General features: G+C 38.0%; 2 protein-coding genes and 1 non-coding gene across 5 annotated transcripts in view; all 3 read left to right on the top strand.

The window, feature by feature from the left end:
* Positions 1 to 10,962: 10,962 nt before the first annotated feature.
* On the top strand, positions 10,963 to 49,395 carry LOC130843325 (extracellular matrix protein 2). 3 transcript variants are annotated; one of them, XM_057719752.1, is made up of 10 exons: positions 10,963 to 11,146; positions 25,198 to 25,511; positions 29,170 to 29,358; positions 31,530 to 32,123; positions 34,392 to 34,507; positions 36,162 to 36,297; positions 41,720 to 41,877; positions 44,046 to 44,185; positions 45,526 to 45,852; positions 49,208 to 49,395. In XM_057719752.1, exons 2-10 carry the CDS (start codon positions 25,223 to 25,225, stop codon positions 49,374 to 49,376), a joined length of 2,118 nt encoding a protein of 705 aa, XP_057575735.1. In that variant the 5' UTR covers positions 10,963 to 11,146; positions 25,198 to 25,222; the 3' UTR covers positions 49,377 to 49,395. The 3 variants fall into 3 exon arrangements, with proteins under 3 accessions (XP_057575735.1, XP_057575736.1, XP_057575737.1); XM_057719753.1 differs by having other exon boundaries at positions 31,599 to 32,123; XM_057719754.1 differs by having other exon boundaries at positions 25,264 to 25,511.
* On the top strand, positions 17,495 to 17,600 carry LOC130843327 (U6 spliceosomal RNA). Its single transcript, XR_009050924.1, has one exon. It is a non-coding gene; the product is annotated as a U6 spliceosomal RNA (small nuclear RNA).
* Positions 49,396 to 63,393: 13,998 nt separating the features above from the next.
* Positions 63,394 to 72,089, top strand: part of LOC130843324 (asporin) — a 24,218-nt gene continuing 15,522 nt past the window's right edge. The window contains exons 1-2 of the mRNA XM_057719751.1: positions 63,394 to 63,571; positions 70,937 to 71,209. Of these exons, the coding sequence (XP_057575734.1) occupies positions 70,966 to 71,209 (244 nt within the window). The 5' untranslated portion in view covers positions 63,394 to 63,571; positions 70,937 to 70,965. The remainder of the gene's footprint in view (positions 63,572 to 70,936; positions 71,210 to 72,089) is intronic.

Consider the following 72,089-nt stretch of genomic DNA (forward strand, 5'->3'; position numbering starts at 1 on the left):
TGTAACAGTCTCTAGGTCCATTCATGCCTCTACAAATGTCCAATTTCATTCCTTTTTATGGCTAAGTAATATTACACTGTATATATATGCCACATCTTAATCCATTCATCTGTTGATGGACGTTTAGGTTGGTTCCATGACCTGGCTATTGTAAACAGTGCTGCAATGAACAATGAGGTGCATGTGTCTTTTTGAGTTATGGTTTTCTCTGGGTATATGCCCAGTAGTGGGATTTCTGGGTCATATAGTAATTCCACTTTTAGTTTTTTAAGAAACCTCGATACTGTTCTCCATAGTGGCTGTATCAATTTACATTTCTACCAACAATGCAAGAGGGTTCCCTTTTCTCCATACCCACTCCAGTATTTGTTGTTCGTAGATTTTCTGATGATGCCCATTCTAACTGGTGTGAGGTGATACCTCATTGTAGTTTTGATTTGCATTTCCCTAATAATTAGTGATGTTGAGCATCTTTTCATGTGCCTCTTGGCCATATCTGTATGTCTTCTTTGGGGAGATGCCTATTTAGGTCTTCTGGCCATTTTCTGATTAGGTTGTTTGTTTTTTTGATATTGAGTTGCATGAACTGTTTATATATTTTGGAGATTAATCCTTTGTTTGTTGATTCATTTGCAATTATTTTCTCCCATTCTGAGAGTTGTCTTTTCGTCTTGTTTATAGTTTGCTATGCAAAAGTTTTTGTTTCATTAGGTCCCACTTGTTTATTTTTGTTTTTATTTCCATTACTCCAGGAGGTGGGTCAGAAAAGATCTTGCTGTGATTTATGTCAAAGAGTGTTTTTCCTATGTTTTCCTCTAAGCGTTTTATAGTATCTGGCCTTACATTTAGGTCTTTAGTTCATTTTCAGTTTATTTTTGTATATGGTGTTAGAGAGTGTTCTAATTTCATTCTTTTACATGTAACTCTCCAGTTTTCCCAGCACCACTTATTGAAAAGGCTGTCTCTTCTCCATTGTATATCCTTGCCTCCTTTGTCATAGCTTAGTTGACCATAGTTTATCTCTCGGCTTTCTATCCTGTTCCATTGATCTATATTTCTGTTTTTGTGCCAGTACCATATTGTCCTGATTACTGTAGCTTTGTAGTATAGTCTGAAGTCAGGGAACCTGATTCCTCCAGCTCTGTTTTTTTTTTTTTTTTTCTTCTCAAGATTGCTTTGGCTATCTGGGGTCTTTTGTGTCTCCATACAAATTTTAGGATTTTTTGTTCTAGTTCTGTAAAAAATGCCATTGGTAATTTGATAGGGATTGCACTGAATCTATAGATTGCTTTGGGTAGTATAGACATTTTCACAATATTGATTCTTCTAATCCAAGAACATGGTATATCTCTCCATCTGTTCTTGTCATCTCTGATTTCTTTCTTCAGTGTCTTGTAGTTTTCTGAGTGCAGGTCTTTTACCTCCCTAGGTAGGTCTGCAGATGACATGACACTATACACAGAAAATCCTAAAGATGCCACCAGAAAACTACTAGAGCTCATCAATGAATTTGGTAAAGTTGAAGGATACAAAATTAATACACAGAACTCTACTGAATTTCTATACACTAACAACAAAAGATCAGAAAGAGAAATTAAAGAAACAATCCTATTTACCATCACATCAAAAAGAATAAAATACCTAGGAATAAACATACCTAAGGAGACAAAAGACCAGTACTCTAAAAACTATGAGACACTGATGAAAGAAATTGAAGATGACACAAACAGTGGAAAAGATATACCATGTTCTTAGATTGGAAGAATCAATATTGTCAAAATAACTATATTAACCAAGGCAATCTACAGATTCAATGCAACCCCTTTCAAATTACCAATAGCAGTGTTCACAGACCTAGAAGAAATAATTTGTATGGAGACACCAAAATCCCCAAATAGCCAAATCAATCTTGAGAAAGAAAACTGGAGCTGGAGGAATCAGGCTCCCTGGCTTCAGATTATACTACAAAGCTACAGTCATCAAACAGTATGTTATGAGCACAAAAACAGAAATATAAATCAATGGAACAGGATAGAAAGCCCAGAAATAAACCCAGACAGCTGTGGTCAACTAATCTGACAAAGAAGGCAAGATTATACAATGGAGAAAAGACATTGTTTTTAATAAATGGTGCTGGGAATACTCAACAGCTACTTGTAAAAAAAAATGAAATTAGAACATTCTTTAATGCCATACACAAAAGTAAACTCAAAATGGATTAAAGACCTAAATGTAAGACTGGATGCTGTAAAACTCTTAGAGGAAAACATAGGCAGAACAGTCTTTGACATAAATTGCAGCAATATATTTTCTGAGCCATCTCCTAGAGTAATGGAAATAAAAGCAAAAATAAATAAACGGGGCCTAATTAAACTCAAAAGCTTTTGCACCACAAAGGAAACCACTGACAAAATGAAAAGACAACCCACAGAATGGGAGAAAATATTTGCAAGGAATGTGACTGATAAGGGATTAGTCTCCAAAATTTACAAATAGCTCATGCAGTTGAATATACAAAAAACAAATAATGCAATCAAAAAATGGGCCTAAATAGATATTTCTCCAAAGACATACAGATGGCCAAGAAGCACAAGAAGCCACTATGGAGAACAGTATGGAGATTCCTTAAGAAACTAAAAATTACCATATGATCCAGCAATCCCAGTCCTGGGCATATATCTGGAGAAATGCATGGATTGAAAGGATGTGGGCACCCCAGTATTCACTGAGTGTTATATACAATCACCAAGACATGGAAGCAACCTAAATGTCCATCAACAGATGAGCAGATAAAGAAGATGTGGCAGGGACTTCCCTGGTGGTGCAGTGGTCAAGAATCTGTCTGCCAATGCAGGGAACATGGGTTCGATCCCTGGTCCAGGAAGATCCCACATGCTGTGGAGCAACCAAGCCCGTGTGCCACAACTACTGAGCCCATGTGCTGCAACTACTGAAGCCCATGTGCCTAGAGCCCATGCTCCCCAACAAGAGAAGCCACAGCAATGAGAAGTCCGTGCACTGCAACGAAGACCCAATGTAGACAAAAATAATAAAATTAAAAAACAAAAAAAGAAAAAAGAGAAAAAAAAAGATGTGGTACATATATACAATGGAGTATTACCCAGCCATTAAAAAGGAATGAAATATTGCCATTTGCAGCAACATGGATGGACCTGGAGATTATCATACTAAGTGAAGTAAGTCAGACAGAGAAAGACAAATATCATATGATATCACTTATATGTGGAATCTAAAAAAAAAGATACAAATGAACTGATTTACAAAACAGAAGCAGACTCTCAGACTTCAAGAACCAATTTATCGTTACCAGGGAGGAAGAGTAGGCGGGGAGGGATAGATTGGCAGTTTGGGATTGACATGTACACACTGCTATATTTAAAACAGATAACAAGGGCCTACTGTATAGCACAGGGAATGCTGCTCAATATTCTGGTGGTCCAGTGGTTAAGATTCCGCATTCCCAATGCAGGAGGCCCAGTTTCAATCCCTGCTCAGGGAACTAGATCCTGTATGCCACACTAAAGATCCCACACGCCCCAACTAAAGATGATGCATGCTGCAACAAAGATCCCATGTGCTGCAACCTGGCGCAGGCCAAAAAAAAAAAGAATTCTGTAATAACCTAAATGGGAAAAGAATTTGAAAACAAATAGATACATGTGCATTTATAACTAAATCACTTTGCTGTACACCTGAAACTAACACATTTGTTAATAAAGTATGTGCCAACATAACATAAAAATTTTAAACATAAAAAATAAAATAAAATCCCCAAGCCCAGAAAAAAAAAAAATGATATCATCAAATCCAGTGTCTGAGAAGTCCCTTCTGCAGCATTTCCAATGGAATGTCGTCTGGTTTCTACTAGAATCCTTTCAGTCTAGTGGACTCAGCATCTCAGTAGGTAACTCAGTTGGATACTTCTAGTTATGAGAAAGGGCTTTTGTTTGTTTTTTAAACTCAGCCCAAACCAGTCTGTCTGTATCCTCTGTACATTGATTCTGGTTCTGGTCTCTGCAGCATAATGGTAAGTTCATGGCCTGTTTTAATATCTGCAGTCTCTTCTGTCTTTGCTCCTCAGTCCCTCTATATTCACCCGGCAAGGCCCCTTCTGTCATAAATCAAGTAGCCAAATGTGAATGACTCCTTGTGCTGCTTTCTATTCCACTGGTCTATTGTTTTTCTTGTGTTATTACCAAACTGTCTTAATTACTGTAGCTTCTTGTAATAAGACTTGATATTTAGGACAGAGAGTCCTTTAGCCTTGTTCTTCTTCAAGAATGGTTTGGCTATTCTTTGGCCTTTGAATTTCCATATACATTTTAGAATTTGTCAAGTTTAATTACAAAAAAAAAGGAAATATGTCTTTTCCTTGATTTAATTCTCTAACTGTAGATAGAGCCAATTGCCTTTTATTTATTAACTGTGTATCTGGAAGACATGTTAGATGATTTAATAATTTTTCTGAAAGTTATTTCAGAATTTTTTTCTTTTTTTTATTGCGATAACACTGATTTGTCACATTATATAAGTCTCATGTGTACAACATTATATTTCTACTTCTGTATACCCTGCAATGTGCTCACCACTGAAAATTTATTTTCCATCTGTCACCGTACAGCTGAGCCCCTTTTCTCATTTCACCCTCCCCACCCCCACCCCCCATTTTAGATTTTCTACATATACAACTATTTCACCTGAGCTAATAAAAATTTTTTCCTTCCTGTACTTAATTTTCTTATACCTTTTTTTTTGGCTGGGTCATGTGACTTGCTGGATCTCAGTTCCCCAACCAGGGATCAAACCCAAACCTCTGGTAGTAAAAATGCCAAGTTCCAACCACTGGACCACCAGGGAATTCCCAGTTTTCAACTTACACCTTTAAATTTTCTTTTTCCTTTTCCTTGCTTTACTGCACTGGCAAGGACCTTCAGTGGGCCTGCTTGTCTTGTTCCCAGAACAGGAAGCATTTCAACAGTTAGCATTTTTTAATAATAGCTTTTCTGAGATATAACGTATATATCATTAAATCCACCCTTTAAAAATATACAATTTAGTGTTTTTAGTATTTTCATAGTTAGCAGCCATCTGCCTGTTTTGGACATTTCATATAAAAGAGTCATACACTATGTGGCCTCTTGTGACTGGCTTCTTGCACTGAACATAATGAGTTTGAGGTTTATCCATGTTGTAGCGTGTATCAGTGCTTCATTCCTTTTTATTGCTGAGTAATATTCCATTGCAGAAATAGACCACACTTTATTCATTCATCAGCTGATGGATATTTGAGTTGTTTCCACATTTTGGCTGTTATGAATAGTGTAGCTACACAATTCAAAGTTCATGTACAATTTCCACGTGGATTTATGTTTCTACTTCTCCTGGGTGTACAGCTAGGAGTGGAAGTATGTTGCGTTTTATAGATACTCTGACAGACTAAGGAGTTCCCTTCTATTTCTAGTATGGTAAAAGCTTTTTCTCACTTCCTTTTTTAAACATGAAGGTCATCATACAATGTTTGGATTTTATCCTTAAATCAACCAGGTATTTATTTTTTCTTTTTCTTTTTTTTTTAAACCAGGTATTTCTTATTTATTTATTTATTTATTTATTTATTTATTTATGGCTGTGTCAGGTCTTAGTTGTGGCAAACGCTATCTTCATTGAGGCAGGCAGGATCTTTTGTTGCGGCGCACAGGTTTCTCTTTAGTTATGCATGCGAGTTTTCGCTTCTCTAGTTGTGGCGCGCAGGCTCCTGGGTGTGTGGGCTCTGTAGTTGTGGTGTGCAGGTACCAGGGCACATGGGCTCTGTAGTTTGCAGCACACAGATTCTCTAGTTAAGGTGCATGAGCTCAGTAGTTGTGGCACACAGGCTTAGTTGTCCCACGGCATGTGGGATCTTAGTTCTCTGACCAGGGATCGAACCCACATTCCCTGCATTGGAAGGCAGATTCTTTACCACTGGACCACCAGGGAAGTCCCTCGACTAAGTATTTCTTGACTAAACCTAGTGTAGTCATGATTTATTATCCTATTTATATACTGCTAGATTTGGTTTGCTGATATTTTAGGTTTTTTTAATCTATGTTCATTGGTAAGACTGATCTATAATTTTCCTTTTTTGTAATGTCCTTGTCAGGTTGTAGTATGGTTATGTTGACCTTAAAGAATTGTTTGGTAGAATTTGTTGATTAATATAGGCCTGTAGTATTGTTTGTGGGAAGGCTTGAAATTATGGATTCAATAGTTATAGACAACTCAGATGTTCTATTTCTTCTTCTGACAGTTTTATTAAATTGTCTTTTTCTAGGAATTATCCACATTGTCTAAATTTGCTGGCAAGAATTGTTCATAATATCCTCTTTCATTGACATTTTTGCTCTTTAATATTTTTGACAAACACTGCCAGGGCAAAAAGGTGCTCATGGACCCTCTCAGATCTAAGCCCAGTGGCTCCTTATGGTCTTTTTTTAACCTCATTGATGATTTTAAGATGTTTTTTAATAGTGATCAAGTTTTTTTAGTTGTCTTTGATGGGAAGGTTGGTAGAATCATCCAATCCTCCAGTATTAGATATAGAAAACTGAAAATTTTAACTGTGTATTTAAAAAATTTATGCCACTTATATATATTACCTATTCAAAAATGTGAAAATCATTTAAAAATAGTGGCAGGTAAATGGACATTTTACATATTTCTGGTGGGAGTGGACATTACTAGAATCTTTATGGGGAGCAATCTGGAAAAATGCACCAAAACTCAAAGAAGGGAAAAATTCAAATGTCTACTGATAGGGGAATGTATCATGGCATATTTAAACATCAGTACTTCACTTAAATGTAAATATTCCTTTGAGAGGGTAAATTCAATGAAAGCAAATGAAGCAACTGTCACACTTCAGTGTAAGTTAGCTGAAAAGGCATTTAACTATGACACTAGGAAGGGATACAGCATAGGCCTGAAGCAAGATAAGACTCCCATTTCCAAGAGAGGCCCTACTTAAAATTTTCAAAATTTAGCTTTATCTGTGTGTTATCTACAAAATTGGCATAAGCAACTACATCCTTAAAAGAAAAACTAACTCATTGGTACTTTATACCACTTTCAGTAAAAATACTGAAAAGATGACTTTACTCAAACACATGTTTTGGTATTGGAACCTGCACTGGCCGTGCTTGTAGCCTGGGCACTGAGGGACCTGTTGACATCCTGTCTGGTGACCAACACCAAACTTTTCAGAGTGGCTGTCAGAGCCAGCTTTAGAACATAGTTATGGCTTCAATAATAAACAGGAAGGGAACACTAATACCAGCATTTTCCATGTATCACTGTGGTTAACATAATTTCAGCAGAAGGACTCATGTAACAGTCCATTTACCCACAAGATTTCAGAGCAGGGACCTCAGAGACTGTATAATCTGGTTCTCTGCAACTTTGCCAATCTTGGTATGATAATCTTGGCTCTATGCTGCTATTTAAGTTTCTTGTTTCTCTGACTGTTTAAAGTTTTTTAAAAAAAAGTTATTCTTTTTTTTTTTCTGATCTGGTTATGAAAAGCTCAAAACATTAAAAAATAGAGAATTACCTACTAAAATCCTCCCGTAATTCCATCACTCAAAGATAACCACTAACAGTTTGTTGTTTATTTCTTCCAATTTGTTCTCTAAAGAAGATGCTGAATTGTATACATTAAAAGAAGGTAACATAACAGCACAAGTACTGTTTTAAAATTTCTTTCTTCCTCTTAGTATATTGTGGAAAACTTTGCATGTCTGTGTAACAGTTACTCTCTACATAGCTTTATGGCATCCCACTGTTCCCTATCAGTATTTAACTGTTAAATCCCCTCCCCTCTTGAGTACAATGCTTCAAAGTACTTTCCTAGAGGCACACTTGTGCAGAGAAAGATGCATTTCTATAATGGATTCCTAGAAGTGAAATGCTGGGACAGAGTATAGCTACTGTTAAGTTGTCCTGTTTCTTACTTATTTATTTATTTGGCTGCTCCAGGTCTCAGTTGTGGCACAAAGATATTTGTTGAGGCATGTGGGATCTAGTTCCCTGACCAGGGATTGAACCCGGGCCCCCTGCATTGGGAGCGCAGAGTCTTACCCATTGGACCACCAGGGGAGTCTCTGTCCTGTTTCTTTTGAGGACAATTAAACAATAGCTTTCTCTGTCCCAGCATTTCACTTCTAGGAATCCATTACAGAAGAGTTTCTCAGACTCACAGACTTAAGAGAACAAACTTATGGTTACCATGGGGGAAGGCTGAGGGGAAGGGATAGTTAGGGAGTTTGGGATTGACATGTACATACTGCTATATTTAAAATGGATAACCAACAAGGACCTACTGTAGAGCACAGGGAACTCTGCTCAATGTTAGGTGATGGCTTGGATGGGAGGGGAGTCTGGGGGAGAATGGTTACATGTATATGTATGGCTGAGTCGCTCTGCTGTGCACCTGAAACTATCACAACACTGTTAATAGCTATACTCCAATATAAAATAAAAATTAAAAAAAAAAAAAAAAAAGAATATGAGTTTCTGTTTGCCCTAAGCAATGTGTCCAACACTGCATGTCATCCACATTTTTTTCCTCCTAAAACAATGTATACATTTCAAATCAGGCCACATTTTGTTTTTAAAGACTATTATTTTTAGAGCAGTTTCAGACGCACAGAAAAATTGAGAGGAAGGCACAGAGGTTTCCCATACATCCCTAGTTCCCTCATCACACAGCCTCCCTGATTATCAACATCTCCCACCTGAGTGGTGCATTTGTTACAACTGATGAACCTATACTGAGGCATCATAACCACCCAAGTCTTTGGTTACATTAGGGTTCACTCTTGGTGTGCACATTCTATGAGCTTAGAAAACTGTATAAAGACATTGCAACCATCATTATGATATTATACAGAATATTTCCACTTGCCCTAAAAACCCTCTATGTCCCACCTATTCATTCTTCCCCACCACCAACCCTGGCAACCACTGAACTTTTTTTGTCTTCATAGATTTGCCTTTTCCAGAATGTTACATAGCTGGAATCACATAGTACATAGCCATTCAGAATGGTTTTTTCACTTAGTAATATGCATTTAAGGTTCCTCCATGTCCTTTCATGGCTTAATAGCCCATTTCTTTTTAGCACTGAATAATATTCCACTGCAGGATGAGCCACAGTTTATCCATTCACCTACTGAAGGACATCTTGGTTGCTTCCAAGTTTTGGCAGTGATGAATAAAGCTGCTGTCAACATGTCTGCACAGTTTTGTTTGGACATAAGTTTTCAACTTATTTGGATAAATACCAAGGAGTGTGACTGCTGAACTATTCTAGGAAACCACCAAACTACCTTCCAAAGTGGCTGTACCATTTTGTATTCCCACCAGCAATGAATGAGAATTCCTGTTGCTGCACATCCTCACCCACATTTGGTATTATCAGTGTTTTGATTTTTGCAATTCTAATAGGTGTGTAGTGGCTTCTCATTCTTGACTTAATTTCCAAAGCTCTTTTCTGATTGTGGGTAGGTATTCTGGGAGGGAGATGAGGGGAACTCCCATCTCTAATGTTAGAATACTTGCAAATGTTTGGTAATTCTGGGCTATCTGCTTATGTTAAAAATACTGAACAAAAGCTCTGAATGTGTGGGTGGAGATTGTCAACTTTGTGCTTGTACTGGGTTGAACTAGTCTGGATTCTGAAAATGGGGGTTCCCTTTTCTACCAGACACCCAAGGCCAAGTGGATGAAAACATGGGTTCAATTTGGGGGCAAATGCCTAAAACTTGGAACAAATGATGGAGACATCAGGAGGGCTGGGGTCATAAGTCCTGCTTCTGAGTGCAGTTTCCCAACAAATCTCATTCCCAGCATCCATAATTTCTAACCCTGGAACACCCACACAGTTCTTGTCTCACACATGTTTTGGATTGTGGTGTCGTCTGTCAGACAAAGCCTGTGTGCCTTCAGTCTTTAAGGAATTTCTCAAAATTTCTTGTCTTCTAATAGTACTAATTACTTGGTAGTGCACCGTTAAATTTTTAAAAGCAAACACAGTTTCTGTTATTTTTAGAAATTTGGGTTGGCCCATTTGCTCAGTCCATCATGTTGATTTGATCTCTCCAGGTCATGTTAAGAGCTTGGAAAAACAAAAATGTAGCTCTTCTAGGTCTAATATTTTAGACCCTTGAGGTAAGTAAGAATTAAAAAAATAGATATTATAATTACCTAGTCTATGACAGGCATTTTGTATATGCCATTCATTCTATTTGCGCAAAAATTTGAAAGATATGTATAGCATCCCAGATGTACAAAGAATAAACTTTGGTCACAAACAGCAGTAACTCACCCAGGGTCTCCATAAGGAGCACTGTTGGCCAGGAAACTTGATCTGTCTCTGACCTGCTGATTTACAGATGAAGAACCTGAGGTAGAGGTAGATAACTAATTTGCCAGTTACCTTAATCAGAAGACCCATAGCTCCCTTGCATATTTTCTTGTTATTTTTTAAAGTTGGAAGTTACATAATTTCAATGACATTAATATGTAACAGCTTTCTGTTTTGTTAACAATATTGCAGTGTGAGATTGTTGTGGCCAGCAGAGAGCCAATGGGAGAGCTAAATAACATTAACCTAATTAAAGGCATCCCAGGAACGCAGAGTCCTCCAACTTGGCAACAATGGCATCTCTGCAGTCTGATAAAGCTCAAGTGATATGCAGGCTAGTATGAATGTTAAGATTTTTAATGCAGTTAGTCTATGAAAATCACACATTTCTTAATCCAGCCCTACTTTTGTACTTCAAACTCCGCCTTCTCAGCCTACAGACTAATGCTTTCCTCCCCCGCTGCTGCTTTCCACTTTTCCTGTAATTTAGAACAAATATTTGCCTTGGTAACCATTTTCCCTGGTTACTCGCTTGGCTGATTTTCTGCACAAAGAACCGAAAGGCATGTATCCCCAAGGGAAGCAGTTATTTTAGATTTTGCAAAGAAGTCAGTTAACATTTTTCAACATTCCCTTCTTTGTTTTAAAGAAAGCTCTGGTTTTGTTTCATTTTCATCTGGAGACTTAAATGACACCAAGCAAAGCCTACTTAGTTTAGATTTCCAGGTAAAATGTTTTAAATTTTAAGTTTCTACTAAAGCATGTGAAATGGTTTTAATATTTGGGTGTTTTATGTTGCAAATATGTTTAACACTTGAGGAAATTAGCTCTTATTAATAGACTTTAAAAGTTTAAAGTGTACATTATTTTGTTTACTTATTTTTTTCAGGATGACTACTTCCGACGTATTTAAAACTTTATGAAATTAGGATTAAATATATTTTTGTGTTTAAATAGAATTACATACTCAATAGAAGTATAAGTTGGTTTGAAAATGTCATTCTTTTCTCTTTTTAAGTCCTAAAAGAGCATAAAGGATTAATTTAAAATGTTTTTCAGTTTTAAGCCTATTGAGTGAAGTTAAAAGGGATAATAGCCTTCTCATGGCTTTGTGCAGAAGTTTAAAATTTAATTTAAACCCGTTTAAAGCTTACTTAAGACAGCAGATGAACAACTTTAATAGAAAAAAACAATAAGTTAATCAAGATTTACAGATGATATTTAATGTTGGGATAAACACAATAAATTCTAAAAAGAAAGAAAATTTTACTTGATCAAAATAATACCTACAGTGATTTAGACCTACTGTGTCATAAAAGTTTACCGCTAGAAACATATTCATTCAATTATAAAGTTGTTTTTAGAGTAAATATTAAATGCAATGTGAAATTCTATAAATCACTGAAAACAACAAAGGTCTAGGCATCAATGATAAAATTAGTATCAAGAGGCCACTTCATAAAAATTATTTAAACATTTCAATGAGACTATTTAGATTCTGATTTTGTTAAAATTAAGACAGCTCTGTAAATTTATTTGTGTACTTATCTATTTAGATTTCTGGATAAGTAAAAGAGAGCCAATTTGGGAAGGGGGGGAGAAAGACAAAGAGGGATGGGGATAATGGGAGATACGGCAATGCCCTGCTAAGTAAGAGGCTCAGGGACAAAACAATGCCTGAGACCCTCATGGAAGTTTATCTCCAGAACCCTTAGATCCAGGGCCTGACTCTTCATAACTCTCACCCACCACAGGATGGAGAGTCACATATATGTCTGTCAAAGCAAGAAAATCTCCATGTACAGGTTTTATGTAAAGCACAGAACTTATGCTCTCTGTAAGAGCTCACTTTCCCTGACACTCAGCAAATTCTACTTCTACCCTGTCTCACAGTCCAACTTTTTATATTGCTTTCCCCCTGCTGCTCTTGCTATTTCTTTCCAACATATTAGCTTGCTCTCTGAATTGACTTTGACAACTTCAGCCACCAATCAGCTAGGCGATTTGCTCCTCCCTTACATTTTGCATGTTAGTTTTTCTAAAACTAATGTAGATTATGAAAAGTTGTTCTAATATAGTTTCATTTCAATGACCTACAGTAAAGGATCTGAAACGGCTGTAGTAATTAATGTACATATATACTGAAAAAAAAGATTGCATGCTGAGGTTAGTCAGCATGAAAATAACTTAGAGGCTGCTATTTGTTGAGCTAAGGTAAACTTGTGACAAGTCAGCATAGGATCCAAGTACAACCTGACTAGAGGAGGATAATTCTGGTGGATGAAGTTGTAAAAAAAACCCTGAGATTCAAGAGGGCAAACTCAGCAGATACCACTCTTTTCCTATTACCAACTACCTAGAAATAAGAGAAGATATATTACAAACAAATACACACATGGACATACAGCTGCAGTAGTGAAATAAGAAAGGAAGCTTCTGGTGAGACAGAAACTGTGAGGAATCCTTCAAATACAGAGAGAAGATGGGAACAAATTTAAAGAGGAAAAACATAGCCTTGAATAGGTATAGGAGAGAACTGTGTAAAAAGAACTTGTGTGGAAAAGAAAGAAGTCATTAGAGTAAAAGATCCCAGGGAGGATACATTAAGAAAAAAAAATAATAACCTGTACATTATAGTAAAACTTCTGAATATTAAAAATGAGTTCAAAATCTGAAAGAAAAAAAAATTCTACAGAGAGAGGAAAAAAGAGATGAGAATCAGATTCAAGTTAAACTTTTCATCAGCAACAGATATAAGAAACAAATGGAACAATACCTATAAAGGATTAAAGGAAAATTATTTTAAAATCATAATTCTATTTCCAACTAAGCAAAATGATATTTTCTGACATATAAGAATTCAAAATTTTTTACAACCCAAAACACTGTCTTAAGAGAAAGGATATATTTCAGGGAAATAAAACTAATCTGAGGGAACTCATGCTTCTCATAATGGCAAACTAGGCAACTCAGATCATTCAGCATGCTGAGAGTAATTAGAAAAAAAATAGGAAAAATAACATGGCCAATATCTGGGATAGGACTGGAATCTGAAGAGGACTGGAACAGCTTTTCTTCTGGAGGCATCTGTGGAACCAAAAGGGTTGACTGAGAAGCTTAGAATAGCTTTAAAACAGCCTCTCAAGTCAAGACAGAAACAAAACTCAAGGAATGGGGCCAACCAAGCAGCAGGGGTGGCAGGGAAAAGTGATGTTGATGAAATCACCAATCTTTGGTTTGGGACCTAAAGTACAATTATTAATTAGACATAGTGAAGCTCAGCTTCAAATCATTCAATTTATGATAGATAGTGCCCTTAGCCTCATGTCTGAATGTAAATCCTTTTAGGATAAATAATAAATACATCTTTCTAGGCTTCAAAGTATTTTCATAGTTTTTCATATACAATGGCTGGCAATAGGCATAGGCATAGCCATCAGGCATAGGAAGAAACAGAAGAAAACGGCTAAAATCCTAAAAAGAAAGAACAGACAATAGAAATAGACATACAGAGGATCCCAAAATGGAGGTTTCAGACTCAGACTTAAATGAATGTGTTTAGTATGTTCAAAACGTAAAATACAAGATTGAAAATTTCAGTAGAGACTCAGAAACAATATGAACCCACTGAAAATCCAAAAAACTAAAAAACCACAATAACAGAAACAAGGTAGTCAATGGATGGATTTAATAGCACATAAACCACAGCTGAACAGATAATTAGTGAATGGACAGGAGGTTAGTGGTATAATCAGGATCAATCAGAGGATGAGAGAAGGATGAAAAATAAGAAAGAGGGAAAGTGACATTAAAGACACAATGAGAAGGCTATCATACATGTCAGTGTAGTTCTAAAAAGAAAGAGGAGAGAGAAGTAGGAAAGCATTATTTGAAGAGGTAAGGGCTAAGAAGTTTCCAAATTTGATGAATATCAGGCCACAGATTTAAGAAGTACTCTGAATCTCAAATAGGATAAAAACAAGAAAATCATATATATGTACAATAGAGTAAAACAGCTGGAAACCAAAGCCAAAGAGAATTTCTTAAAAGTAGCCCCAAAAGTTACTTTTAAAGCAGAAATACTTAGATTGACAGATGACTACTCACTACAAAATATGGAAACAATAAGACATTGGAATAAAATCTTCCAAATACTGAATGAAAACAATCTAGAATTCCATATCTAGCAAATACTAGGTGGGCCAAAACATTCACTTGTTTTTTTCTGTAAGATGGCTCTAGTAGCACTTAGTTGTCTTTAACTTCATTTGAAACAATTTTGTTAGATTGTATGTGACAGCTGTCATATCAGCATGCATTTAAAAAAAGACATCAAAATTGGTGATTTTTTGTGTAGCCATTTTAATATTGAAGATGGAAAAAAAAGCAACATTTTTGGCATGTTATGCTTTATTGTTTCAAAAAAGGTAAAAACGCAACTGAAATGCACAAAAAGATTTGTGCAGTATATAGAGAAGACGCTATGACTGATCGAATGTGTCAAAAGTGGTTTGCGGGACTTCCTAGGTGGCGCAGTGGTAAAGAATCTGCCTGCCAGCGCAGGGGACACAGGTTCGAGCCCTGCCCTGGGAAGATTCCACATGCCATGGAGCAACTAAGCCTGTGCGCCACAACTATTGAGCCTGTGCTCTAGAGCCCATGAGTCACAACTACTGAGCCCATGTGCCACAACTAGTGAAGCTCACACGCCTAGGGCCCATGCTGCACAACAAGAGAAGCCACTACAGTGAGGAGCCTGCGCACCACAATGAAGAGTAGCCCCCACTCGCAACAACTAGAGAAAGCCCGTGTGTAGCAATGAAGACCCAACACAGCCAATAAATAAATTAAATAAGTAAATAAAAATAAATTTATAAAAAAAAAAGTGGTTTGCGAAGTTTCCTGCTGGAGATTTCTTGCTGGACAATGCTCCACGGTCAGGGAGACCAGCTGAAGTTGACAGTGATCCAATCGAGACATTAATTGAGAACAATCAATGTTATACCACGTGGGAGACAGCTGACATACTCAAAATATCCACATCAAGTGTTGAAAATTATTTGCACCAGTTTGGTTGTGTGAATCACTCTGATGTTTGGGTTCCACATAAGTGAAAAAAATCTTCTTGACCACATTTTCGGGTGCAATTCTGTACTGAAATGTAATGAAAATGTTACGTAACATAAATTGTGATGGGCGATGAAAAGTGGATACTGTACAACAATGTGGAATGGAAGAGATGGTGGGGCAAGAGAAATGAACCATCACCAACCATACCAAAGGCCAGTCTCCATCCAAAGAAGGTGTGTATATAGTGGGATTGGAAGGGAGTCCCCTATTATGAGCTACTTCTAGAAAACCAAACAATTAATTCCAACAAGTACTGCTCCCAATTAGACCAACTGAAAGTGGCACTCGACAAAAAGCGTCTGGAGTTAGTCAACAGAAAACGTATAATCTTCCATCAGGATAACGCAAGACTGCATGTTTCTTTGATGACCAGGCAAAAACTGTTACAGCTTGGCTGGGAAGTTCTGATTCGTCTGCCATATTTACCAGATATTGCACCTTCAGATTTCCATTTATTTCAGTCTTTACAAAATTCTCTTAATGGAAAAAACTTCAATTCCCTGGAAGACTACAAAAGGTACCCAGAAAAGTTCTTTGCTCAAAAAGATAAAAAGTTTTGGGAAAATGGAGTTATGAAGTTGCCTGAAAAATGGCAGAAGGTAGTGGAAACAAAAGGGTGAATACGTTTTCCAATAAAGTTCTTGGTGAAAATGAAAAATATCTTTTATTTTTACTTAAAAAACCAAAGGCACTTTTTGGCCCACCTAATAAATCCTTTCAGAATGAACACAGCTATAAACATTTTCATATGACAAACAAACAAAAGAACTGGTCATCAGCAATCCTGCACTAAAGAAATTACTAAAAGGTATTCTTTTAGGAAGGAAATAATCTTTAGAGAAGACTGGAGATGCAGGAAGAAAGAAAGAGTAGAAAGAGAAAGGACAAATGTTCAGGCTGTTGTAAATTGGTGGTTCTTAACTGGAGGCAGGCTGATTCCTTCCATCTCCCAAGACACATCTGGTAATATCTGAAGACATTTTTGGTTGTTATAACTGAGAGGAAGGTGCTAGTGGTATCTATTGGGTGTAAGCCAGCCCCTCCACAAAAAAGAATTATCTGACCCAAATGTTAACAGTGCTGAGGTTGAGAGAGCCCGATCTAAATGAACTTTTAGCATAAAATAAATATAACAACAATAATAATCTTTTGAGGGTTTAAGAATTAAAATATAGACAAAATATAGACAAAATTAAAATATAGTATATGTGCCAGGATGAGGTGAGTAAAGTTAAAGTTGTCCAGGTACTAATTTGTCCAGGTACTAATTTATATTAGACTTGATAAGTAAGTTGTCCAGCTACTAATTTATATTAGACTTGATAAGTAAATGATGTTATGTGGTAATCTCTATAAAGAACATAATAGCAAAAAATATATAATTACTAATGGAATAATAAAAATGAAGCAATGAATTAAAAATCAAGCAAGAATGGAAAACACACATACACACACACAGAACAGGAAGAACAAATAGAAAGCAAACAGATTTAAATCCAAACACATCAAGTGTTACATTAAATACAAATAGACTCTTTCAATTGAAAGATAAAAATTGAAAGACTATTTCAATTGAAAGATGCACTAAAAATGACATGCTGATAGAAAGCATATTGAAAATATAAAAGGCTGAAAGTAAAATGATGCAAAAAATATATTAAGCAGGCACTAACAAAAAGAAAGCAGCTACGTTAGACAAAGTAGGTCTTACGACAAAACACACTACCAGAGATACAGCAAGTACCTAATGATAAAAGCACCAGAAATACATAACAATTCTAAATGTGTATATAGGTATACCATGGCCTTAAAATATATTAATAAATATGATCAGATGACTTATAAATATTAAATTACATCCACCCAAGACAATAAAGTTAAAAACAATAGAAAATCTATTATTACATTATTTGTAAATTAAAAATTATAATTAAGAACATAAAAGTGCTCATTTTGGCAGCACGTATACTAAAATTGGAAGGATAGAGGAAGACTGGCATGGCCCCCGCACAAGGATGACCTGCAAATTTGTGACGCATTCCATATTTTTACATAGAGAACAGATTTGTTGTTGCCAAGGGGGAGGAGGGGAGGGAAAGGGATGGAGTGGGAGTTTGGGGTTGGTAGATGCAAACTATTATATTTAGAATGGATAAACAACAAGGTCCTAATGTGTAGCACAGGGAACTATACTCAATATTTTATGATAAACCATAATGGAAAAGAATATGAAAAAAGAATGTAGATATATGTATACTTGAGTCACTTTGCTGTACAGCAGAGATTGGCACATCGTAAATCAACTATAGTTCAATCAAAAAAAAAGAAAAGAACATAAAAAATATTTCCAGAAGATATATGCACAAGAGTGTTTTGTTTTGTTTTGTTTTGTTGGCTGCACTGTGCGGCTTGTGGGATCCTAGTTGCCCGATCAGGGATTGAACTCGGGCCCTTGGCAGTGAAAGCACAGAATCCCAACAACTGGACCACCAGGGAATTCCCACAAGAGTGTTTACAACAGAGGAAAAATTAAATATCCATCACCAAATTGTTTGTTACAGAACTTATGGTATGAAAATAGACTGCGTAGACCAGATGGAGTTACATACATTGACATATATGTCTATATGGCCACAGTTCATTACTGAATGGAAAGAAAACAGGTTGCAGTATATTGCACAATTCCATTTCTGCTTAAATATATATGTTCATATATGTTTAGAAGGCATCATGAAAGATACACTTAAACTAGGGGTTGGGCAACTATGGCCCACAGGCACAATCCTGTTTTCAAAGTGCCATCAGAACACCGCTGTGGCCACCCGCTGACTTCTTGTCTATGGCTACTTTTGCCCATGATAACAAAGTTTCAACAGAGATTGTTGTCCTGCAAAGCTAAAAATATTTACTCTCTGGACACTGAAGAAAAAGTATGCCTACCCTTGAACTAAACTATGATTTATGGTTAAGGTAACTTGTCTTTTATGCCTATGTATCATTTTGAGTTTTTAAAAATTATGTACTATTTTTAGAAACTTAAACACATCTTAAAGAGCACTGATAAAAAAAGATTAAGAACTTAGGAGAAAGAAAACTGTGTGAATATGGCTTTTATCTTTAAATCTCTTATGGGCCATGATGTGAACAACAAATTGTATCTCCATCTAAGAAAGAGTTTTCTGACAGGTCTGTCTGAACATGGAAGATAAAGAATTTTCCATTACTGGAAAAGCAGATGACTTCAAAGATTCATTCAAAATTTGATTTCTACGCAATGAAGCACCGTTATAAATGACATAGACTGCCAGGAAACAAAAGCAACACCTGGCTCCAACGAAAACACACACTGAAAGTAGGATCATAAATCAAGGAACATGCAATTCTGACTAAACGCACATACAGGCATGCCACAGAGATGTGTATTTGGTTACAGACCACCACAATAAAGCTAATACCGTAATACAGGGAATCACACAATTTTTCTTGGTTTCCCAGTGCATATAAAAGCTATGTTTACAGTATAGTGTAGTCTATAAAGTGTTCGATAGCATTATGTCTAAAAAAATAAACCATGTACCTTAATTTAAAAAATACTTTATTGCTAAAAAAAAAATGCTAACCATCATCTGAGCCTTCAGAGGGTAGTAATCTTTTTGCAACAGTAACATCAAAGCTCCCTGATGACAGATCACCATAACAAAGATAGTAATACGGTAATAATGGAAAAGTATGTAATAATGAAAAATAATACAGTAATAATGAAGTATGTCTGTACTGTCTCCACAGTTTTGTCTTCTCCAGAATAACATATAGTTGCAGTCACACAGTACTAGCCTTTTCAGATTGGCCTCTTCCACTTAGTAATAAGCATTTAAGATTCTTCCATGTCTTTTCATGGTTTGAAGGCGTATTTCTTTTTAGCACTGAATGATATTCCAGTTTGTCTGCAACACAGCTCATTTTTCCATTCACCTACTTAAGGATGTCTTGGTTGTTCCCAAGCCTTGACAATTATGAAGACAGCTGCTGTAAACATCCACGTGCAGGTTTTTGTGTGGATATAAGTTTTCAGCTCATGGGGAAACATGATTGCTGAATGGCAGGGTAAGAGTATGTTTAGTTTTTTAGAAACTGCCAAACGGTCTTACAAATTGGCTGTATGGTTCTGTATTCCCACTGGCAACAAATCAAAGAGTTCCCGTTGCTACACACTCTCAACTCACAATTTGTCAGTGTTTGTGATTTTGGCCATTCTAACAGGTGTACAGTGCTATCTTGCTGTTTAAGCTTGTGATCTGTCTGCTATTTTAGAAATCCATATTTGGGAGAAGTAAGTAGAAATTCTGGATGATAACTATGGATTTGCCTCTTTCTTCTTGTAGCTATATCAGTTTTTTTCTTCATGTAATTTGAACCTGTATTGTTCGGTACGTAAAGGCTTAGAATTATTATAGCCTCCTGAAGAATAGATCCTTTTGTCATTACCTAATTACTCTTGCTCCTCTTCATCTTACATTAATATAGCCATTTAGTTTTCTTTTGATTAGTGTTACCAAGGTATATATTTTCCCATCCTTTTTAGTTTTAACCCATTTGTAACTTTGTTTAGCATGGGTTTCTTACAGTCAGCATAAGAGCTGGGTTTTAATTTTTAAAAATTCTCTCTGGACAGTCTCTGCCTTTTAATTGTGACAGTTAATGAATTCACATTTAATATGATTTACAGGTACTATGTTTTGGATATTTTTATTATTCCACTTTATCACCTTTATTGGCTTGATAACTATAACTTTTTTTTTGTGTGTACTGGGTTAGGGCATATAGTATGCATCTTTAACTTACTACAATTTACCTACAACTGATATTCCACCTTGCTTATAGTATCTGAATATTACAACAGTGTATCTACACTTCCTCCTTTCTGCTTCTGTTGTCATACATTCTACTTTCGCTTAAGGTAGAAACCCCAAGATACAGTACTATTGTATTAACACAACTGTTAAACAGATGACTGTATTAATCATCTTTTAAAGAGATTTAAAAATAAAAGAGTATTTATCTACATATATGCTATTTCCTGTGGTCTCCATTCCTTTGGTATATCCATAATTCTATCTGATATAATTTTCCTTCCACTTTAGCATTTCTTATAGTGCAATTTTGCTAGTGATTAATTCCTTCAGCTTTTCTATATCTGAAAAAGTCTTTATTTTGCCTGTTTCTGAAAGACATTTTCACTGAGTATAGAATTCTAAGTTGATTTTTTTTTTCAGTACCTTAAAGTTGTTGCTCCATTGTCTTCTGGCTTGTATTGTTTCTTTTTTACTGGAGGATGGTTGCTTTACAATGTTGCGTTAGCCTCCACTGCACAACAAAATGAATCAGCCATACACATATAGATATCCCCTCCCTTTTGGTCTTCCCTCCATTTAGGTCACCACAGTGCATTGGGTAGAGTTCCCTGTGCTAAACACTATCTTCCCATCAGCTGTCTATTTTATACATAGTATAAAAAATGTATATATGTCAATCCCAGTCTCCCAATTCCTCTCTCCCCACCCCTTTCCCCCTTGGTATCCATACATTTGTTCTCTACGTCTATGTCTCTATCTCTGCTTTGCAAATTGGATCATCTATACCATTCTTCTAGATTCCAAAAATATGTGTTACTATACAATATTTGCTTTTCCCTCCCTTACTTTACTCTGTATGTATGACACTCTCTAGGTCCATCCATGTCTCTACAAATGACCTAATTTTGTTCCTTTTTATGGCTGAATAATATTCCGTTGTATATATGTACCACATCTTCTTTATCCATTCCTCTGCTGATGGACATTTAGGTTGCTTCCATGTTCTGGCTATTGTAAACAGTGCTGCAATGAATATGGGGTGCCTATATCTTTTCAAATTATGGTTTTCTCCAGGTATATAACCGGGAGTGGGACTGCTGGATGATAGGGTAGCTCTATTTTTAGGTTTTTAAGGAAACTCCATACTGTTCTCCATAATGGTTGTACCAATTTACATTCCCAGCAACAGTATAGAAGGGTTCCCTTTTCTCCACACTCTCTCCAGCATTTATTATTTGTAGGTTTTCTGATAATGGCCATTGTGGCTGGTGTGAGGTGATATCTCATTGTAGTTTTGATTTGCATTTCTCTAATAATTAGTGATGCTGAGCATCTTCTCATGTGTTTGTTGGCCATCTGTATGTCTTTCAGGAGAAATGTCTATTTAGGTCTTCTGCCCATTTTTGGATGGGATTGTTTGTTTTTTGGATATTGAGCCACATGAGCTATTTGTAGATTTTGGAGACCAAGCCCTTGTTGGTCACAGCATTTGCAAATATTTTCTCCCATTCTGAGGGCTGTCTTTTCATCTTGTTTATAGTTTTCTTTGCTGTGCAAAAGCCTTGAAGTTTCATTGGGTCCCATTTGTTTATTTTTGTTTTTATTTCCATTATTCTAGGAGGTGGGTCAAAAAAGATCTTGCTGTGATTTATGTCAAAGAGTGTTCTTCCTATGTTTTCCTCTAAGAGTTTTATAGTGTCCAGTCTTACATTTAGGTCTTTAATCCATTTTGAGTTTATTTTTGTGTATGGTGTTCAGGAGTGTTCTAATTTCATTCTTTTACATGTAGCTGTCCAATTTTCCCAGCACCATTTATTGAAGAGGCTGTCTTTTCTCCATTGTATATTCTTGCCTCCTTTGTCAAAGTTAAGGGGACCATAGGTGTGTGGGTTTATCTCTGGGCTTTCTGTCCCGTTCTATTGATCTATAATTCTGTTTTTGTGCCAGCACCATATTGTCTTGATTACTATAGCTTTGTAGTATAGTTTGAAGTCAGGGAGTCTGATTCCTCCAGCTTCGTTTTTGTTTCTCAAGACTGCTTTGGCTATTTGGGGTCTTTTATGTTTCCATACAAATTGTTAGATTTTTATTCTAGTTCTGTGAAAAATGCCATTGGTAATTTGATGAGGATTGCATTGAATCTGTAGATTGCTTTGGGTAGTATAGTCATTTTCACAGTATTGATTCTTCCAATCCAAGAACATGGTATATCTCTCTATCTGTTTATGTCATCTTAGATTTTTTTCATCAGTTCTTACAGTTTTCTGAGTACAGGTCTTTTGCCTCCTTAGGTAGGTTTATTTCTAGATATTTTATTCTTTTTGTTGCAATGGTAAATGAGACTTTTCTTAACTTCTCTTTCCGCCCTTTCATTGTTAGTGTATAGCAATGCAAGAAATTTTTGTGTATTAATTTTCTATTGTGCAACTTTACCAAATTCATTGATTAACTCTAGTAGTTTTCTGGTGGCATCTTTAGGGTTTCCTATGTATAGTACCATGTAATCTGCAAACAGTGACAGTTTTACTTCTTTTCCAATTTGGATTCCTTTTATTTTTTCTTCACTGATTGCCGTGGCTAGGACTTCCAAAACTATGTTGAATAACAGTGGTGAGAGTGGACACTCTTGTCTTGCTCCTGTTCTTAGAGGAAATGCTTTCAATTTTTCACTATCGAGAATAATGTTTGCTGTGGGTTTGTCATATATGGCCTTTATTATGTTGAGGCCTCTGTGTCCACTTTCTGGAGAGTTTTCATCATAAATGGGTGTTGAATTGGCTTGTACTGTTTTGAATGAGAAATCTTATATTCTATTGTTAACTTTGTGCCTTTTTCTCTGCTCACTTTTAAGATGGTCTCCTTATTACTGGTTTTAAAGCAATTTGATTATGATGAATATTTGACATAATTTTGTTCATATTTCTTTTTTTGCGGGTTTATTGATTTTGTATATGTGGATTTACAGTTTTCATCAAATTTGGAAAATGACCAGTCTTTATTTCTTCAAATATTTTTGTGCCTCCCTAGTCCTTCAGGGACTGGAACTGGATATAAATTGATCACTTGAAGTTGTCCCACAGTTTGATGATGCTCTGCTCATGTTTTTCACTGGTCTTGTGTGTGTGTGTGTGTGTGTGTGTGTGTGTGAGTGTGTGTGTGTGTGTGTTGCATTTTGGATCATTTCTATGACTGTGTTTTCAAGTTTACTAATTTTTTCCTGTACTCTCCAATGTGCTATTTATGCCTTGCAGTATAGTTTTTCTCTCTCATCTTGTAGTTTACATCTTTAAGAGTTCAATTTGGATTTCTTTAAATATCTTTCCTCTATCTTCTTGAACACAGATTATAGTTTTAATAACTTCTAATGACCTACTTAATAATTATGTCAGCTGTGCTATGGATGGGTTTCAGTAGATTGATTTTTCTCATCATTATGGGTCAACAATTCCTGTTTCTTTGTGTGCCTGGTAAATTTTTGCTGGATTTCCCAGCACTTGTTGGGTGCTCTGGGACATCGTTAAATTGTTGCACACAGTTTGGTCCTTTCCGGGAGGCTTGCCGTTCAGTTCTGTTGAATGGGATCAGACCAGCCATTAGTCTAGGGTAAATTGTTTTCTCTGATGTGCCAGTGCACTTCTGAGCACTATGCCTGATGCCCTCTGCAGTAAAGGTTCTCTACTACGACTGGTGGACACACACAGTCTGCTGAGCCTTTTCTTGTCCAAAGGATTTTTTCTTTTTGTCCTTCATGGTAGTTCTTTCTACAGTGTTGAGTAGTTTATTCATACAAATGTGCTAATCAGTACTCAGCTGAAGACTTGATATCTTTGGAGGTTTTTCTCAGGGTAGCTCCCACCTCCCTGTGCTCTGCTCTGCAAACTCTTTCCTCTCTGGCATCCCCAGGACCCCAGGTTTTGTTTTTCAATTCAGGGAGATTGTTGGGCTCTGCCTGGGTCCTTGCCCTGGGTTTCAGCCTGGGAAGGAACTCCCTCCAGGCAGTGAGCAGGAGCTCAACTTGGAATTTCCCCCTCTTAGGGACTTCTGTTCTGTGCTACTTCATGTTTAAGGTTTGAAAAGATATTCACTTCTCAAATATGTTTTTCAGCTTCACCATGTGCAGGGCCCTGCGCTGCTCTTGAGACCAGCTGAGACCATGTGCTCTTACCTCTTTACAAATGATACTAGTTTTCTGTTATTTTTATTTGGTGCAATTATGCTCCTTACCCCTAACAAAGAAAATTATAACACTAGAGAATGAAAGAATAAAATAGAAGAGCTGGGAATATGAGTTGTGGATGATATTAGTCACAGAATGACGTGGCAGACAGGTGGAGAGAAACCTCCTAAGTAACCTCTGAAAACCTACACCCCAGTGGTCCAGAGAGGGGTCGGCAAACTATGGCCTGGGGCTAAGTCTGACCCACTGCCTGTTTTGGAACACAGCCACACCCATTTGTGTACATACTGTCTACCTTCATGTTACAAGGGTTGAGTGGAGTAGTTACAACAAAAAATGTGTGGCCTGTAAAACCTAAAATATTTACTACCTGGTTCTTTACAGAAAAAGTTTGCTCACACCTGGTCTAGCAATAAAGATAAAATACTAAAAATTCTTTGATTTGGGCAGAAAAATTCTAAATTCTGACTGGCAGTAATGCTATAGCAAAGAGCCCATATATCATATGTGTTATTTCTCAAAGACTTGCTGCTGAGGGATATAGGCAATTATAAGCCAATTTTCAGAGGTAAATATTTAATCATTAACTCTGAAATTCTGTTTCATTCTCATCCTAGGAATCAAATAGTGAAAAAAGCAAGCATGAAGTTTTCAAGCTTGTATTGTTTTCTTCTGCTTCTCAGTTTTCAAACTGACTTTGGACAAAATGAAGAAACTTCTAGGAAGCAAAGAAGGAAGATGTATTACAGAAGACTAAGAAAAAGTTCCTTGCCCGCCCGCAGGTCCAGCAGACAGCTTGGAATTCAGCAAATGAGGACAGGTACACCAGCAGCAACAATTCCCGTGGTGAACTTGGATTACAGTGCGGAGGAAAAGTTTGAATCCTTTTTAAATGTTCCTGGGGTAGAATCAAGCTATGATGTGTTACCAGGTAAGAAAATAGTAGTTGAGAGGAACAGAGAGAAACTCCATAAAGAAAATTTTCAAAGAATTCAAGTTATTATATTATCTTTTGGTTTAATCTAAGAAGATAAATTTTGAAATAATTGAAAAAATCATTTATAGAATATACTTACAATACAAAATTATTGGCAAACAGAAAAAATATTACCCTATAACTATATTTATAAAATCATAGTTACAATTTTGGTTTATTATTTCTGGTCTGTTTACTATACCATGTACTTAGAACAGTTGTAATCATAATATAGTAATATACATGTCATTTATCATGATGGATCATCTAGGATATAGAAATAAATGATCCAGATGAGTCTATGAACTCATGGCTATTAAATATTTTCAACCAAACATGTAGTTAAACCATGGAATTTATTTTATATAGACCAAACTACTGAATTTTTAAAGTTTGAAAAGATCTTTGAAATTCTTCCAAAGATTTTAACTAGGCATTTTTAAACACTAATATTTAATGGTCCACATTTTTCCAGCTTTGGAAGGAAAAAGTAATTATATTCTACATACGTTACCATTACATAAAACTTTTAAAAGACGAAACTATCACCACATAATGTTCTGTGACCAATACTTCATATATTGTCTCAAGAAAACCAAATGCTTCTAAATGATGTTATTTCCACGAAGTTAACAGAAATAACATACAATTACCGTGAAAATAAACAATTTAGGTCACATTTACAACATGACTGAGAGAAAAAAGAGACTGGAGGCAGGCAATTTAAAATGATAATTACAGGGTACCCATAACTCTTAAAGAACAATGAAGTCAATTTCCTTAATTAACTGGAAAGATATCCAATTTATAATAACAGAAAATAAAAAGGTTGAAAAGTAGTATGCATAATGTGATCTCAAATCTGTTTTTAAAAATATGCAATATAGGGTGATGTACATTAAAAGGTATAGAAGATGTATACTAAAGATTTCTAAATTGTCCTAAAATGTTTTCCAGTGGTCTTACAGTACTTTTTTTTTTAACTGTGGGTAAAATACACATAAAACTTACCATTTGACCATTTTAAAGTGTACAATTCAGTGGCATTTAGCATATTCACAATATTGTGCAACTATTACCACTATCTAGTTCCTGAACACTTTCTTCACCCTAAAAAGGGAACTACATACATATTAAGCACTTACTCCCCACTTTCTCCTACCCCCCCAGTTCTTGGCAACCACTAATCTTTCTGTCCCCATGAATTTGCCTATTCTATTTAACATAAAAGAAGTCCTATAAGATGTGGCCTTTTGGGTCTGATTTCTTTCATCTGGCATTGTATTTTCAAGGTTCACTCACATTGTAGTGTGTACCAGTACCTTATTATTTTTTATGGCTAAATAATATCTCATTGCAGAGAGATACCATGTTTTGTTTATCCTTTCATCCATTGATGGATAATTGCATTGCTTCCACCTTTTGGCTATTGTGAATAGCACAGCTACGAACGTTTGTGTACAAGTTGCTATCTATCTGAATTTCTGTTTTCAGTTCCACTGGGTATACACTTAGAAGTGGAATATCAGGTACCTAGGAGCTGAGCCATGTGGTAATTATACGTTTAATTTATTGAGAAATTGCCAAATGTTCCCAACAGAAGCTACATCATTTTATATATCCACCAGCAAGGTACAAGGATTCCAATTTCTCCACATCCTTGCCATTATTTTCCATTTTAAAAATATAGCCATTTTTGTGGATGTGAAGTGGTATCACACTGTGGTTTAATTTGTATTTCCCTAATGACTAATGACGTTGAGAATCTTTTTATGTGCTTATTGTTCACTGTATATCTTCTTTGAAGAAATGTTAATTCAAGTCCTTTGCCCATTTATGAATTGGGTTGGCTTTCTATTGTTGAGTTATAAGAGATTTTTATGTATATTCCAAATATCAGATATTTATAATATCAGTTATTTTTGCAAATATTTTCAGATATGATTTGCAAATATTTTCTCCCATTGTGTAAACGCTATCCTTTCACTTTCTTGACAATGTCCTATGATGGACCAAATTTTTAATTTTGATACAGTCCAATTCATCTATTTTTTCTTTTATTGCTTGTGCTTTTGGAATCATATCTAAAAATACATTGCCAAATCCAAGGTCATGCTTTATTTTATGAATATTACAGTTTTAGATCTTATATTTAGGTTTTTGATCCATTTTCAGTTAATTTTTAACTTCATTCTTTTGCATATGGATATACAGTTATCCCAGCACCATCTGTTGAAGAGACAATTTTTTTCACCATTGAATGGGCTTGGCACCTTTGTCAAAAATCAATTGGCCATAGATGTATGGATTTATTTCTGGACTCTCAATATTCCACTGGTCTATATGTTTATCCTTATGCCATTAGCTTTGTAGTAAGTTTTGAAATCTGGAAGTGTGAGTCCTCAAACTTTGTTCTTTTTTTTTTTTCTTTCAATATTTTTTTTTGGGCTATTTGGGGCCCCTTGTAATTCCTTATGAATTTGAGGATTAACTTTTCCATTTCTGCAAAAAAGGCTGTTAGAATTTTGATACAGTATAGTACTATTATAATCAGGAGAAAACTCCTGATTATATCTTTTGTTTTCCCAGGGGAGAAATTGGATGGGTGGGATTAGTTTACTGCAAGTATCCAAATGAGAGATGGGTAGGGCCTGAATAGGGCTGATACAGTGGTGAGGGAAAGAAGGGGACAAATGTGAGAGCTCATTTGTGGGCACAGTAGCTCATCAGATGGAGAAGAGTCATCAGGAATAACACTAGGATTGGAAGGAACACATCCCCTCTAACATTCAGATTGATTGCCTAATGGCCTGTTTAGTCGACACACTTATCCATGTATCTATAACCTTGCATGCAGAGAAAACAATATACTAAAACTCACTGTACTGTGTACTTTAAAAGGGTATTTGAATTGTATTTCAATAACACAACAATTCTAAAAAAAGAGATCGCTGCAATGTCTCCTTGAGAATTCAGTGTCAGAAGCACCACAAGCATAGTCTGATTTCACCTCTCTATCCACACATCAGGAAGGGTACAATGTGGGCTTGTTCATCGTTAGTGCTGTTCCAGCTCTCTGCTTTCTGGCATGGGATGGAATGACACAGCTTTTTCTCTTCTGAAGTGAGACACTGCCATATCATTTGCCTTGGTCAATGTAATTAGACAAGTTTAGAGCTTGTCTTATTTGCAACCTCACATTCCCACTGCTGTGGCCATCAGGGCAGCCGGCTCGGAGATGAAGCCAATTTTTTGTCCTGACAAACAATATCTACATTGGACACACAGCACGAACAAGAAATAACTGAGATTTGGGGGTTGTTTGTTGTTGTATACCTCAGCCATCCTGACAGATACAGGATGTAAACATGATTCAGAGTCACGGTACCATGAGGAGGGCATTCTCAGAGCCTAAGTAAGAGGGGTTGAAAATAGAGCACATGGAAAGCATTTCAGAGGGTTACATCTGTAACATACTTTTACCCTATGCATGCATAAACACAGAATGTTATTCTTGTGTGGCCCTAGCACATTGGGCTTCACACTGGGCTCACTTCCATTCATAGGTGCTAGTAATCACACAAGGAATTTAAATGTTACTGTTCTCTTCTAGGAAAGAAAGGACACTGTTTGGCAAATGGGATGACCATGTATAACAAAGCTGTATGGTCCCCCGAGCCCTGCACCACCTGCCTCTGCTCGAATGGAAGAGTCCTTTGTGATGAGACCAAGTGCCACCCTCAGATGTGCCCCCAAACAGTTACACCTGAAGGAGAATGCTGCCCCGTCTGCTCTGATACTGGTACAAATATTTAGCCCAAAGTATCACACGTAATTTAGTCTTTAACTTCCATTTGTTTTTATTTTGTCACTACCTTAAATTTTAAATTATGATAAACTCAACATTAGGATACTTAAATACTGGCACAATGATGATAAACATGGAAGTTATTTGGGACACTGTATGACGGGGAGAGAAATAAAAGATCTTGGCTTTAGAGTTGTAGCTGTGTTAGAACGAGTAAACTCGGACCAGATCACATTCCACATTTCACTCTCAGCATTACAGATGTAGTGACAGAGCTTACACAGCAAACATCTCCCACGTTCTTCGTGTGTGTGAAGAGCTCTGCTTAGTTCCTTACATGCATTATCCTACTTAATTCAACTCAACGTGTTTAGTTATCCACCCAAATGAAGATGAAGAACTCATGGTGAACAAAGGGAGGAGGGGTTTGCATCTAGAGAGAATAAAACCCAGTTCTCCCAGTCGATGTGCAGTCATTACTGCTCCAGTAATCCTAGGGAAATACGGCCACGGCCCTGGAGTAACGGCTTTCTTTTGTGGCCCTGCTGTGCACAGAAAGATCACACTGTGAGGATTTGTTGGCTGCTCACTGCTCCTTATCCTATGAGGCTGATGGAGTAGAGGACTCTTGGGAAGGAGGCTCAGGGCTCCTCCAAGAAAAGCCTGGCAAATAGCTTATGAAATAAATGTGTGTTAAATAATTTGATGGGAAGGGATAAAGATGTTTTCTGTTGCCTATGATCAAGGTAGGTTGTTTGGTTGTTTCCACACACACAGGATGATTACAGGGTGGTTACCTACAAAAGTCTCCTCCCAGGAAGAACTCCAGAACATTTAGGAAATGTATTTTGGTGTATACTACCAATTATTTTCCTAAGATATTATGACTAAAAAATGTTAGAAAATAAAAGTGTTTAATGAAACTGACTCCTGAGGAGATGAAACACAAGATTTAAGAAGGCAAGATCCAGAAATTCTCAGACATTTTTCAAAGGACTTTATTATTCTTGAAATGCTGTGGTTATTTTGGAAAAATAAACTTGGATATACAGGAAAGAATTTAAATGTTTAAATATGATATGTTTAAATATGATAGCTTTAGTTTCCTTTTGCTAATTTTTTCCTGTTCTCCTTCTGCATGTTCTGTCAGATGTGTGAAGAAAATAACTCACAGACTTTATAATATATACTGAATTGAAATCTCAAGTAATTCCTTCAAATAATTATATTTTGAGTCCTTTTTTGAGATGATTTATGTATGACATTAAATAAAGTCATGGAAATGATTAAGTAAATTTTTATATTTTGATTAAAGAAAATCTATGTACTGAGTTCACTTTTCCCTAAAACTGTTCATTCAGAGGGTGAGCCTGAAGTCTGGTCTTCGTCAAGTCTTCCTCACTTTCTGCCAAAGATATTAACAGCTAAATAAATGTAGATAAACTTACTACTATTGTATATTATGCTCTCATCATCATGGAATAATGAAAAATACTCTTGTGCATATGTCTAGGTTAAGAAAACATCATTTAAGTCCAGGATAACTTCCATAGGTCTCAAGCAGTAAAAATGATTTAAATACAGAATCTGGGAGGAAAATAGAAGAGAATTTTCTATAACTCTAAATTTCAGAGGATGCTTTTAGGCCCATGGAGCTGAAAGAAAATTGGACAAATATAATAAATCTATAAATAAAAGCCAATTTCACCACCATAAGCAAGTAAAATGTATATCTGTTTCATTTTTTTATGTCTGATAGTGTATCGAGTCTTACCTTATCAATAACCCCAATTAACTGAACAGTATCTATTATAAAGGTATCACATCTGATTATATTACAATCTCACAATAGGACTGCTTACCATTTTGCAACATATGCTAATATTATTCCCTCTTTACGCATCAGATAGCATGATACTTTAGTAAAAACAAGTATTAAGGCTCACAAGCAAAACAAGAATTACCTATAACTTCTTCCAAAACAGAAATAAAGTTTATTTATTTCTATTAAAACTATTCAAGCAAAAATTTCAAGATGCATTTCATGTTTAAACTGCACTCATATACCTGGAGGGAATAATATTTACTAACCTAATTGTCACTATGATTTTTTCCTTTTATTAATACCACAACTTGCCTCTGCTGTCTTCTCCTCACATGGTCAGTTGCCTCCTATTTGCTACTCAATGGTATAGCATTCAATGACAGAACTGAATTTTCTGGTGATTCTTCAGAACAAAGAGAACCTACCAGTTTACCTCATAAGCAAGAGCCACCTCCTTGGGTGGAAATGGATCAAGCACTGAAAAAAGAGGAACTTCAATTTGAGGAGGATGGAGAAGAAGTGAAACAATATGAAGATAGTGAGCAAAAGAAAAAGACCCCTAGACCTGGAGACTGGGGGAGACTTCCCAATGAGGGACAGAGCAAAGAAGGGGGAGAGCAGACACCTGGAGAAGCGGGGAGGCAGGCCCATCAGCACAGAAACCCAGCAAGGGAGGATGAGGGCGAGGACGAGGACGAGGATGAGGGCGAGGGCGAGGACGAGGGCGAGGATGAGGACGAGGACGACTACGACGCCGTCAGAGGAGATATGTTCAGGACGCCCTCTCGACTCCCAGTCCCAGCTACCCGCAGAGGCATACCACCTCTGCCCAGCAGGTGCTCTCTGTCCTACAAAACCATCTCCTGTATCAGCGCCGATCTCACACAAATTCCACCGCTAACAGCACCAGAGATAACAAGTCTGGAGCTCATAGGTAAGAGATATTGACGTCTGCTTGATTTTGTGGTTAACTCCCATTGCCCTATGAAAGTTATATTTTAATTTCATAATATAAGTTGACCCCAAAACAGATTAATTTCACAATCTTCAAACATAAAAACTTTGCAAAAGAGATAGGTGTTTACTGGCAGAATAGCACTGTCAGGTATAGAGCAAATTCCTCCAAATCAAATCCCAACTTCCCACTGACTTTCTTCTAAAGTCAGCTTTATAAGGTATAATTTATATATAGTCAAACTTGTTATTAGTATATTATTCTTTGAGTTTTTTAAGATTTTTTTTATGTGGACTGTTTTTAAAGTCTTTATTGAGTTTGTTACAGTATTTCTTCTGTTTTATGTTGTGGTTTTTTTGGTTGCGAGGCATGTGGGATCCCAACTCCCCAACCAGGGATCGAACTTGCACCCCGTGTATTGGAAGGCGAAGTCTTAACCACTGGACCGCCAGGGAAGTCCCTGTTATTCTTCGAGTTTTGACAAATGCATACAGTCACTACCACATCAAGATATACCACTACCACAATATAATCACTACCACAATTAAGATAAAACACTTCCATCACCTCACCAAATTCTGTCACGTCCCTCCTTTCACCAGCCCTGATGTTTTCTGTCCCTAGAGTACCTTTTTTAGGATATCATAGAAATGGAATCATACAGTGTGCAGCCTTTTCAGCTGGACTTCTTTCTCTTATCGTAATGCTCCTGAGGGCTATCCAGGTTGTTGCATTTATCAGCTGCTCGCTGCTCCTTACTTCTGAGTGGTGTTCCACTGTTCGGATGGACCACAGGTATCAGCTGAAGGACATCTGGGTTATTTTCACTTTGGGGCAATTGTGCATACAGTTGCTATAAACATCCACATACGGATGACTGTGTGGACCTAAGTTTCCTTTTTCCTAGGGTATATACCCAGGAGTGGGATTGCTGAGTGACATGGTAAAAGCATATTTAACTTTATAAGAAGCTACCAAACAGTTCTTTAAAATGGTTGTGACACTCCTTCCAGCAATATCAGACAGTTCCTGTTGTTCCCCCCTTGTTTTAGCCATTGTGGTAGGCACGGAGTGGTCCAGACTTTTTGCCCATGTTCTTATAGGACCAGGAAGGGCTCTGAGTGGAGGAATGGCAGGGCAGATGCGTGTGTGAGGCTGGCTGGCCGGGAAGACTGGGACAGTAGATGAGTCTGGTGGTAAGGCCCATGCTGGGGATGGCTCTGAAGATGCAGGGGTGAGAGAATCTGAGTGGGGTTTCAGATGTGTCTTGGGGAAAGTAACAGAAATAAAAAATGATCATATAAATTAATACTCAATAGTCACAGCCTGACCCCTTTAATCAGGACAGCTGGTCTGCAATAGGACACTTCTGGTGTTACGGCCTTCCTGATACCACGTTCACATGCTCTTCCCTAAGGAATTCTTCTCATGCCCCGAGTGTCCTGCTCCAACAACGCCCCCTCCTTCTGCAGCCTGCATGCCAGGTGTGCTCTGCCTGGCATTAAAATAAAAAAAACAAAACCACAATTTGTGAAAGTCTAAAGTCTTATGAAAGATGAATGACCTGTGCTCAGTCACAGTATCTTGGTTTTATAAGGTCACCACATGGTTTTTATAGTACTCACCATTTCTGGTAAGCTCATTTTCTGGGTTTAAAAATCACTGACTACTGTACTTAACTAAATGCCAAACCAAAACCCCGTAAATTAAAGCATGCAGGAACTTTTATAGATTGAAGTCACAGAATTATAACATCAGATCTGGAGACAATCTGAGAGATTATCTCCCCAAGCTTCTAATTTAGAGGAAACTGATGCTCAGAGAAGGCAAGTCATACACCCAAGATTTCATTGAAAAAAAAAAAGTATATTTCTGGTCCAGGGTCTAGGAGACATCAATAGGAAAATATGAAGAAGTATAAAAATCAGTTTCTATAGCACCTTCCATAAACACAGCTTTGTTGTAAAATGCATAATGCCACCAGAATTGTCTAGCAAACCATATTCGGGCTGTTTTAAGCAGCTTCATCTAAAACGTGATATACTAGAGCATAAGTCCGTAGAGTGAAAATTTTGACCACGTGAAATAATCTAGTCCCAGTCTTGTTTTTTCTTCCCTAAACACTCATTTTCTTATATAATACACATGGTCCTTGCTGTAAGTACTGTGTTTTCCTATCTACGCATGTGCAGGTATACGTGTATTTATAGGCACAGAAGCCTAAAACACAATTGCTATGTGTCCTAGGCAATTCTATCACCTCCATTCCGGATGGAGCATTTAATGGATTACCGAATTTGGAAAGGCTTGATCTGAGCAAAAATAATATCAGCTCTTCGGGCATAGGTCCAAAAGCATTCAAGGTAAACACATGCTCTGATTTGTAACAGTCCATTTGGATGGCTTTCTCATGACTTGTACTGGCAGTGGGTGGAGATGCAGAAGGAAGGAAAAGCAAAATGTTTTACTGGAGATTTCTCCAAAGAAAGTTTCCTCTCTGATGTCTCTAAACTGTATTCAAGTTTTATCTTGAATATAGTATGTTGTTTTACAGGTTTCTAGCTGTTTTTCTGTGCTTTATACTTAAAGCACCCACAACAGCATGAATGACAAAACTAATGTTTTGAATTTATAGAGGAGTTTCTCCCAGGTAGCTGAAAACATGTTGAAATGTGGTCTCTTAGTATATGAGGTAGTTCTGGGAAAAAAAGGAGAGCTTATCTGGAAACTATTTCAGGCCAGCAAGACAAAGCTTCCTTATTTTGTGCTTTCTGCAAAATCTGATAAAGGATACTTCACAGCAGGAGGGGGTCCTAGAAAAACAAATGGACTCAGATGAAGATTAGCAGGGGGATAGGTTAGGGAAAGAGGAAGAGAGAAAAGCATGCAGTAAACCTTTGAAAGAATCAGATTTAATTAAAAATTTTTCTAAAAAGGAGAAAAGAGTATCAAGGACTTTCAAAAAAACAAAGGCAGAAGAAAGGAGGGGCTTGTGTGTGTAAACAAATGCTCATAATTGTGTGTGCGTAAAGAAGTCCAAGTAAAACAAGTTACATGCCAGGAGGTCAAACTTTATCCTCTTGGATGGTCTTCCATCCACTCTTTGGACAAATCACTGGCCTCCTATGAGCTCAGTTCCTGGTTCTCATTTAGATTCTGGGCTGCAGATGAGAGTGCTCCAGACACCTGGTATCCATGTTCATGTGAAAGACCTGGAGTCCTGCCTCATGCTAGCCGTGCTTCTGCTAGAACAGCAGCTGGGACTGGTGCATTTCCTGTATTTGGTCAAAAAGAAGACACTGTAGGAAATTACCTTTTTCTTGTTTTGGGATTCTCTGTCCCATTTCCAAACTGCTGAAATTGACTCTGAGCACCACTGAAGTAAATCATCCTGTAACTTTGGTAGTGTAGGCCAGTTTGGCCAATAAACATGTAACTTACAAATGTGGACATACACTCTTCAGACAGTGAAAACTGTTTGGGTACCATATAGAAAGAGTTTGTGATATTTGTAGCATTTAATTTTGAAGAATTTCCACAATAGATAGTGCTATTTTATGACTGTTTCTCCTTAGTATAGATAGAAAACTGAGTTTACACACACACTGAAAGGATTCAAATTGCTGTCTTCTTAGTATCTGTAACAGATTCAGATTACTGCATGATTTAATTAACTTTGTGTCTACTGCTGGGCAGGTGAAAATCGAAGATCTAGGAAAGCAGGACTAGTCCAGTGGTGATAGGAACTTTCTCTTGCTTACTAAAGTTACCATAAAAATATGAGTGAGTGTGATACAAAATCACCAATGTAGTTTGCTGAAAATACCAGGGAATAAATGCTATTAACAGGACCAACATCTATGTGGCAGGGGGGAATATGGGGATTTTTGTCTAAGCCTGAGTAACTGAGGGTTTGTGAAAATTTAGAAACTACTACAAACTGACCATTAAATGACATATATGACTGTACATCCGTGACAAGATAAAAAAAAGTAATTTTGAGATTTGCCTTTCAAGCTTCTAAAGAATTTAATCCGCCTGAATATGGATGGAAACAATTTGGTAGCGATTCCTTCAGAACTACCATCTACATTAGAGGAACTTAAAATCAATGAGAACAATCTTCAGGTTATCGATGAAGAAAGTTTATCAGGTATTTAACATTTGACTTTATGACATGTCCTTAATAACCTTTCTTCTGTAGTTGTGTGGAAATTTTATTTGCAACATTCCTAAATGAATAGCTAGAAAAATTTTTTTTAGGTCATGTTACCATTTAAGTTGATAAAACTTATTTTAACTATTGACTGGTGAAACTTTAAAAAATGTATTTTAAACTGCCCATTGTCTTAAAAATGTACTTTACAAATAAACTTTCAATGATTTCAGGTTTGCATAATTCACAATACAGGAACTGAATTACAAATCCATAATATCCTAAGAGTTACACTAACATCCCCACACAGACATCTGTTCTGGTGCTGTGTTTGTACTGATGTTTTTGGTATTAGTGGTGATAACGCAGTACCATGGCTTGCCAAACAGGTCTACTTTAATCACCCTTAGATGCTCCCTACACCCCATCCACAACTCCCAGCTGCCTCTGAACACTTTGCTATGTTAACGTGTCATGTTTTGGCACATGAGAATTATGTATAAAATATAAGTAAATGGGCATACTATGTGAGGCTGAGGGATTATTCTACAAACAAAGTACATAAACTTTAGCACACACATTCTATGTGGCAGTCACTTTGGCTTTGACAGTCCTGTTTCCTGAGAGCTGCTCTGGCACTTCTGGCACTTGTGTGTCAATGCGGTACATGCACCCCACAGGGCAAAACCAATGACGTCCATGGGTGTATGGTTGCCATGACAGCCTGGCTTTCCCATGGATAGGCTTTAGTGAAGGTGCCCCACATTCTGTACATTTGGTACAACTGTAATTTACTCATCTTAAGACTGTTTCAGGACTGAACTGTACAACTGGAATTGTCATATTATGAACTTAGTGTAAGAGAGGCACTACTTCATTAACCATTCGCGAATTCTAGCTAATGTCTTTGATCAGATTATATGTTTCTTTAAGACAAAGACTGCCTAATTTTTCTTTTTATCTTCCGAATAGTCTAGTGTAGCTCTTGAGGTATAGTGCTTAACATTTTTTGTTTATTTGATTTGGAAAGTATTTATTATGTTTATGTTGATAACCAAGCCTTTAAAGGAATAAAACAATTCCATTATTTCCTTTCATGCCTTAAAAAACTTCATAAGGACAAAACACTTCCAGTGATGGCAAAAAAAAAAACAAACAAAAAAAACCAATAATGAGAACTGCCAAATCTGAGGATTACAGAGTTATGGAAATACTCTATTTCCAGATGGATTTCAGGGTACACATGAAAAACATTAATAAACAAATTTTGAAGGGCCACTGTCATATGGAAAAGACATTAGAAAGTTCAGTTTCTAACTGCTAGGTGAAACAGACCAAAGGAACACGTAATTTAGGACAAGTGTACTAATGGGCTATATGTGAACTACATGTGAGATGGTATTTCTAGCAGTGTTATCAAAATGACATGTTATAAGTCCTTATTTGGAAGGTGCTCTCACACATTCCTACAACTGCTTCTCCACACGCACTTCTCCCTCATGAAAAAATTTCCAGATTCCCAGAGGGTTGACTGTGTTCCAGGGTGAACTGGCCTATTCCTCCATCCCCCGCCCACCTCCACAGTCTGCGCACCTCACAGGCCTCGGTCCTGCGCAGGCGGCCAGCGGGGAGGCTCTGCACTGTCACCTTGTCCAGAGAGGCTCCTATAGTCTTTGTGTGGCCTGAAGGCTCTTCTTCTGTTTGGTCAGTGTTCTTAGTCCTGCTCCAGTGCTGGCCCCGCAGGTACTGGGTTCTCCCTCGACTGCTGCAGCCAGTGGGGCTGCTCAGTTCCTGTGAGTCCCACTGCTGTGGATGGTCAGGTTGGCTGGCAGTGAGCAAAGCAAGCCCAAGCACAGGCCATTGCCAGTGCTGTGACACTACTCTTCTGGGTGGAAGCCCCTGGCTTGACAATCAGTGGCCTGCAGTACTTCTGTGATCTCCCTCATGACCCTTCAGGTTTTATACATATAGTTCCAGAAAAGTGGGGAAGAAGGGCACTCCAGGGAGAGAAGCAGTGTGAAGAAACAAAACAATCTGGATGCTATGGGAAATGCACGCAGTTTCATGAATCTCGGAAGCAGGGTGTGATGGGGAGTGAAGAACAAAGGTGACGAGAAAAGGTGGGAAGGAAGCACACAACAGGGAGCTGCACATGCTATGCCGAGGGCTGGGAGCTCACCTAGGGCCCATTGAGAGACCTGCACACCCACTACAGAGAAAAGGGAGGCCTTAACAATGAAGGGAAGGTAAGAAGATAGAAGGGAGGGACAGCAGGAGAAGACTGGACTTCTAAAAGTTCCCGTCTTCATTAGTGATGAGAACAAACAAAAATCCAGGATCGCAGCATCCTTTCTAGCAATGATGGTGTGTGGCTATCTACTCAGAATACCTGTGAGATCAAGTTCTCACAAAAGTCTGTCCGGGTTTATAACCTGTCATGTAGCTCCCTACCCACAATGGGAGGGACTTCTACCAACTTCCAGACTATAAAATCCTCTTTCTGCCCCAAGTCTAACCTGCAAGAACCTTCTCTACCTCCATCCTGTTGCCTGTTACATATAGAAACGTACATACTATCTGTGTTTCTTACACATTCAATATACACATATGCTAGAGAATAACTGTAAATGCATAATATCATTAACTTACATTGTTGTGTTTTGTTTCTCTCTCTTGTGAGATCATGCAATGACTATTAGTCTATTCTATTATCTATTTTTCTCTGAAAAACTTCTGCTACATTCCAAAACCTCAACTATGTACTAGATAAGTATGCTGGAGTCTCAGGATCTTTAGTTGTTAAAATTAAAGAGTTTTGGTTATATGAGGAAATAGTATCACTTATAATTTACTAGCTGGCCTCTGTACTTCCTCTCTGCCCTTCAGCTGATGATAAACGCGAGCAGATTAATACTTTGTCATGCTCTTCCCTGTAGAGGCTCCTCGTTGCCTGGAGAAGGAAAGTCAGACCTTATTTTCTGGTGTACAAAGGCCCTTTACAGCCCACCTCTGCCCTCTCAATGACCTTCATCCCCTCTTGCACATGGGCCACTCCAAGGCTGGTCACTTTCCTACACCAGAGCACACCCACGTGGGTTCGTACCTCCATGGTTTCACTTGGCTGCCTCACGCTCCATTTCTACCTACATCTTTTTATCTTAAGAACCTGGCCCCACTCACACTTTTGTACCACTGAAGTCTACACTGCCACATCCTCCTTGCCATCTTCTAGAATCTATGATCTGTACTCCTGACGGTAGTATCTTTTGTTTATGCTTAGACTATGTCTTACTTCTCTGACATGCCTGAGTAGGATCTGAGTTGCACAGAGCATTTCAGTGCAGTATCTGACATGAGTTGAATATGAAAACATCCCCTATTCAGAAAATTTTGGCCACTGAACAAACTCCAAAGTTACACCCTGAATGTCTGACTCAAATGCCTCTGGGTATCACCACTGCTGAGCTATCCATTCTCCTTTAAGTTTCCAGTTGATTTGGTCATACCACTCCTGAGACTAGTAGAAACAATTTAGAAAAAACTTGTTTATACAAAGGCCTTTCTTGGTAGCTCATTCTGAATGTGTGGAGAATTTTTTATCATTCTCCTTTCAAAACATCCATCTGGCTGCACTCTCTGCCAGGAAGTGAACACTGTGATGGGAATTCACAGCTGTAACTCCCTTGTTCAGAGACTGAGGGTTTGCCAGGCAGAGGACTCCTTCTGTGTCCTGGAAGAAGGAACTACCCATTGCATCACACTCCCCATACATCCTTGGTTATGCTGCCATTTCATACCTATCTGTCTTTGCAAATAGAATGACCTTCTACAATCTTCTACTTCTTATCCGCCTGCATTCCAAGTCGCTGCTTGGCCATTGCTGCCTCTATGGGATGCCTGCCCCCCCAACCTCCCTCCTCTGGCTTCTGTTCCTTATAGAAACTTTCCTTTCCATACTGTACATTCTTGACTCCCTTTGACATAGATTAATTGACCATAAATGCATGGGTTTATTTCTGGGCTCTCTATTTTCTCCCACTGATCTATGGGTCTGTTTTTGTGCCAGTACCACATGGCTTCAATTACTGTAGCTTTGTACCATAGCTTGAAACCAGGGAGTGTGGTATCTCCAGCTTCATTCTTCTTTCTCAAGATTGTTTTGGCTATTTGGGGTCTTCTACATTTCCATACAAATTTTAGAATTATTTGTTCTAGTTCTATGAAAAATGCCATGGGTATTTTGAGAAGGATTGAACTGAATCTGTGACTGCCTTTGGGAGTATGGTCACCTTAACAGTATTAATCCTTCCAGTCCATGCAAACGATATATCTTTCCATTTGTTTGTGTTGCCTTCTATCAGTTTTTTTCATGAATGTTTCATGGTTTTCTGAGTATAGATCTTTTACTGCTTTGTTTAGATTTATTCCTAGGTTTTTATTCTTTTTTTGATGCAATTGGAAATGGAATTGTTTTCTTAATTTCTCTTTCTGATAGTTTGTTGTTAGTGTATAGAAACTCAACAGATTTCTGTATATTAATTTTATATCCTGCAACTTTACTGAATTCATGTACTAGTTCTAAGTTTTTTGGTGGCAGTCTTTAGGATTTTCTATATATAGTATCATGTTGTCTGCAGTGACAGTTTTACTTCTTCTTTTCCAACTTGGATTCCTTTCAACTTCTTTTCCTTGTCTGATTGCTATGGCTAGGACTTCCAAAACTGTGTTGAATAAAAGTGGTGAGCTTGGGCATCCTTGTCTTATTCCTGATCTTCGAGGAAATGCTTTCAGCTTTTCATTGTTCAGTATGATATTGGCTGTAGGTTTGTCATATATGTTGATGTATGTTCCCTCTATACCCACTTTGTTGAGAGTTTTTATCATAAATGGATGTTGAATTTTGTCAAACGCTTTTTCTGCATCCACTGAGGTGATCATATGACTTTTATTGTTCAATTTGTTAATGCAGTGTATCACACTGATTTTTTTTGTGGCTATTAAACCATCCTTGCATTCCTGGGATAAAGCCCACTTGATCCTTTGAATTTGATTTGCCAATATTTTGTTGAGGTTTTTTGCATATACATTCTTCAATGATATTTGCCTATAATTTTCTTTTTCTTTTCTTTTCTTTGTGGTGTTTTCAGTTTTTGTATGAGGGTTATCATACAGCACAACAATGATTTCTCTACAGGTCTGCCTCTCCTGGACCATGCATTCAGCATTGAGTCCTGGCTAAACTGAGCATCTGGGTTGCGCAAAGTACTTGGGAAAAGGCCCTAAGTGGGGGATACAAAGAAAGAAGCTCAACATCAGGCCTCCAAATAAACTGAACATTTCCCATGACATTTTGAAAGCCTACAGAAATTATATGTTTTTTAATACTCCTCATATCACAATAACTTTATTTTTTTTATAGACTTAAACCAATTGGTCACCTTGGAATTGGAAGGAAACAATCTCAGTGAAACTAATGTCAATTCTTTAGCTTTCAAACCTTTGAAGAGCCTATCCTACCTGCGTCTGGGAAGAAATAAATTTAGAATTATACCACAGGGTCTTCCTGCTTCTGTTGAGGTACCAATATCTTCCTTATAATGTTTTATATTTTAAATACAGCACACTATTACAAAACAAACAATACATTTTAGATTATTGTGGTGTATATTAAACCCAGTAGTTTTGGTGCTATATACAGAATTTACTATAATTTGAGCACTGTTTTCAAACAATACAAAATTATGAATCAAAATTATAACTACTAGTAGAGAATTCTGATAAAGTGAAAACTGGTTCTGCTGACAGCTCTTGGAGAAAGAATAGGGACGATGAACTGAGGATTCAAACAGAAACGACAACTTGCAAAAAAGCACCTTGACTTGCAAAGTAGTTTAAACTGTCCCAAACTGGAACTGTGATGTTCACTCCAGTCTGCTCCACCCAGAGTTCCACATGGACTAGCAGTGACACTGTGAGGATGGACAAGATTTGCAGAGAAGGCTGCTGACTGTGCCAGCAGTGCCACCCCCACCCCCTTCCCACAGCTTATGAGTTCTGACTAGCTCCTGCCAAGGGCCCAGGCATTGTCCTGTCTCCATCCCCTCTGGAGACACTCCCTGCTGCCCAAGTGCGTGGTCTCCCTTGCTACAACAAGGAACACACTTAACTAAGGGGGGACTCTGGGGGGCCGTCCCTACTGAGTATACACCCCAACTTGCTGCATTAAGAGCAGAGGTCTGGCAGACCCAGCTGACTCCTAGGCCACCTCCTCTGAGCTCTGTTTCTGCCACATACACAATCAGCCAGCAGGACCAAGCTTCCCATGGCTCCGGACCCAGTGAGCCAAGAAAGGTCCATCCATCTTGACCTGATACTGTCGCTACCACAGCTACCATGCTTCCTCTTCCTCCTATTTGCAGATTAAGACAGACCTTCAGAATTTATCAAAATTGTAAAGATTGAAGTTCCATAACTTGGCTGTACTTCAGAATCACTTGGATTCTAAAGAAATATAGATTCCTGGACCTATCCCAGATATGCTAAATCAGGTTCTTTGGAGAATGGGGTCCACAATTTATAATTTTTTTTTAAATTAACATTTTATATAGATAATGTACACAGTAAAACACACACAACACTTAGATAGTACAAAAGAGCAATGTGTCTCTATTTCACATACTATCCTCCCATCCCTGGTTTCTCTTTCCAAAGACCCTCTCACTAGCTTCTTGGGAGGCGCTGTCCGTGCAGGTACCTGTGCTCTGAATCCTTCCAACGCACTACTTCATAGCTGCAGTTTCAATGTATAAATGATTGTGCTCTGATTTAGGTTGGAATTTATACTTTAAAAAGCTCATGAGTGATTCTAACATACAATCAAGTTTAGGAACCACTGATCTAGTTCACCCCTAAATATGCATGAAGGTAAAAGCAAAAAGCTAAAACTCACTTTACCCACTTCCAAGAATACCAAAATTAAATGACAAAAGGGGGAAATTATACAATAGGAATAGAAAGTTACTCTGAATATATATACCAATTGTACTTCTGAATTCCAACAAAAGCCCTGAGTGTAAAATTCCTTATAATGCCAAATGAATTTAACTTGAAGGCAGCTAGCTGTTGAAAACTTACTAATAGTTCTAGCAAACTTCACCCTGAGGTTAAATGAAGGCTCTTAATTAACTTTTAATTAAAGTAATTATAATACAAACAAATCTACAAAATGTGAGCCTAAAAATATTCCAGACATCATGGACGGGTAGGAAGCAGGCTGACCTAAGCTGGGGCTAGCCTGCATGAGTCTCCCTCATGTATTAGCTGTGAAACCTTGCACACGCCTTGCCACCTCTCCAGGCCTGAGTTACTCCACTGCTAAATGGGGATAATTTCTACCTGTTTTCTAGTTTCCAGGATCTTGAAGCCCAAATGAAATAATTTATGTGAATAAGTTTTGTAAATTAGAAAGCTTTATACAATTATTATGGTATGCTATATCTTATATCGTTTTATGGTTAAAAATAATTAAATAAAATTCATTTAACTCCATAACCATGACAGATAGTACATTTTATTTTACTAGTTAGAAAATGTGACAACTTAAAAAATGAACTCATTTGGAAGAGCTGCAAGACTCTTTCTTTAGCTAACACTAGTGATAAGTCTATAACATGATTTTAATTCTGTGAGATTGAATATATTTATCAACTAATATGAAAAAAATAAGTCTCTTCTCTTAATTATAGGAATTATACCTAGAAAATAACCAAATTGAAGAAATAACTGAAATTTCTTTTAATCATACCAGAAAGATCAATGTCATTGTATTACGTTATAATAAAATTGAAGAAAATAGAATTGCTCCTTTAGCCTGGATAAATCAAGAGTAAGTACATGCTACAATTTGACTTTCTTAGATGATTTCTTTCCTTTGCCACTACTAAACAGGTTACAAACATGGGCGAGTGAGGGAGGTGACAGCATTCTTTCTTAGTGAACCTCCCTCTACCTGAAACTTGGCTATCTGCATAGAGTTCAAACTGTTCACGATATGACTGATGTTAGGATGGCCAGGTTCAGTGCTGCTGTGGACACCCTACAGTGTGCAAGTGCTGAGCCCAAGCAGCGTGACTTGAGGTCTGATCACTGTGCTGCTCTCTGCTGACCTCACAGGCGGTCATGAAGTTTAAATGAGATAATCCCCTACCCACAGTGAGAAGGAAGCTGCCCTCCACCCCCCTTCTCCTCCCTCACCATTAGGTGGAAGCACCAGGATTCACTGTTCTATACCAAACTGTCTTCATTCCTTCAAACTATTTCTCTGCTTCAAGTCTTACAAAATAGACTAAAGAATGTGTGACCTCATAGCAGAAGCAAAAAGCAGAGCCCATCTTCCTGGAAAGGAATCAGCGGCCCTAGGCTGTAGCCCTCAGGGAGGGCCAAAGTGTCAGGAGAGAGAGGATTAGCTACACAGGGAAGCAGGGTCAGGCCCTGGCAGCAGGTGCATCAGAGCAGATCTGGAGTCATGTGGTGAGGGAATGAGCGATCTGAGTGCCCCATGGGGACAGGCATCTTTCAGAAGCAGGACAGAGATGAAAAGAGGCCTTGAGGGCCAGTTAGGTTCAGCAGGATGTGGCAGTGCCAGGGCAAATGAGTCTTCATGGGGGGAAAAGTCTTCATGGGGTGGGCAGAAGCTGCAGATGAGGCTCTGAAAAAAGCCAGGTAGCTCACCACATTTCCCAGATCTGCTGGCTAATTAACAACCTTTCCTAGATCTCTCATTCTCACCCCAAGACCTAGATCCCAGGTCATCAGATCCAATGTGGAGCGAGAATGCAAAACCCCCTTAACACTGCTACTTCCTTGCTGGAACTAGAGATGATCTTAGGGTTAGGCAGTTTGACTTCAGTTAGGATTCTGGACTTCATTTTGGATACAAGTTTGACCTTAGAGATATTTGGGGGACCTCTTTGGGTCTCAGCATTACCCCTGGGATATGGGTTTTCTCTCTGAAGTCTGGTGCTCCTCTATTAGAGAGGAACTCAAGTAGCTGTGTGGTACCGGGGTAAGAGGAGAAGCCTTGCAGCCAGACCACCATACAGCCACGCTTGCAGTGGGAATCAACATTGCAAACTGAGTGCTGCCAGGAAAGTGGACAAGCATCCTGACTGACTTTGAGCTTACAGTCACTGCCCTGATGTCTCCACTCTGTTTTCTCTTTCCTAGAAATCTAGAATCAATTGACCTCTCCTACAACAAGCTCTACCATGTCCCCTCCTATCTACCCAAGTCGCTGCTGCACCTGGTGCTCATTGGGAACCAGATTGAGCGTATCCCTGGCTATGTGTTTGGCCACATGGAACCAGGCCTGGAATACCTGTACCTGTCATTTAACAAACTTGTGGATGATGGCATAGACCGAGTCTCCTTCTATGGGGCTTATCATTCTCTGCGAGAGCTGTTTCTGGATCATAATCAATTAAAATCTATACCACCTGGGGTCCAAGAAATGAAAGCACTACATTTTCTGAGATTGAACAACAACAAGATACGGTAAAGTCTGGCCTTTTTCAAGTATCCATTTAAACTGTCATGGGTGACAAAATATAGGATTAAACAACCACGACGATGTCTGGAATTTAAAGAAAAAAAGGGACAAGAGGTTGCATTAAACAAGGCTGGCACATGTTAATGACTGTTGAAGTCGGATGATAATAGGTACATAAGGATTCATCATAGTTTTTTTCTACTTTTGTACGTGTGCAAACTTCCACAGAAAAAATTTTAAAAACAGAGTATAAGTACATAATACCTAGAACCTTCGAGGCATGTTCAAGTGAGGCTTCAAGGCAGTAGACTATGGTGCTAATCCCACCTCCGTGTGTAATTTCAAACACTGTAATCTATAGAGCACAAAACCTAAGTATATGCTAAAATTAAAATTCTATCTAGATTTTTCTAAAGACAAAATTCTAAATAAATTTACTGAGACTCAGCTCCCTCACTTCTGAGGACATATTTTTCTGTATGTGTTCCAACGGCTGACCAAGTCATCACCCCTGCCTAGAAAGTATGAATGTCTCAAGAATTAACCTGGAACACTTTGTTAGTGCAGCCAAAAAGGGAAGCAGATCCCAGAGCTCTGTGGTCCTGTCCTTGAAGGTTATACCGCTTAACTCTTTTACCTATCTCTAAAATTCCAAACACAAACTCCTAAAATATAAAACAAAGAGTCAAGAGTTTACAGGGGAAGAGGTGGGGATGGGGAAGGCTTTAAAGATTCAGAGTCAAAATTTTTTGGCTAAAATAATTCCTAGGTCGTGCTATATGCTTCCTATTGCATTGCATCAGGAGGCATACAATATTTGTCCCACTTCTGGTGGGATTCAGGTGGTCATGGCCTGATATCTCCATTACAACCCTTCTCTTCCACAACTGAACAAATGTTTTTTTCATTCACAGATGCCTGTTGCTTGCATCTGTTATTTCCTTAGCGGTAACAAAATTGTGAATTTCAATTTTTGTCATTCTTTCCACATTTGATAGCTGGAATTCCTCTGTAAAGAATATTTTCTTATCAACTAGGGCAACTTTGTTACTCTGAAAGGTAGCATAAATGCTCAGTTCTTTCCTTTAAACTGCCCATCAGAGTAAGAAGTTGGTTACAAATTTTTAATTATGTGAGGTGATGGATGTTAGCTCAACTTACGGTGATGATCATTTTAACCACATACACACATGTCAATCATTAGGTTGCACACTTTAAACGAATACAGTGTTACGCTTATTTTATCTACTTAAAAATGGAAAAAATTATATATATGCATTAAACATGAATGAAAAAGACTATAAAATATATTAAAATTTTAATAGTGGCTGTCTCAGGAAAAAAAAAAGAAAGAAGTTGATTCTTCTTCTTGTCCTGTCCTTCCTTCCTGTCTCAGGGGAAAAAAGAAAGAAGTTGCCTAAATATTTTTGCTTTATTATTTTGTTCTTGGCTTTCTTTCTTTCTCTGGAGAATCAATATGAACTTATGGCTTTATATATTAAGAATGTTTCAATCAGTTGCAATTATTGTTCTTAAACTGTCCCACCTTTAGCCAATGGTAGCCCTTTAGGTTGGTTCCTGTGTTCTTGGACAGGCCTCTGTAGATCTTGGATGGCTCACTTTTTGTTCCCCACTACAGACCTATACCAGTCTTCTTCCAAAGAGCCCCAGCTCCTCTAACTGGGGAACAGTGTTCAGAGGCCCCAGTCTGGGCACCAGGCATCTTTCTTTCAAATGTGTTGTTGTTTCAAGACCTTTCAGTGGACGGCCAGAAATGTGTATTTTGTAAAGAAAAAAAAAATGAGTTTATACTGATATTCCCAAGTCAAATTTAATGTTACAGAGACTTCCTTCTGTTTTAAACTTGTTTTTCTTACACTGAAAATCTAGGCTCCCAACAATAACTTACATTTACAGTCTTACAATATATATAAACAATAGTCTCAAAATGATAATACCATTATTACAACTAACAACAAAAGTATTTAAGTTTTTGATAGTGCTGTTTGTCCTCAGAATATGTTCCATGAAGAATGTATAGCTTAAATATAGTAGTTTTCTCTGTAACATATCAACAACTTAATATTCAGACAGGTCTTTAGTTTGCTTTGGTTTTTAGGAATTGCTACTTTCTATACATTTTTTCATTGCCTCTCCCTTATACCATATTCCATCCTTCCCCACAGGTTAAATTTTTAATTTAATTTTCCATTGATGACCCCAGTGTTATTGTTTTGAAAATATAAGCATACATACACACATTCATATTCCCCACCCCTTTACAATTATTATACAGATTATTACATAGAAGGATTATTTTCTCTCTCTCTCTCAAGTGTATATATTTTCTATTCTTCACCTTTTAAGAATTATCAGTATATCCTGGATATCACTTCATATCAGTATGTAGAGAATTTCCTCATTCCTTTTTACAACTGAATAGTATTCTACTATGTGGACATTTTATTTTATTCAAACAGTTCCTTACTGATAGACATTTGATTGCTTCCATTTTTTATACTATAAATAATGCCACAACGTATAACTCTGTTCAAATGTAATTTTGTATTTTTCCAATCTAACTATGGGATATATCCCTAGAAATGGGATTGTTGAGTGAAAGGTATAAAATACACATGAAATTTTGCTAGCTACTGCCAAATTCCTATACATGGGGCTATACTGTTTTGAATTCCCTTCAATGATGTTTGATCAGCCTCATTGTGTGAATATGTTAATGAGCTCTTGGATATTTTTTTGGGGGGGTGGGAGCAAATCTGGTAAGTGAGAGTGGTATGCCAGTATCATTTCAATTTACATTTTTCCTATCATGAATGAAATTAAGCATCCTTTCTTGTTTACATGTCATTTCCTTTTCCCTTCTGTAAACTGGTTACCCAGGTATCTTCCTTTTCTTTTTTTTCCCCATTTCCCTCTCTTCCTAGGTTTTTAGATATTTGTATATTAGCCCTTTACCTGTAATATGAGCTGCAAACACTTTCTCCTAGTTTGTGATTTGTCTTTTAACTTTGCATTAAAAAAACAACAACAACAACCCTGTAGTCAATTTATTAATCTTTTCTGTTAGTGCATCTGGTTTTTGAGTCATACATAGGAAGATATTTCCCCCACTCCCAGGATATGGCCATGCTTTATTCTACTACTTCTATGGCCTCTTCTTTTTTTCACACGTAGATCTTTGACATATTTGAAATTTTTTCTGATGTATAAGAAAAGGATCCAATTTTATTTTAAAAACAAGAGTTCTTTTTTTTAAACAAATGTAAAATTTAACTCCTGAATTATGAAGGCAGAATACTGCTTGGATCATTTATAACTTGCATGTCTATTTTTCCTTAGGAATATTCTTCCAGAACAAATTTGCAATGCTGAAGAAGATGATGATTCAAGCCTGGAACATCTTCATCTTGAAAACAACTATATTAAAACAAGAGAAATATCATCCTATGCATTTTCATGCATAAGATCATATTCAAGTGTCGTTCTTAAACCACAAAATACCAAGTAATTCCACGTTTTTCTTTCTCAGATGTAAATTATGCTCACATATCTGTTTTAGCAGCATTTTCACCAATAAGAGAGATATAATGTCATGTTATACTTAGTATCATTATGCTAGTCAACCTGATTCACCAATCAATGCACAGAACAACCAAAAACTATCTACAATGTTTAGCCTTCTAGAGTTTTAGAGAAGGCTTCAGTTTCACACTCTAGAAAGAAGCCATCTCACTACAGTTTTCTCATGAGAATAGGGTGTTGTGTTCTACTGAACTAGGCTGGGAGAATCTGGAACAAAATAAGCATGTCCTTTACAACAGATCCTAGTGTTGCTATTAGTTAAGAACTCCCTAAGTCCTTTTAAAAGTTATGTATGTTATGGTCGAGACCAAGAAGTGGATGGCAGGAAAAAAGTAATAGGTAGAATTTATGAACAAGTGTTTTATTATTCTACTGTTAAAGCAATAATTTATTAATTTTCTATAAGACCCTATGATACAATTACTGGTATAAATAAGCTTAATTACTGGCTTAGCTTTAGTTTCTTTTATTAATTTCACATGTGGAATTAAAACACTACTATAAAGTTAATTTCCTGGTTTTGAGAATTGTACTATGGTTAAGGATGTGGTTATTAACATTAGGGGAAGCTGGGGGAAGGGTATGTGTGAATTCTAGATCATTTTTGCAATTTTTCTGTAAGCCTAAAATTTCTTTGTAAGTCTAAAAAGTTTAACAGTATTTTAAGATCACCCTCATTATTCTTTGCCCAAGATCAAAAGATTTTATGAAAAGCAGTGGAGTTTGCTTAAAATACAAGTTAATTATCCTCGACTAAAGCTTGTAAATGTAAATCTAATGCATAAACTTAAAAAAATTTTTGCTCCTCTGGTCATTGTTAGCGCCTCTTTTCTTTGCCCTAATTTGCTCAAATGTATCCTTTTACTCAGTTCTGTTTAATATAAAACTATTAGTATTTACTATGTACTAGACCCTAACAAAACCATATAACACATTAAAATTTTCATTATGTAATGATCTTTTTATTTCTAAAATAATTTGTAAAAGACACACATAGAAACCATGTTGACTTTCCTTGTTACTCTCAGTTTTGTATCTTGAAGAAACACCAGATTAGTAACTTAAATTCTTGCCTTGACCCCTTGGGCAGGTTACTCTAATTTTTCAAACTTCAGCTTTTAAATCTTTCAATAGTTCTGACAAAGGATTAATCTCCAAAATATACAAGCAGCTCATGCAGCTCAATATCAAAAAAGCAAATAATCCAATCCAAAAATGGGCGGAAGACCTAAATAGACATTTCTCCGAAGAAGACATGCAGATGGCTGACAAACACATGAAAAGATGCTCAACATCACCAATCATTAGAGAAATGCAAGTCAAAGGCACAATGAGGTATCACCTCACACCAGTCAGAACGGCCATCATCAAAAAATCTACAAACAGTAAAATGTTGGAGAGGGTGCAGAGAAAAGGGAACCCTCCTGCACTGTTGGTGGGAATGTAAGTTGGTACAGCCACTATGGAAAACAGTTTGGAGGTTCCTTAAAAAACTAAAAATAGAACTACCATATGATCCAGTAATCTCATTACTGGGCATATACCCTGAGAAAACCATAATCCCAAAAGAAACATGTACCACCATGTTCACTGCAGCACTATTTACAACAGCCAGGACATGGAAGCAACCTAAATGCCCATCAACAGATGAATGGATAAAGAAGATGTGGCACATATATACAATGGACTATTACTCAGCTATAAAAAGAAATGAAATTGAGTTATTTGTAGTGAGGTGGATGGACCTAGAGTCTGTCATACAGAGCGAAGTAAGCCAGAAAGAGAAAAACAAAATATGCTAACACAATTATATGGAATCTAAAAAAATGGTACTGATGAACCCAGTGACAGCGCAAGAATAAAGATGCAGATGTAGAAAACAGACTTGAGGACATGGGGTGGGGGTGGGGGGGCAAAGGGGAAGCTGGGACGAAGTGAGAGAGCAGCACTGACATACATACACTACCAAATGTAAAATAGATACCTAGTGGGAAGCTGCTGCATAACACAGGGAGATCAACTAGATGATGGGCAATGACCTAGAGGGGTGGGACACGGAGGGTGGGAAAGAGTCACGGGAGGGAGGGGGTATAGGGATATATGTATAAATACAGCCGATTCACTTTGTTGTACAGCAGAAACTGGCACAACAGTGTAAAGCAATTATACTAAAATAAAGAGCTAAAAAAACAAAAACAAAAAAACAAAACAAAGAGGCATTCTGTTTGGCTTCAGAAATATGCTGTAATTACTTACACATATGTACACTAAGGAAACCCCGGCCCAGCCATGGCCTGTTAATGTTAATGGTGTGTTATCTTTGAACATATGTACAAGGAGTATTAACTAACTTCTCAGTTATGAGATTTGGCTTACTGTAAATTAAAATGTATCAAAAAGAAAATAACAATAAAAATTAAAATAAAAAATATATCAAAAAGCATTAAAGATATGATGTGGTTAAAGAAACAAGTAGCCTAGAATCATCAGGAAATAATTATACAGGGAATCAGGACACCTGGGTGTCCATCTTGGTCTCCAATAATTATGCAGTCATTTGACTTTTCTGAGATTACCTGATTCAATTATAAAATAGCACGCTTGGAACACATCAGTGGTTTTTAAGCCTGGCTCATTAGGAGTTCATGCTGCCCTGGGGTGGAAGTGTCTCTGAAGAAGTACACAGACTCCCTTCAGACAAAACAGCTTTGCTACCATCAAAAAGGGTTAGCTGCCACTGCCCCTGCCTGCCTCCGCAACCCCCCTTATTTTCTTGAAACCAATACACAAGGTACTATATAAACCACACATCAAGTTTTAAGAATCATAGAGAACATTCAGCCAAAGTCCCTGGTCCTTATACTCTGCTCACCTCCTCCTACACTTTCAGAGAACTTCACTGGAGAGCTCTGGCCTGAAGAAATGCTTCTCAGGTACGCAGAGTACAGCTGCCTGGACACAGCCCATCTCTGAGTAAGCTGGGGCAAGGGAGTTTAGTAGATGTGTTTGTTCCTTTGGAGCTCCAGCACCATAGGGTGGGATCAGCCCTGAGCACCTCTGCCACAAGCAAAAACTGCTGACCTTTGACCTCAAACACGCTGAAATTCAGTCAGCGTGAGTGCATGTTCTACAGCATGGGCACAACAGGGCACAGTGCTGCAGCGCACACAGACTGGGCTCACATCCTCATCTCTGCCAGACGGGGTGACTCCCTACGGAGCAGGCAGGCGATGCCCCCTACATCCCCAGCGTGAGTGTGTGGCACAGGGAGCATGTGTCTGAGTCTGGACCTAACATGCATTTCTGAAGGAAGTCCCCAAAGCGCAAAGTCTGGACACCTGAGAGTGGGTGTGGCGCACCTCTAAATCTGAGGGTGCACGGCACCTGGTTTGGCAGGTGCTGCCAACAGCAGCGAGAAGATACAACACTCTCTCCTTGGGCTTGTATTGTCAAACGACTCTACACACATCTCTTAGGAGCCGGGCTTGTGAGGTTAAAGTTAACTACTCTTAGGAGTGACTGCTTTTATTAACATGGAAGACACCATCCACTACACTAGTTGAAATCTGCCTCTGGTCCACATGGACACCACTAAGAGCAGTGAGGATGATTACCCCATTCACACATGAGAATGTGATTATTCTGTCCAAATATTCTGTCCAATAACTGTCCAGACTATGTAGTGTAAACCTTTAAATTCATTGGGAAGTGTTAATAACTTATAATGCTTGTTTCAAGATAATTTTACATTTGGTGAGTATGTGGGAATTTAAGCCACAGGTGATGTATATAGGTAAAGGATAAAATCCCAAATTTTTACTGGTGCCACATGTTACCTTAAGCATAATGTTGTGTGCTATAGGCAAAAATGGCTTCCCTGCATTGACAAATTTAGATCAGTAGTAATAAAGGAAGCCTGTGGTACATATGATATGGGAAATAACTAGCACTGAGTTTGGAGAAGAAAAGATCAATACGCTTGAGCTGGGCCTTGAAATAGGATTTGAATCAGTTGAGGGGGAAGGACTGACTGACTGAAAGAGGCACAAGCCAGGCATAGCTGAGGTTCACCAGTGGAGGAGAAACTATACAGGAAATAAGAGGCCGGGTGCGCTTGGAAGGCCAGCAAGAGCAGACCAGACTTACTGTGATGAAGAATGTACAGCACCACTGAAAATCTCTGAAGGGAGGAGCACGTCATGAAAGCAATGGTTTAGGAAGGAAAAAGAGCCACCGCTGTAGTAATCTAGAAACAGAGTAAGGGGGACCCACACAGCGCAGGTGACAGGAGGAACAAGCAGAAACAGGAATACGCATGACAGAGACTTTGAAAGAAAGAAAGAAAAACATCTATATTTTCATCACTGGAGATTAAGTCTGAGGGCAAGCTTGCCATATAATTAGTGACCATTTGTGGTCTTCTGAGGGGCTCAATCTCAGAAGCACATTATGAGCCACGAATAACTGAGAATATATTAAAAATAAAATGAACTGGTTGAATGTAAAAAGAAAGAAAGAGAAAGAAAGAAAGAAAGAAAGAAAGAAAGAAAGAAAGAAAGAAAGAAAGAAAGAAAGAAAAAGAAAGAAAGAAAGAAAGAAAGAAAGAAAGAAAGAAAGAAAGAAAGAAAGAAAGAAAGAAAGAAAAAGAAAGAAAGAAAGAGGAAAGAAAGAAAGAAAGAAAGAAAGAAAGAAAGAAAGAAAGAAAGAAAGAAAGAAAGAAAGAAAGAAAGAAAGAAAGAAAGAAAGAAAGAAAGAAAAAGAAAGGAAGGAAGGAAGGAAGAATAAAAGAAAAGAGAAGAAGTACTAGTGGATAGTGATCTACCATGCAAGGGACACAAAGAAAAGGAGACAAAAAGGAGAACTGCTCTGAGTCTCAGTGTGTGATAAAGGGACAGTTTAGATGAGAATATGCTGAAGCTAGGGGTCGGGGTCACCATGGAATTCTGGCAGGAGGATGGGAATGCACCCCAGCTGGAGTGGAATTTGAAGGAAACAATACACACTGAGGGTCAGGTGAAGAGAAGGGCAGGGGAGCTGAACCCTAATGGGGACTGACTTCTAATTTCAAGGGCAGTAAGTTCACATAAGTCCTCGTCTGACTTGAGCCATATGATCTGGCCTCAAGGAACTTCCAAGGCACAAGACAAGCTCTGCCTAGAAGCTCAGCTTCTTGGGAAGTGCTCCCTCCCTTTGGCACTTGGCATCTGATCCACCAACCTTGTGACAGACAGCTCTGGTATTATGAGTTGGGTCTGCGTTGATTATTTCTTTGCACATGGAGTATTGTACAGTAGATGAATAGGAGGTGTATCTTTTTTCTTTTTCTTTTAACTATCACACTGTGTTTCTTTTCTTTTTTAAAAATTAATTAATTATTTTTATTTATTGGCTGTGTTGGGTCTTCGTTGTGGTACGCAGGCTTCTCATTGCGGTGGCTTGTCTCGTGGGGCACAGGCTCCAGGTGCGTGGGCTTCAGCAGTTGTGGCATGTGGGCTCAGTAGCCGTGGCTCACAGGGTCTAGAGCGCAGGCTCAGTAGCTGTGGTGTACGGGCTCAGGTGCTCCCCGGAATGTGGGATTCTCCTGGCCCAGGGCTCGAACTCGTGTCCCCTGCATTGGCAGGCGGATTCCCAACCACTGCACCACCAGGGAAGCCCCAGGAGGTGTATCTTGTTTTCCCCCAAAGACTGTAAAACTTAGAAGAAGAGAGACAATTCCTTTCTTGGATCCCTGCATCCTGTGTACAAAGCAGGTACTGAAATGACTATCGGATTCCTGTCTAAACGATCAGCTCATGAGTTGTCCAAGGTTGATATTAATATTACTCCTAAACGAAACAAAAAGAAATCTGCAAAATTTAAGGATTTTTAAAGGAAAAGTGAGAAAGATTTATATAGGGTCATACAATTAATAAGGAATAATTTCTCTTATTAATATTTCCCGATGTGGACATTAGAAGGCACAGAGTATATTTTATAAAAAATTAAGTCATACTTTGACAACTGGTAATACTTAGTAATCAACTGATTGTTCTCCATAACAGCAACATTGACCATGTTTTCCAAAGCCATCATTTAAACAACATGAATTACTAGGTTCATAGATGCTGACATAAAAGAATGAAATACTCTAGTTCTGCTGTTTAAGTGAAACCTCAAAGGGCTGGGTAAAACCCTCTACGACATCTATTCCACCTCTTTCCCTTATTTAGAAAACAGAACATTTCCTCATAGGAGAAGTATTTACAAATTGGTGATGACTGAATTATCCATCTGTCCATAGCTGAATGTGAATTCAGACTCTCAGTCAACTCAAAATTCAAAAATATTAAAAGTACTTTCGAAAATAGAGGTTTCTGGCCAGCTCTAACCTACACTAGATGACTCCAGGGGCCCTGAAACCCTAGAAGTCTATGAAACATGAGGTCCATCTCTTGAAATGAAAAAACAAGAATGAGTATCTTGGATCTGAACTGGAAGTCCTTACTAGCTGTGGACTTGGTCAAGTTCCTTAAGACTCAGCTTCCTTGCCTGTGAACTTCAGGAGAGTATCTGCCTACCAAGGCTGCTGGGAAGGTTAAACACGGTGATGCCCATGACAGTACTGAGCACAGGGTGGACATCAGATGAGTGTCCATTCCTTCATGGACAAGCACTGGGAAACCAGCAGGTAGGAAGGTTCAGTGACATGCTCAAGGCTGCCAAGTCTCATAATATGGTAGATATGAATTATTAAAGGAAATTGATTCCTTAGATTGTGATACACAGGGCAAAAGGACTGGGCCTGTGACAGCAGGGCAGGGGCAGCAAATGCTCTCTGTAGAGGGCTGGGCTCCAGTGGGACCCTGCAGCCGTGTCAGCGTCTCTCTTGAGCTTGGCGGCCTTTGCGCGGTGCCGCTGCGTGCTCACATCCATCACAAAGAACAGAATGAAACCAGCTTAGAACATGCCTGAGCAAGAGCTCTTATAAACGCAGAGTGAAACTAGGACTCCAAGAATCGAAATTACTTATTGTCATAGATATGGGAGTAGTTTAGAAGCAGATTAAAAAAAAAAATCCTGATTATAGGAAAGAAAAGTAATTTTGACTTATAAGTGTGATTCACTGTAAAAATATAACACCAAAAGGGGAGAAAAACTGTACTTAAAATAGCCAAACTAGAAGAATATTTGATCAATAAACCTGTCCTGCAGATGGATTCCTACCTCAGAGATAACCCACAAGTGGGGCTACAGGGTACAGCAAGCCTTGGCCAGGTGCAGCAGGATCTGGGCAGATGGTTCTCCTGGGGAGCTGACATATTTACTATCTTGTGAACCTCAACTCTGGTTAAACCTACTCCAACAGACCCAGAGGCATTTGTGAAAGATTTCCAGAGGAACTAAAATCTACTGTAAACAGCACAGTTACGTGTTAGTATACATGTCATCCTGTGTGTCTTAAACAATACTTTGGCGTATTCTAACATCACTCACACATCTTTGCTTCAACATGCTGAACAGGAACAGCTGAAACTTTCAGTCATGTTGGAATTTAGTCTGTTATACACTGTTATTTGCAAAGAGGCGAATGTTTCTAACTAGATTAATAGAGCTTAGTGATTACACAACTAAAAAATAGAGGCATGACTCTTTCGTCTTTGACATGTTTCCCTTTCTATATGAAAATGGATTAAAAAACCTACAGTCTAGTATATTTTTCCCTTCGCACAAAAAAATGTGAAGAATGTGAATCCACACAAGGGAAAGCAGGCTGTATTAAAAATAACATGTGATTGCACTAAACACATATTAGTTTGGAAAAGAAAAGGAATACATCATGTTATTAGAATGTCATGGTGTGTTTCCAAGTAACAGAATCTCTGTGGTCAAATAAACTTACATTAAACTATCAGCTGCTACAAGCAAATCTTTTTATAAATTGGAATATGCTGAAGGTTCACTTGCTTTACATAAGTTGAGAATCACATTCACAATTACCAAATTTATGCAGGAACTGTCTGAAATGCTAACTAGTATGTGATACTCAGAATAAAGAATGCATTATAAATTGTATTCTATTCTAGGTCAGTAGTTCTCAACTATTTGAAGGATGGACCCCTTTGAGGCTATGATGGAAGCTATGATGGACCTTCTATGCAGAAAAATACACACTTACAAACACTTGGCATGTATCAAAAGACTCACAAAACCGATTCTAAATCCTCTAGGGATTCTTGTACCATAGCTAAGAATCCCTACATAGAGTACCCCCTTAATTAACTTAAATTTTATGTGTAAATATTTCACTAGAGTTAAGGATAAATCAAAGAGTTAAAATTAAGGCAAACTGCCTTATTTCCCACAACTATTTAGCATTTATCCCCCCATTTATTTAGCAATATTTTTATGGCCATAGAAAATCTGAAAGAATACAATGAACATGTACATATTCTTCACCTACATTCACCAATTAATATTTAGTCACCTTCGTTTTATCTTTTTCACTCTATGGAAAGAGTGTGCTTGTGGGGTACAGGGGCTGGACCAATTGAATGCACGTTGCAGATATCATGACACGTCACCCCAGTACTTTAGCATGAGCCTCCTAAGAACAAGGGCATTTTCTTACATAACCATGGGACAATGATCACATTCTCTCACATTATCAAACCCCAGAAATTTAACATTGATTCAGTATCCACATACAGTCCATATTCAGATTTCCCCAGCTGTCCCAACAGTGTCCTAAACTGCTGTGTGTGTGGTATGTGTACATGTGGGCTCAAAATCTAATCAGAGCTCACTTGCCTTCAGTGTCCTGTGATCTAAAGCAGCAATTCTCTGCCTATGTGTTTCACCCCTTCGCTTTTTTGAAGGGTCCAAGCCAACTACCATGTAGAATGTCCCCTGATATGCATTTGTCTGATTGTTTCCTTACGATTATATTTAGGCGAGACATTTTTGCCAAGAATCCCTCATAGGTGATGTCATGTACTTCTTTCAGTATCATATCAGGAAGCACAAAATGTCAGGCTGGCCTGTTATTGGTGATGCTGAGACATTTGGTTGAGGTGGCATCTTCATCTCCTTGTAATTAAGAAATATCCTGCATGGTAAGATTATAGGTCTGTGTGAATATCTTGCCATCCAATAACCTTTCACTTAGTGGTTTTAGCTCCCACTGATTATCTTTGCCTTAATCAGTGACTACGTTGGAGGCTTCACAGTGGTGATTTTCTAACTCTATGATTCCTTCTGTACTCATTAGTTGGCATTCCTCTATAGAAAAAGCTGTGACCCTTTTGATCCTCTTTCCTCCTTATTATAAAAAGGATTGTGCATTTGATGTGTTAAAACCCATTGCCATCTTTATTCTTTGAGGTACTCAAACTGTGCCTTCACCCTAGCGTCTATGTTCTGTTCACAATCTGCAGTAATCTCTGAGTGCTTTTGTGTCTGTTCGTATGATGAAATATTTCAGGCATACTTTAAAGACTCCCTGGCCCTGATTACTTGACATTTTTCTCAGGAGCCTTGCTTCTTCTAATGAAAAACAGTCCTTAGAAACACAGATCTGGACATTAGATGCACTCACTGCTTTTAGGTCTTCTCAGTGGAAAGAACTAGGAAATTTATTTAAAACAAAACCATTACTTGCACCATTCCCGAAAGCACTTTGAGGCATTACTTAAAAATACTTAATACCCACATCTTTATAAATTCAGCTCAATTCATTTTAAATGACAATTTATGGCATTAATTCATTTTCAGAGCAAACATCCAACAGGATGATGACAGGAGTTCAGCCTGCAGGTTGCAAAAGCAAGTCCTCACCAGTCCAGGGTGTAGAAGAATGGCAGCTGAGGACCAGGGACCAGAGCGCATCTGAAGGAGGCTGTTGCCATGAGCTCAGCCAACTGCTGGAACTGCACGAAAATTCAGGGCTCGCTTTGTCAAATTGAGTTCTTAAGATATTGTAAATTTGGACTTTGATATAAAACTTCCTGGTTTTAAAAAATACCATATGCTCCAAACAAACCATTTCTGTGGGCTGACTACTGCCCAGGGGTCATATCTACTATATAAAGTCAATTCATTATAACCATAGAGCCTAGTCCACCATGAGGGGCGTCTGAACGTTCAAAACAACCCATAAAACCATATCAAACCCATGAATTCACTTCTTTCAGAAGCCTTTGTGAGTGCCTACTGTATACAACCTCTGCTATGCATAAAGACCACCCATTATTTACATTCTAGGATTTGATGGACTAGAACATTCTTAAACTAGGTATTTGCAAGGCTCATCCCCTCACATCCCTCAGGGCTTTCCTGACAATCCCCCACACCATTTTGCTTTTCTTCATGGCACTCAACACCATTCTCTGAATAAACTGATGGACAAAATTCTCCTTGTAACTTCTACTATGAAAGATTGTTATACAATCCATTCAAACGTACTCAGAAGGTTAAGGTAAACAGGGGAGGAAACACCACATACTGGCTGACAAACATCATAAAACTCAATCGTCCTAGTGATACTTGAGCTCAGGAAGGTGTCTCACGTGGCCACACTCACCCCTACTCCACACACTGGAGTTTTAATTTGCATGAGATGATTTCTAAGGTCCTTTGCGGTTCTCATCTGTTTGGACTTTGACCACTGTTCTCCATTTCTACATTAGCAGAAGGTCAGGAAAGGGTCTTAAAAATTATGCGTGATCTTGGCTTAAGCAATTTACTTTTATTTTCATCAGGACTGGAATATATTTGGCCGCTCAAGAAATTTGTGTTGACGTTCCTTTTATGCAATCAATGCTTCTGCTCATAAAATGTCAGTGAAGTGAATATTACTTTTCTAAATTTGAAATTTATCTTGTTTATAACATAATAATGTGCAGGTTATTCATGATTCCTAAAGACATTTTGATATAGTAACACTAATTCTCCAATATTTAGACCAAGGCTTGATGAGGCAAAACCCAAACAATAAAAAAACAAATATGTAGAAAAGAATTAGGCCCCCTTCATAGGACCCTTATAGGAACCAAAAATGGAAGATTTTCTCCTCACAATATTTTAGGGAAGAGGAGGTACACTGATGTGTCTGGAATGACAACCTGCAAAGGTATGGGGAAAAAACTCCAGTTTATATCCAAATGGTGTGTTCGTGCACACTGGGCTATCTCAGCACTTGTGCGGTAAAGTTTCCCTCCTGCAGGTCCAAGACTGTGGGAGGGGTTTTGGGCCTTGGGCTGTACCTCCAGTCACAATGTCAGCAAAATAGGGTGAGTAAGACCACGTGCATCTTGGCATTATACTCCAGGGCCTATTTCTTTCCCTAAGCCTTCTGACTAAAGATCACAGCAACATGCTGAAGGAAGACAAGCTCAGGGCTCACAAGTGAGGAGAGGAGAGAGGCTGCAACACATCTTTAGAAAAACAATCCCATAGGAAGTGCCTCCCAGCTCTCTAGACCAGGTGGCAGAACCAGAGATCAGACTCTTGCCTAGAAGGGTGGTGGCGGGGCAAATGCCATGACTGAGGAGAAGTGAGGAGAGGCTGGGAGAGGGACACTGTGTGGACACAGGCAAAGGTAGAGAGTGGGAGGCACGCATCCCACTGAGAGGAGGAGCTGCCTCTCAGGCCCAGCCAAGCGTTGCCATGCAAAAACAGGAGTCACCCAGTGGCAAGGCTTTACTTTTCAAGAGAAGTTGAAACTTCATAATGTTTAAATATAGAGCAATCCTACCTGACAAAAACACACACACATGAGTCTCAAATGACAGATTAAGGAATGCTCAAAAGTTCATAGCTATACTCCAAATGGAAATTAACCCAGTTGAATGTGTGTGTGTATATATGTATATAAATATAAAATATATAATTTCTGACATATTCATACAATAGAATATCATATAACACAGGTATACCTTGGAGATACTGCAGGTTTGGTTCCAGACCACTGTGATAAAGTGAATATATCAATAAAGTAAGTTACATGAATTTATGGGTTTCCCAGTGCACTACACTGTGATCTATTAAGTATGCAATACCATTACTGCATACTTAATAGACCACATACTTAATAATGTCTTTCAAAAAAAGAACATACCTTAATTAAAAAGATTTTGTTGCTAAAAATTGCTAACCCTCATCTAAGCCTCTGCAAGCTGTAGTAGTAACATCAAAGACCACTGATCACAGACCACCATAACAAATATAATAACAAAGGAAAAGTTTGAAACACTGCATATTACCAAAATGTGACACAGAGACATCAAGGGAGCAAATGCTGTTGGAAAAGTGGCACCAATAGACTTGCTTGACACAGGGTTGCCACAAACCTTCAGTTTGTAAAAAACACCGTAACTGTGAAATGCAATAAAGCAAAGCGCGATACAACAAAGTATGCTTATAATGAGAATGAACAAGCTAACCACAGTGACCTGGATGGATCTCTAAAACATACTGTCGAATGAAGAAAGCCAGACTCGAGAAAGAATGCACCGTGTACATAAACTTCAGAAGGCTCTGGCTTCTGAAGTCAGCCAGCAGCAGCCTCCTCTGAAGAGGAAGTGATTCCAAGGAGGGGTCGGGGAGTGCTGGGGTTTCTTGATTAGGCGTTTGTGAAAATTAACTGGGCTGTACCATTACGATGCTTATTTTTTTGTAATGTATACTTTTAGTTAAAAGTTAAAAAAATGAAACAAAACACTGTGAAGGACACAGATTTTGGCCCAAGGAGCTTCCCATTTATGGCCACTGCTCTGAAGGAACTCAGGTGAATAAAATCCATTTCAACCTTCACGATGTCCCAATTCATCAAGGTAACAGACAAATGTTTTGAACTAAACATAACTGAATAAATGGGGACATGAGCATTATAACCAAACAGGAGGCCTACCAAACCTCAGGCACTGCACCCAGGGCAGGCCTAAAGCTCTGCAGAGGCCAGCATACAGGACTGTCCGCTGAGGGCCACAGAAATAGATTTTATTTAAGTGGGCGCTGGCCCCCCTGCACATTGGAGGCACAGCACTTCTTCTATGGCCTGCTTCAACACGTGCCATTTCTCTGGGAATTGGGAACAAATGACAGTCAGATTCTTTGTAGCAGGAGAGATCAGACTCTGCTAACCTACTGGAAACATGCTTTGCAAATAGGCTGCCCCTCAATTCTGCACGTCATGAAGATGCTAGTTTGGTGTTACCTAGTACTTAGGTACCCAGACAGACAAATGTCCTCTTGAAGGATGATGTCTTAATTGATGTGGGAATTGGGCATTCTCTCAGGGGTAACTGAGAATGTTGTCTTCCTGCTCCCATGTCCTCCCTAAATGCTATGTGGTCATAGGTGACATTCTCTTGAAAAGTGAATGTCCAAGCAGGCTTCACCTGTATCCTTGCATCAATGTCTGCATCACAGCATCTAGGCTGGGTCCAGAAGCATTATATATGGCCTGGTCTGCAGATCCCCTGATATGCCTATGGCAGGGCTAAAAGCTTTTAAAGAACATCTTGAGACGTATGCTTGATGTAATAGCTTCAGTCATCAGAAGAAAATTAACAGCATGGCTCCTTTCTTAGGGACATCTGGAGATTGGGTTTATATTTCAATAATGTACTTTTTCAGTACTCCTTCCTAAAATTGATAAATATTTTGTTAGTCTATATAGAGTAAGTGATTTTTAAATTGGTTATTTATAAGTATTCATTCATTTAAGAATTTCATAAAGTATTTTTTTTCAAATCAAGTATTTCTTGAATGACTTTGACCGCACTTTCAATGGCCAGTTGCCATGAATTATTAAACTCTCTCTCTTTTTTCTTCAGAATCTTCCAGTAGACGTCTAGAGTTTAGCTAGAAGTCTTGGCTACGATACAAACAGTGATGGAAAACATATGAGCAGTAACAAGTTTTAATCTCGCTTCTCAGTACTAACATGGGCTAATCTGTGGGAGCAGCTTATTCCAGTGTCACCCAGGGTGCAGCCACACCAGGCTCTGCAGAAGGGTTTCTTTTCAATGTAATACCTTCTCATATTTTCTTCTTAAATAGAAGCTGAGAACATTTATGTTGTAGACAGTAGTACATGGTGAAAAATTCTACTTTCAAGAGAACTTACTCTCTTCTTACAAGGTATGTTTTCATGTCTTTTTTTCATGTACTAGTGTACAATTGTTTTAGTCAATATGAAGAGGACATTTATATTATTAACATAAATCTTGTAAATTATATAATATAGTTTAAAGTTTATCTGTATAATTTCTTAAAAAACAGCACTTAAATACATATCTAAAATTACTCTAGCTTTTTTTAATGTTTTATATATAATGGATTTACTTTTACTATAATTGTGACTTTTTAAAATAGCTAAATGATAAACTGTCATTATGCGTTACCATAAAAGTTAACATGACTGATTTTTAAAATCATTTAAACAAATATCTTGTGAATATGTTCTTTTAAGAATATAACATTACCTTAATAATTAATGATAAGAAAGTTTGGGGATATTGCAAATACACTAAGTGAAAACAGTAAAAAAATTTTTTCAAAATGTGAAACTATGATATTTTCTAAGGTATTTTAAAACTATACGAGTTATTCAAATGTTTTTACTTACACATTTGAATATTCATATTTTTCCTTGATAAATGTCTTCCTCATTCTTAGGTAATAAAATGGCACTGGACAGTTAAAATGAAGAGCCACATAACTCTAAGAAAGAATTTTTTATTAGCAACAGTTTAATCAGCCCTATATTCAATATGCAAGATTAGAAACTTCTTTTCATAAAATCCAGTCAGAATATAAAACAAAGATTTCCTTTGTCCCCTCCCAAAGTAAATTTTTTATTAAACATTAGATTTTAAAAAATTAAACAATGTATTTGATATTCTACTCCCTTGCAACCTAATACAGCACAGCACTCTTTCTTGTTAATCTATTTGGAGGTGTGGCAGCCATAAACAGTAGCCACATGGTATATGATTAAATCACAAAGAAATCAGGGGTCTATATCTCTCTAAAAATAAAGAATTAAAAAATACCACCAAGAATTGAGTTGTTTAAAAAAAAAATCATAAGCCCACACACGTGTAAAAGCATCCTGATGTTTTTAGTATTTAGCAATATAGGGTAGTGGTGGAAAGAAGAGGGGACATGCAGTCTTCTGTTACAACTACTACATTAAGAAAGAACATTCACATATCTGACCTGAGGTTTGCGACAAAACAGGTTAACTTTACAGGCACAAGTTTTAAGGAAGTATAGGAAACAAAAGAAAAATGAAGAGGTAGGGGTTTTTTGTTTTTAAAGACAGCAGCTAGGTTGCTAGATGCACTGAAACACTGATAAAGGACAAAACATATAAAAGAAAAGCAGCCAGCAAGTTCCTCAATCAGCTGCTATTCATACTTTCAAGTAAAGTTAAGTATTTCTTTAAGGAAAACAAAGGCTTTAAAAGTATCAGTTTCCATGACCAAAAGATACTGTGAATAAGTTTCCAAATGCATGTTTGGACATTTAACTTACCTGTTCATTTACAAGGCTGTGCCTTGATCACACCTGAATTTAGTCTAGATTTCTTATGTGAATACACAGAGCATGTTATGTCACATTTATATGCTGAAAATTATTATTGGTACTTGTGAATCGACAGCAATATTTCAGCCACACGGACCTTAAAGCATAGGATTTAAAAGCACAGTGACTTATTTTCCTAGTAATAGTGTCTGAGAGGAAATACCATTTCACTTAGACAAATTTTCCATTCTAAGTTTGTGGAACACTTAAGCGGAAAATAGAAGCTTATGTAAATTCAGAAAGACACTTCTCAGCTACATTTCCAGTCCTGAGAACTTGGCCAAACCTCTCTACCCATCCTCTCCAAAGAGAGTCTGGTTACTGTCTGGAAGTCACTGTGGGAATAAGACCCATTTAGAGAAGGCCAAGCAGAGGGCAGATAATGCAGGAGTGAGGAGGCCAGCTTCAGCTTCTGCTATAAAAGAGGGCATGGTAGCAAGGTCTCAAAGGCCTCTTCTGGCTCTAACGTGCCACGGCTTAGTAATAACAGCAGTAGCACTGAGATAATATTTCACAAATTATTCAGACTGAGAAATTTGAAACCAAAATTCAAAGCTTTCCACGAATAAGAAACTCAGGCAAAACTGGTCTAAATCAGGGAAACACTGAGCTTTCTTGAGAACAAGACATAAACATTTTTAAAGGTTTTAAAAATAACATAATCTAAATACTGTCAAAACTAAACAAATAAGAGCTTGAGCCATATTAATAAACTCAAAATTTAAAAATAAGACAAACACCTAAAAGTCACATCATTTAAATGAGAAACAATATTCTCTACACTTTCTGAGCAATAGGGAAAAATCACTGCTATTTAGTGTTCCCTCTTGGACATATCAATATTTTTCTACCGATAAAAAATTGCTTAACTAGAATAGGGTGAGGTTTGGGGTCTATAATCACTGGTTTTTTTAATCAAGGCTTTGTCATCTCAAATGAAGGGAATAAAAATGGCGAATTCCTCATGGAATCAAGGTTCTCCTGACTTCTCTTTTCAAGTAACCAGGGATAAGAGAATGCAAAAACATCAGGTTAATTTCACATGACTAACAGAAGACAGAAGTAGCACAGAGAGAAGAATGTGACAGCAGGCATTTTTGGTCTCAACATGAAGAATTTCCTATCAACCACAGATGGACAGCAGTGGAACTGGATGCCTCTTGAGGTGGTGTACTCCCTGAGTCCTCTCACTGGAGTCATGCAATCAGAGAGCAGACATGCCATCTGGTCCACAATGCTATGGAGGAAACTTCAACACTGGGAGGGAGTTTCAACTAAACGAGATTTCCTGCTTCCACATATCTCCACACTCACTCATCAGGGAAGGGTCCAGGAAGGCACAGCAGGTGACTGCCCCCACCAGCCAGCAACTGGAAAGCTTCCCAACTGTCAGAGACAAGCCACTGTCTAACCTAGCAAGCCAGAGTAGCCATCCCATCTGAGGCAGGGAGGAACTCACGTAGGTTATCAGTGGAAGAAAGAAGAGAGGGGAAGGAAGGGACACTGGCTGATGCTCCTCCTGACCCCACAGGTAGGCTGATCAGCAGCCCTTTGGGAGGGGACATGGAAGAGAAATAAGCTCCCTCCCCCAGGCCTCGCGCTCTTCCTCTCCTTCATCTGTGCACCCGGCTTCAGTGTGTCCTTTTAGCTCTGCTCCTCACACCAGCATCCCTCTAAGTCTGTCACAAATGCAGGAGTGAGGAGGCCACCTTCAGCTTCTTCTGCTATAAAAGAGAGCATGTTAGCAAAGTCTCAAAGGCCTTCATCCCAGTCTGCACCCTGCTCCAGGGCTCTCCTACATCATAGGGCAACACAACTGCAGCAGGAAATGGGGTGTGCAGAAGGAGTGAAGGCAAGTCCCTGGCCCTGCTGCCAGGCCACAGGGAAAGCCAAGATGTCACGTCCTGGCTTCCCACTTTGGATCTCCAACATATTCCTCTTGTTAAATGTATTTTTTTTAAAGTTTTATGGTTTTCTTAGGGCTATATTTCTGGTATATTATGTGTTAGGGTAGATTTTTCTGGTCTAGATGGGGAAGCTACAGCCCATTTATCCCTAAGTTTCTACAAAACATGATGAAACTCAAACAACCAACCAACTCAAAAATAACTTCTTATTAAAACTCTTTTATCTCCCATGGACCTGAGTAAATGGTGCTAGCCCTCATGAAATCGTGGCTCTAGACTGTCCTGAAGGTAGGCACTGTTGGTTGACTTTTGAGGGGGCAGGGTACGGGAAACCTTTAATTGTGCTGCCGAATGCTTCTAAAAGTGGTAAGAAAAGGCAAAAGTATATGGAGGACCAGAGCAAAGACAATTTTTTTTTTGGCAGATTGCCATTTAAAATAAAAGCAAAATAATAATTTGAAAAATACGTACCATAGACAAGAAAATAAGCCTTCACTCATAATCCCACCATCCCTCTTATTAGGTTTGGGTCTTCTATTCCAACCTTTTTTCACATATGTACCTTTTATAGATGTCTTTATTTCTATTGGTCTCATAGAGTAAACTGAGCGTTATGAGGAGCACGCACACTTATGGTGAAGAATTTCACTTTCAGAGTCTGGGGACCACACACCTGGAGATTCTTCAAAATGTTAGAGCCACAGTGTACACAGTCAGCACTGACCACCTGCGATTTAGTTCTATTTACTAACTTGAGCATTTATTTTTTAGTTTTCCTCTTAGCGCACCTGACATTCAAGTATTAACTTTTACAATAATCACACACTGACTTGAGAGCAGTGGATTAGGAGCTGTGGTGTTGTTTTTTGAGCAAGGAAGCATGAGAGAGGTGGATAGGGAGAGGCATGCCCGTTGAAAGCATCCAAACATGTTCTACTTCATGGATGCTGTATCTTAACACTGTACTTGGTACAGAGTGGGTACTTGATAAATGCCCAACGAGAAACTCCAGCAACCTCAAAGAAAGCCAGAGATAGGATCTCAAATGACATTCAGTTCACTAACTTCTCTATCAAGGTCAAGTAAGGTCAGGGGCAGCTATGGACCTAGAAGATAGAGCTGCGATGCAGAACAGTCTTAAAGAATAAATTGGTACCAGGGACAAGCTTTGGTTTTGCTAAGGACCAAGAGCTAAATTCGCTCAAGAATGAGAATTCTGGAAGTCAAGGCAAGGCAGGGCACCAAGCATTAAGGAGCCAGGAACCACAAAGAGGCCTATGGTCAAGAAACATAATGGAGCAAAGTTAGGCAGGCAGCCAAGAGCAGAAATGATGTGCCAGAGTGATGCTGGAAATGGAGGCCAGGTGACCATAACCGGGTGCCTGTGCCAGGACTCCCGGGTGACTGGAATAGTAACCTGCCTGTCCCCAGGGCCAGCTAGAAGAAGCTGCTGGGCCTTGAGTTGCCAGCACAATGCCTCTCTGCACCATACAAGTCTGCCCACACTACCAATCCCATTTCCACCCTCCAAAAGCTGTAAGTGCACTCCTTTATGTACAGATGTATATCAGACAGCAACATGTGGACTGGCTAGAAAGGAGATGACAGAAGCCACTAGGTAAAAGAAGATAAAGGAGAGTGGTCCTGGTGGGTTGCAGCAGAAGATGCAAAGGATGGGTTGAGACACATAAGCTCCAACTCGAATTCTAGTTCGATTTGGTCATGTGGCCTTGGGGAAGCCACTGAAGCTACCTGTATCTCCCACTGCTCCTGGTTAATGTGACAGATAGGTCTAGAATAAATTGAATTGACAATTCCACATGGCAGTGTAGAGATGGGAGGCCAGAGCTGGTTCTAAGGTGGGAGTCAGAGTAAGATTATAAAAATATAAATATTTTCTGCTGTTCTGTGTCCTGTTGTCTCCCCTTTCCTAGTACAATGGAGTGTGAGTTATCATAGGGAAACCTGGTAAGGCTGGTGATGTCCAGCCACCCAGTGGGCAAAATGTGCATGTTGCCATATAGATTTCTAAGAGTTAAACAATGTTAATTATCAGATTAATCACTGATGACAGTAGGGTTCTTTTTTTAAAAGCTTTCTCTGATGATTAAAAGATATACATATACAAATCAATATTTTAAGTTCATTAGTTCCATTCTGATTCTTAAGTCCAGAAAAAGCAAGGCTGTGGAGAGACATTAAAGCTGATTTCAGGGTTCCAGAAAATTGTAAAAAGCTGGCATAATTCAAGGATTTGGGGGGCCAGGTCTTCCTGAGGCTGGACCAGTTCTGACTGATGCTACAAGCCCGTTGTGGCTAACGTGCTGTCTGGTGCTCAGGAACAGCAGGACAGACACACTGCTGGGTGACCTGGCTGGGTATGGACTCCCTCTGTCAGGATACAGACTCATCAATGGGCATTATGTGCAGCTCACCGCATGCCCCACGGGGAAGACAGGCATAAGTCTGTTTCAGATGATATCATAATGCTTTTAATCTTTGAAAATTACAAAGAATATATGTTTCACAGTCGACAGTTAAGAAACCATGATATGTAAACATACCTGTAGGAATATCCGCCATCAGATGATGACAAATCTATTCTCAGAAGCTTCTCACTTTACATTCCAGTTTTGTGTGGGCTTTAAAAAATACTACTGATAGCATCACCACCCCCCAAAAAAAAGTAAAACAAAAGGAACTCAGGGGAAAGATGAGTAAGAAAGAATAGCCTGGATCTCAGATGCTTTGGATCAGGTATTAGATAATGGAATAGCTTGGAAGGAAGAAATCCAATAACACTGTGGAAAAAATAGCCAGCTCTGAGAGTGAGGCTGGAGGATGGTGGGAGAGAAGTAAAAGAAAACTTTCAGATGTGCTAAAGGGACATGAAGGATTTTACTTTAAAAGTGACATAGATATTAAGGCAATGGAAGGATTTTAGGCATAGAGTCAGGTATGATAATCTGTTTTTGTTTCTAAAAACATTTATAGTTTCCTAAGTATAAATGTAGTTATTATTGCTCAGTATAGAAATGAAAGAAGGAAAAAAAGACACAAGTAATTCATGACTCTATCACCCAGATATTATCTTTAATTAGGTATATTTGTGCCAGGTTTTTTTGTGTGTGTGTTTGTAAGTATATGATGTATAAATTTTTTATATTTTCTTTTATTTCAAAAAACAGTATTTCATATTTTTAACTATCTTTGCAAACATTCTGTGAGTTCCAAAGTATTTCATGGAATATATACACCCTATTTTATTTTCCTGTTTCCCTATACCTCTACCTTCCTATAAGATCTTCCACTTCATTTTCGAAAACCAAAGTAGTCTCTTAACAAAACTGCTGGATGTAAACTGGTTGGTTCGGGGTAAGACTTTGGTAACCAATCAAGTTACCCCCATTCCCTCTTTCCGTCTATGTCAAACTTCTTAAAAGAATTGTCATTTTTAAAGTATAAAGGGGGAAGTACTGAAGGTTGTCAAGTGGAATGTTGATATATTCACAGTATTTAAATATTAAATTCTTCAATCTGGGGCCATTAAATATAATACTACTCTTAAGGAGTAAGGATGGCTCCACTAAAAGTGTAGTAATATCTGAAACTCACTTTAAAATACATAAAAAAGATCAACTGATGGTGGACAGTGAGTATAGTATAGTAAAATGTTGATGGGAGAAAAAGGAATATGAGTTTTCACTGTAAAATCTATCTTTAACTTTTTTGCTATTATATATAATTCTGTGATGAACACTTTTATGCACGTTAGAATTGTTTCCTGAGACCAGATGCCAAAGGTAGAGTTACTAGATGAAAAATAAAGATATTTATAAAGCTTCCAAGGCATATTGCTTAATTGCTTTCCAAAAACTTTAAATAAACTTATTCTCACACTGGTAACAAATAAGAATGCCATTTCATTGTACTCGTCAGCTCTGAGAAATGTACAGCAGCAGGAACTGTACTGATTTAAACTTTAACTTAATCTTCAATGTCTACTTAGTTCTAGATTGGTCCCCTACCCAGGACAACATGAAGGAGTATGTAATCCTACTGTTCTTGACTTTGTGCTCTGCCAAACCCTCATTTCGCCCTTCATACATGGCACTGAAGAATATGATGCTGAAGGACATGGAGGATGAAGGTGACGGAGATGCTGACAACTCTCTTTTTCCAACGAGAGAGCCAGTTAACCCCTTCTTCCCATTTGATCTGTTCCCAACATGTCCGTTTGGATGCCAGTGCTACTCGAGAGTTGTGCACTGTTCTGATCTAGGTAAGAACACGTCCACTGGTTTTGAAGAGTAATGTCATTCTGGCAAAATTTGAAGAATAGGGAAAGACCTCACTGAAGTTTCAAAAAATCAGCATATTGTAAAGGAATTTTTCATTTAAATTTCTGAAAAGTATAACGAATCCCAAAGTATATCCAAGCTTATTTTTAATATCCAGAAAATTCAGAGGAAAACAATGGAAATTTCATATACAGAACTTCCTTCTCTTTCCAAGTCAGAATCAGTACCTCATTTTAATTTCCGTCAGAGACAATGGATGTCACTGTGGTTTCATCTTATCGCATGTCAGCTGGTTGAAACTCTGCTTCCTAGCAAAATTCTACAATAACAAGTTGCCTGTCCAGAATAATAAATAGGTTATAGAGCTTGTGAAATCTCTAATCTAGACATTTATGACTTGGGTTTAAAACTACCTAGAAAAGAAATGGCTGAACTAAAAACCACTTTCTAGTCTCTTAAAAATGTATATTTTATTCTTTTAATACTCCTAATGAAGGTGTTCTCAAATAGAAGGGCATACTCAGGGAGAGGTGTAACAGGAATGCACATTAAGAACTGTCGTACTCAGCTATTTTCAAAAGAGGGGATGGCTCAGACTTGACCCACTTGGAGGAAGTCAAAAGCATGGCACACACCTCCCATTCTGGACTTGGAGGCCCATTAAGGCCACTTCCTGAGTGCATATGAGCAGATAGTGCCTCTGCAAGCTTTAGATTCATTTCCTACTGCCACAGCATTCGTGGCAACAGTCAAAGCTTGTTACAGTGAACTGCAGAGACTTTGAAAAAATGTGTCATTATGGGACATAATGAGAAAGGTGAACAAAGAACATCCAGAAAAAGAGGATATTATTATCAGCTA

The sequence above is a fragment of the Hippopotamus amphibius genome, unplaced genomic scaffold (assembly GCF_030028045.1).
Source record: "Hippopotamus amphibius kiboko isolate mHipAmp2 unplaced genomic scaffold, mHipAmp2.hap2 scaffold_279, whole genome shotgun sequence".
Classification (NCBI taxonomy): Eukaryota; Metazoa; Chordata; class Mammalia; order Artiodactyla; family Hippopotamidae; genus Hippopotamus; species Hippopotamus amphibius.

What these genes read in the sequence shown, in the direction of transcription:
- LOC130843325 (XM_057719752.1), top strand. Translation starts at nt 25,223, where the DNA reads ATGAAGTTTTCAAGCTTGTATTGTTTTCTTCTGCTTCTCAGTTTTCAA. An exon ending in AACAAGTCTGGAGCTCATAG is followed by an intron (nt 32,124 to 34,391) that starts GTAAGAGATATT and finishes TATGTGTCCTAG; the next exon opens with GCAATTCTATCACCTCCATT. An exon ending in TAGGTCCAAAAGCATTCAAG is followed by an intron (nt 34,508 to 36,161) that starts GTAAACACATGC and finishes TTGCCTTTCAAG; the next exon opens with CTTCTAAAGAATTTAATCCG.